This window comes from Nomascus leucogenys, chromosome 2 (genome assembly GCF_006542625.1).
Source record: "Nomascus leucogenys isolate Asia chromosome 2, Asia_NLE_v1, whole genome shotgun sequence".
In the NCBI taxonomy this organism is placed as follows: domain Eukaryota; kingdom Metazoa; phylum Chordata; class Mammalia; order Primates; family Hylobatidae; genus Nomascus; species Nomascus leucogenys.
The window spans coordinates 47228853-47289800 of NC_044382.1; the positions used below are offsets into that span (position 1 = coordinate 47228853).

The 60948-nt window shown below is 47.9% G+C and overlaps 1 protein-coding gene across 1 annotated transcript; it reads left to right on the plus strand.

Annotated features, from left to right (window-relative positions):
• The first annotated feature begins 25323 nt into the window (after positions 1-25323).
• On the plus strand, positions 25324-58493 carry CALB2 (calbindin 2). The gene is made up of 11 exons (XM_030829596.1): positions 25324-25491; positions 38492-38568; positions 41086-41175; positions 43926-44006; positions 49393-49449; positions 50054-50131; positions 50658-50713; positions 51033-51072; positions 52884-52937; positions 53683-53754; positions 57807-58493. Exons 1-11 carry the CDS (start codon positions 25398-25400, stop codon positions 57921-57923), a joined length of 816 nt encoding a protein of 271 aa, XP_030685456.1. The 5' UTR covers positions 25324-25397; the 3' UTR covers positions 57924-58493.
• Positions 58494-60948: the final 2455 nt, after the last annotated feature.

Genomic DNA, 60948 nt, shown 5'->3' on the forward strand with positions numbered 1-60948 from the left:
AATTGCTAAGAACTACAGTCACAATTTCATAAAAATATATAGACTATAAATATACACATATAATATAGAGATTTCATGTATATAGTACACATAAGTTTTTTAAAAGATTGCAGTGAGTTAAAAATGGTTAACACTGATTGAAGATTTCTGGGTGTTCTTCATTCATTAGTTCTTTTTATCCCCATGACAACCCTTTAAGACAAGTATTGTTGTTATCCTTATTTTGCAGACAAGAACTGCAGTAACTTGCCCACGTTCTCACATTTAGTAAGAGGCAGTGCCAGGATTTGAACATTGCCTGGGTCTGTTAAACTCCAAAGTCCATCTCCTTAACCACCAAGCCCAACTCCTTACAAAACGATTCATACCAACATGTCAACAGTGGTTACTTTTAGGTGGAGCGATCATAGGGAACTATTTTCTATTTTGTACTTTGTACTATTTTGTATTCTTTTCTAATTTTCTACAAGCAAGGTGTATTACTTTATATTTATATTGTGAAATATACCACATTTAGAAAGCATGCATAAAGCATAAATTTATAGCTTAATATACCATAGAATAAACCCCATGGAACCATCATCTATATAAGCACCCCAGGAGCCCTGTCTGATCACAGCTCCCTCCCACATAAAGATAAATGTTCTCCTCACTGCCAAGTCGTCATGCCCTTGTCTTCCTTTAAAATCACCATCTAATCATGTATCTCAAAAAAATGTAGGTTAATTCTGCTCATTTTGAATATTACATAAATGGAATAACATCATCTGTGTTCTGTTGGGTCTGACGCCTTTCTCTCAACATTATGTTTTTTAAGAATGTTATTTTCCTAATATAAAAAAATTCATTAGTGTTGTAAAATATTTTAAATCTGGAATCACACAAGGACCTCCTCAACCTGACTCAGTTGACACCTTCCCAGCTGTTACCTTCTAAGCAGGACCAATCCACCTTAAAACTAGAATTTGTTTCCTTCAAAAGTCATGGCCAGAGAAAAGAGGGGTCAGGGCCCATAGCTGGCCCCCCTTTCCTGCTTGGGCCAGCTTGCCTTCCACCAGGCCAGCTCAGCCAGCTGCCTGAAAGTGGATTATTCAATTCACTGCCGCATTTTCTGAATCACTACTTAACTCACCAATCACGGTTTTCTCTGCCCAGGCGGCACTATGACCTTTGGTGCAGAGGGAAGTGGCTGTGCTCCTTGGAGCTCCCTGCCTTCTTTCTTGGTGGACAACCCAAAATGCTTTCAACCTGAGGGTCTACAAAATGCACTCCCCACTTTCTTCTCTTCCTCCCTCTCCTCCTCCTCCTCCTTTTCTTCTCTTTCTACACGAAATTTTTTTTTTGATGGAAATTTTCAAACATACACTAAATTACAGAGAATGGTATAATGAACCCCCATAAAACCTCAACAATGATCAACACATTCCATCCTTTTTTCTCCTACACACCCACCCAACTTTCCCCCATTCCTACTGGATTATTATTTTCCAACTTTTATTTTAGATTCAGGGGGTGCACATGCACGCATGGGTTTAATGCACCATGCTGAGGTTTGGAGTATAAATGATCTCATCACCCAGGTACTGAGCATAGTATCCAACAGTTAGTTTTTCAACCCTGTATTTTTCTCTCCCCCATTTTTGAGTTGCCAGTGTCTACTGTTGCCATCTTTACGTCCATAAGCACCCAATGCTTAGCTCCCACTTATAAGTGAGAACATGCAGTATTTGGTTTTCAGCCCCCACATTAATTTGCTTAGGATAGTGGCCTCCAGCTCCATCCATGTTGCTGTAAAGGACATGATTTCATTCTTTTTTATGGCTGTGTAGTATTCCATGGTGTATATGTGCCACATTTTCTTCATTCAGTCTGCCATTGATGGGCACCTAGGTTGATTCCATGTCTTTGCTATTGTGAGCAGTACCACAATGAACATTGCAGTAACTGCATGTGTCTTTTTAGTAGAATGATTTGTTTCTTTTGGATACATACCCAATAATGGGACTGCTGGGCTGAATGGTAGTTCTATTTTAAGTCCTTTGAGAAATCTTTGAACTGCTTTCCACTATGACGTTCCCACCAACAGCCTCACCAACACCTGTGGGGTTTTGTTTTTTTTTCTTTCTTTCACTTTGTTATAATAGCTATTCTGATTGGTGTGATAGGGTATCTTATTGTGGTTTTGATTTTCATTTCTCTGATGATTAGTGATGTGAAGCATTTTTTCATATGTTTGTTGGTTGCTTGCATGTCTTCTTTTGAGAAGTGTCTGTTCATGTCTTTTGCCCATTTTTTAACAGGCTGTACTAAATTATTTTGAAACAAATCCAAGATGTGTCATTTGTTAATATGTCAGTATATATTTTAAATATACAATGTATCACTTTAAGAACATAGCCAAAATACAATTCTCATAATTCCTTCATTTCATCAAATATCAAATTGGCCTTCAATTTTTCTCCATCATTTTATAAATGTTTCTGTATAGTTGTTGTATTCAAATCAAGTCCAAAATGAAGTCTACACATTGCATTTTGTTCAAACATCCTACTTTTGTGGGAAATGGTATTTGGAGACTATAAACTGGATTCTGGATTTCTCATCGCTATAGAGTTGGTCACTGCTTCTAGGACTTCTCGGGTTTACAGAAGTGGGAAATACAAACTGTGTGTATATGTGTGTTTGTGTGTGTATGTTTAAAACAGAAGCTACAGTATAAGTCTAAGCAGATATTTCTAATTCAAAATTTAAATTACAGAACTTTTACTTGAACTCTTTAATTTTATATTTGCATCTCTTTTATGCTGAAAATCTTGGTTTCTAGTTACATCATTATCTACTTGCTTTATTTTACTATATGTCTGTGTGTGTGAAATAGTCTTGGAATAATAATATTAATATTATTTCTAATGATATTTTTACAGACAATAGTCGATTTTTAGTTCTTTTGTCCTCAGGATGTATTTCACTTCACATGCACAGTTAAATTACTGTGTTTTAAGTCATTTGAAATTATCTCTGTTTGTGTGCCTCCAACTGGACACACAATTAGGTTCGCTTGTTTCACATTTCTTTTGGGGTTCAGGGATTGTTATTTTCATTTTTGAGTTAATTATGTTTTGTAATCATGGGAGTCAAATTTGCAGAAAAGGTACATTCCAGGCCAGGCACAGTGGCTCATGCCTGTAATCCCATCACTTTGGGAGTCTGAGGCAGGTGGATCACCTGAGGTCAGGAGTTCGAGACCAACCTCACCAACATGGTGAAACCCCCCATCTCTACTAAAATACAAAAATTAGCTGGGTGTTGTGGTGCACACCTGTAATCCCAGCTACTCAGGAGGCTGAGGCAGGAGAATCGCTGAACCCAGGAGGCGGAGGTTGCAGTAAGCCAAGATCATGCCATTGCTCTCCAACCTGGGCAACAGAGTGAGACTCTGTCTCAAAAAAAAAAAAAAAGGGTACTTTCCAAGAAGTCTAGCCTCTGTCCCTGTTCCCTCTACCTGTTCCTTCCCTCTCCCGATAGATAACTAGTTTTTCAAAAATTATTATTATTATTATCATCATGTCATCTGCTAACAGATATAAACATAAATAACATATAATAAATATAAATAAAATATAAAAATATAAATGAAAAGAATGCTTTTCCAAATGGCAAAGAAAGGTTTCTGCTTTTAAACAGTAATCATGAAATGCTTTTAAGTGAACAGCATTGCTATGTTTCTTTTAAGATCTTTCCTCTGAATAATTTCTGAGTGTCACAAGGACAAAAAACCAAACACTGCATGTTCTCACTCATAGGCGGGAATTGAACAATGAGAACACATGAACACAGGAATGGGAACATCACACTCTGGGGACTGTTGTGGGGTGGGGGGAGGGGGGAGGGATAGCATTAGGAGACATACCTAATGCTAAATGACGAGTTAATGGGTGCAGCACACCAACATGGCACATGGATACATATGTAACAAACCTGCACATTGTGCACAGGTACCCTAAAACTTAAAGTATAATAATAAAAATAATAATAATTTCTGAGTGTTCAGAGTCATTTACAAAAAGAGGTAGGATTTACCCATTTAATGGATAAGGAAATAGGAAAAGAGGAAGAAATTTTCACACAAGCACAGAGCAAATTCAGCCAAGATTCCGACTAGTTACTTTGCAGGCACTGATCCATCCAACAGCTAGCACAGGCCAGCCCCAACCTGCAGATACTCTGATTCTCTATGTCTGAAGTGGGGCCCAAGCACCTGTTTTGGCAAAGCTTCCCAGGTGATTCTGAGCAGCAGTCTGATGGACAAATCACTAGTATAAGCCAATGACACCCAAGCAGGCATCTTTTGGAGAATCTCAAGGCAGCATGTTGTTGTGGGAGCAAATCTTGCATCCAAGACTCAGGACTGCGAGAAACATGACCATATTTTTCTTTACTACGATTTAATCTGTTCTGATCTCTCATTGCACCAGAAAACAGATGCCAAATCTTGGCCAAAGTGATGACCCCCAAACCCACTTCCCCACATATGCTTCTAAGTTCCCAGGAGCATTGAGGGGTGGGGGTAGAGGGAGATCCGATTCAGCCATCACCTCAGCCACCCTCATTGCTGGGTCTCACAGAAGGCTGCTAAGTCATGGCTCATTCTGGCCATGCGGTCGTTCAGTTTCCACAGCTCCCTGGCCAGCTCTGCTGCCATATCCATAGCCCTGAACTCATCCCACCAGGCTACACCCTCAGAGGCCCTGACTGTTTAGACTGGATTTACCATACAACTCTTTCTTTTTCTGGTGCTCCACCCAGGAAATGGGAAATGAGTCACCATGACTCTTAGATTCCACAAACTGACCTGAGGATTTTTGCCATATCCACCTGTTCTAACCTGGATTTGACCCAGGGAGCAAAATGCAGGATCCTCTTCTCAATGAACCACTAACTTCTATACACTTGTTGCTTCTCCTTTCTACAGCCCAAGGAACCTTTATGTAGACTGGGCTTAAGTATCCTTGTTTTTAATTAGCCAATATCTCTCATTCTTTTTATTATATGTTATTTATATTTATATCTGTTAGCAGATGACATAATAATAACAATAATAATAATGCTACCAATAATCTATGCTACCAGTTCCTTTTGTTCCCCTTAAGGCCAGGATTTTGTATGCAAAATCTTGGAAGCATCACCCTTTTCCTTTGTTACTACATCCCTTACCAGGGCTACCATGTTGTGCAATTCCAGGAAGTATTGTGCACAAAGCCTGGGTAGACTTATTCAGTGCACAACCTGAACAGCTGTATGGGTATGCACAGCTGTATGTGCTACAGAAATGTGACCACATAGTCACACACTCTGAATGGGGAAAATAAATTCCGCTGGGGAAATAACATTAGTTAGTGATTCAAAAGCATTGTCCTGCCACTTAATAAAGCTCCAGATGGGGAGTCTGGAGGGTCATTTGGATGTTTGGAGCAAAATATTAAAGGTGAAAGTGACCTTCCTCTCCTTGTTTTTCTGTACTTCCTTGCCAATCTTATCACCTTGGTATACCAAAGAAAATCTCAGCCTGCCTCATCTGAGCCCCAAACAACCTGGGATCCAAGAGGATAAGCCGGAAATACCACAAATATGACCCATGAAAGCACTTAAGACCCCTGCCCAGAGAGACGAAAGCACTGAGCGCTGGCATCATGGGGCACTTGGGCAAAGTCAGTTCTCATTGATGAGCTTCCAAACACCAGAATAATTCAAAAAGAGCCTCTTCAAAGATACCTGGTCTCTTGTCTGTCCCCAGTCCCCACGTTCTAAAAATCAGCCAGTTACCATGGCAGCTGCTGTCCAATCAAATCGTTCCCATTTATAGAAACTGGCTGAAAACATTTGAATCTGATGGGGTCTGGTCGCCAAGCAGAGGATGTCACTCCCCAGACGCAAAGGATGCTTTATCCAGAAACCATGGATCGCGCCTGATCTGAGAGAGAGAGACTCCAGGTTCTGGCACCAATGCACTATGAACAGGCATCCCACCCAGAAGATGTTCCCGCTGACATTTGTAGGGCCTATGTCATCATCATCCATTCATTCACTAGATAACATCAAGCACCTTCTCTGTGTCAAGCAAGGTACTGAGGTTAAATGGTGACTAATGCTCTGTTCCCGTGGTCACCAAGGCAATTTTGATGAGGAAGCTGATAAAAAAGCAGACAATGGCAACCCAGTGTGATTTAAATAATAATAAAATAAAAACCATGAGAGCAGATGTGTGGGAACTGCAGAGGCACCTGCCCAGGCATGGGGTCAAGGGTGTTTTCCAGGTGATATCTGAGTCTTGAGGGTTGAGCAGGTGTTAGGTGGGATGGGGTGAGGAGTGCATAGGAAGGAGGAAAGGGCCCCGGGCAAAGGCACATATGAAAAAGCCCAGACAGGGGGAAGAGCATTCCATCCAGGTTACCTCAAGAGTAGCTCAGTTGGCCGGGCACAGTGGCTCACTCCTGTAATCCCAGCACTTTGGAGGCCAAGGCGGGCGGATGACGAGGTCAGAAGTTCGAGACCAGCCTGACCAACATGGTAAAATCTCGTCTCTACTTAAATACAAAAATTAGCCAGGCGTGGTGGCTCACGCCTGCAATCTCAGCTACTCAGGAGGCTGAGGCAAGAGAATCACTTGAATCCAGGAGACAGAGGTTGCAGTGAGCCAAGATTGTGCCATTGTATTCCAGCCTGGGCGACAGAGCGAGACTCCATCTCAAAAAAAAAAAAAAAAAAAAAAAAGTAGCTCAGTCACTGGCTCAGAATGAATGATGAAGGCAAAGACAAGAAGAATTGCAGCTCAAGAGGAACGTTGGGACAGAAAAAGGAAGGTCTCTTGCTTCTCTGTGGGCGTCTGGTTGCCCGGCTTCCATTTAAAGTAGAACGGCCCAGGAAGAGATTAATTGAGAACTAGCTAAGAGGAGGTTCTGTGTTTTGAGGGAGAAGGGGTAGTATCCTCAAGAAGAAAGGAACTAAGAGGGTAAGGGGTGGGGCACCGTGGCCACAGCCCCCCATTGCCTGTTCAACCATAAGCTGGAGAAGCAATCAAACAGGACATCCCCCCCTCCCACCTCCTGTCTGCTCAGAGCATCTCTGCTGCCTAGATCTACAGGATCATGCCATGGCAACTTCCAGATCATTCCATCCAGCCCTTCTAGGGGGTGAATAACAGTTTACTGCACATGAACCCAGGAGTGGCACTGTGCTCAGTACTTCCCATGCAAAATCCATTCGTTTCTAAAATCATGTCTGAGAGTGGGCATAGTGGCTAATGCCTTTAATCCCAGCAGTTTGGGAGGCTGAAGTGGGAAGGACTGCTTGAGCCCAGAAGCTTGAAGACAGCCTGGGCAACATGGTGAAACCCTGTGTCTACAAAAAATTAAAAATTAGCCAGGCATGGTGGTGTGTGCCTGTGGTCCCAGCTACTCAGGAGGCTGAGGTGGGAGGATCACTTGAGCCTAGGAGGCTGAGGCTGCAGTGATCCATGACTGCACCACTGCACTCCAGCCTGGGTGACAGAACGAGACCCTGTCTTGAAAAAAAAAAAAACACAAAAACTTAGGCCCAGGCACAGTGGCTTACGCTTGTAATCCCAGCACTCTGGCAGGCCAAGGTGGGTGGATCACTTGAGGCCAGGAGTTCAAGACTCAAAACTGGCGAAACCCCATCTCTATTAGCTGGGCATGGTGGTGCTCACCTATAATCCCAGCTACTCAGTAGGCCGAGGCATGAGAATCGTTTGAACCCAGGACACGGAAGCTGCAGTAGGCTGAGATCATGCCACTACTCTCCAGCCTGGGCAACAGAGCAAGACCCTTTCTCAAAAAAAAAAAAAAAAAAGAAGAAGAAGAGAAAAAAAATCAGAGAATGATGGCTTTGTAGCCAGCTTAGAGAGTAACTAAACTTCTCCTTCAACAGGGGTCTCTGGATGGGGATGGAGGGGGAGAATCTAACTACCAAATTTAACATTGTAGGAAATTATATTGATAGAGTCTTTGTGAGTGTGGAAAGTATTAGCAATAGGCACAGAGAAAACAAAGCAGATATTTAGTATTTAGTAGCTCCAGGGGAAAAAATTAAAGTCATGTTTGAGCACCTTCTATGCAACAGGCAATATAATTCAGATACTGGTGACATGGCCCTAGAAAAAAATAAACTCCTTGTCCTCGAGGAACTTACATTCTTGGGAAGGGGGGGATAGACAAAACCAAATAGGTATGTAAGATGACAAGAGATTACAAGTAGTCTAAGAAAAATAAAACCCAGTAAAGTAACAGAGAATGACAACAAGGGAAGAGGGTCAGAAAGGGGGTCATCTGAGCTGAGACCTGAGTGAGGGAAGGGAGAGAGCTACGCGGAATCGGGAGGAAGAAGGTGTCACACTGTGGGAGCAGCAAGTGCAAAGATCCTGTGGCAGACAAGCCGCTGCCATGTTCCATTGGTGAAGCTGGGGAGTAGGGACAAGGTGAGAGCTGGAGGACCAGGTCAGAGAGGGGCCAGGCGGTCACATCAACCTCATAGCAACACAACAGAGTGGGGTACTGTTGTTCCCATATTACAGATGAAGAAACTGAGGTTAAGGAATATGCCCAGGGTCCCAAACCTTTGCTAGGCAGAGCTGGGATTCAAACCCAGCCACTCGATCTTTAATCATGTGCCTCTAATTATTTCCTTAGAGTGTCTGTGCCAAGGAGCTACGGATAACTTACAACAGATCAGTAAGATTCCAACCTCCCCCAAAGTTCCCCTAAATCCCAGCAACTCCACACCTAAAAATGTAAGAAGATCTTCAAGAACTTGAACAAAGATTTAGCTACTTTGTTTATAATAGCAAAATGACTGGAAACAACAGCTTCTCCTTAATAATAGGCAATTGGAAAATAAAGTTATAATACACAATGCAAAGGATGAATCATGCATGGTCATTTTAAAAGACATTGTGGAAGAGTGTGCAACAACATGGAAAGATGGTCAAAATATGTGATTGAAACTAAGCAATATGTATGGTAGAATCTCATTTTTTTGTAAAAAAATAATATGTAAATGTATGCAGAGGCAAAAGACTGGAAAAAAATAAACCAAAATGTTAATAACGGCTAACCCAAGGAGTGGGATTGTGGGTGGTACGTCTTGGTTTTGCTTAGCAATATTTTCTACAATGAATATAAATTATTTTTGCCCAGCGTGGGCAACATGGCAAAACTCCCTCTCTACAAAAAAATATGAAAAACTTAGCCAGGCATGGTGGCAAGCGCCTGTAGTCCCAGCTACTTGGGAGGCTGAGGTAGGAGGATTGCTTGAGCCTGGGAGGTCAAGGCTACAGTGAGCCATGATCACATCACTGCATTTCAGCCTGGGTGACAGAGCAAGACCCTGTCTCAAAAAAATAGATAAATAAATGATTTTTGCAAAGAAAAAATTTGCATGTGCACATGAACACACACACATGTGCACACACACAGTTCACCAGAAAGCTTACCAGGTTGGCCGGCCACTGGGCACAGGGGAGCTGAGCTCCTCTACGCCCCCATCCTACGGCTACACTCCAATTAAAGTCCCATTCAGGTTGGAGACCCTTATAATGAGGCAGCTCCCTAGCCAGAGCTGGAAAATTTAGGACGTACTGGTAGCCTCACCTTCCTTCTCAACAAAGACTTCACGATGCAAAGCTGGGGCTTGGGAGGGTGCAGGATCGCAGCAGAAGCTTCAGTGGCACATCAGCAGGGGTGCCAGAGCTTCAGGGTAATTAGCGCTAGACTTGTCAAAGGGCCTGGTGCTATTTTTAAAATCTTTCCAACACATTTGGTTTCATAAAGGATTCCAGGAGTTCTTCTCAGTCCACCCAGTGCCCTAGGAAGGCAAATGAACCAATTAATAATTTAGTGGAAATCACCCAGAGCTTTAGGGGAAGATGCGTTCACCCCCTCATATATTTGCTACCCTTCCTTCTAATTAAGCCAATCAGAACCTTCTCACCTGCAGCATTGTTTCTTTCATCATTGGAGACACCTGGAGCCACTCACTGACCAGCGTGTACTAAACCCCTGCTGCAGGTGGCATTTCAGCAGAGGAGCTTCAGAGCCAATCTGTTGGCCCTGCTGCTCACCAGTGTGTGACCTTGGGTGGGCTATTTCACCTTCAGAGCACAAAGCTTCCAGGGGTGTTGTCTTCAGTCAAAGGTCAGCAAACTATGGCCCTCAGACTCAATCTGGCCCACCTCTTGTTTCTATAAATAAAGTTTTATTGGAACACAGCCATGCAGATTCATTTACATATTGCCTATGGCTGCTTTTGTGCTACAGAGTAGTTGTGACAGAGAGTACAGGGCTCACAAAGCCTGGAATATACATATATTATATATGTATATATATTATATATGTATATATTATATATATTATATATGTATATATTATATATATTATGTATATATATTATATATGTATATATTATATATATTATGTATATATATTATATATGTATATATTATATATATTATATATGTATATATTATATATATTATATGTATATATTATATATATTATATATGTATATATTATATATATTATATATGTATATATTATATATGTATATATTATATATATTATATATGTATATATTATATATATTATATATGTATATATTATATATATTTTATATATATATATGGAGAGAGTGAGAGAGGAGAGAGAGAGAGAGAGAGACTGAGGGTCTCACGCTGTTGCCCAGGCTGGAGTGCAGGGCATATTCATGACTCACTGCAGCCTTGACCTCCTGGGTCAAGCAATCGTCCCACCTCAGCCTCCCAAGTAGCTGGGATTACAGGCACATGCCACCACACCCAGCTAATTTTTGTATTTTTTAGTAGAGATGGTTTTGCCGTGTTGCCCAGGCTGGTCTTGAACTCCTGGGCTCAAGCAATCTGCCCGCCTTGGCCTCCCAAAGTCCTGGGATTACAGGTGTGAGCCACCATGCCAGGTGTAGAATATTATCCGGCCCTTTACCAAAAAAGTTTGCCAAACCTGCCTTAGATCAGACCCCCAGAAGCAGAGCTTGAGACGAGGATTTGGGTATAAACGACTTATCAAGCAAGTGCAACCAGGAGACACCAAGGAGAAAGCAAGGGAGGCAGGACAGTGAAGGAAAAGAGGCCATCAAAGGTGTGATGTCAGGCAAAGTCCTGCCCCAGCCTGCTCCTCTGGGAGACCTTCTGGGTCCCGTGCAGGTGAAGTGACTTAGGCAGGCCCTGAAGAGGCAGCAGGTGTGAGCTGGGAGGAGCAAAAGCCACGGAAGCTCAGTGGGGAGGCCCAGAACGTGCAACGGGGATTGCAGGGGATCTGGGCAGAGCTCTGATGGGCTGGCCTCAGCTGTTAATCACTGCTCCAATTTAGGACACTTTTACAGGGGCGAGGCCTTGGGCCAACATACATTTCCTTATTTACTCCTTGCCACAGCCTTAGGGGTTAGGGAAGTATCTGAGGCCCACTTTGCAGCTGGGAATGAAATGAGACCACCCAGACAAAGTACTCAGCCCAGCACCAACCCCATAGAAAGCACTCACTAAGAGGAAGCTGGATGTGTCCGGAAGCTGGTCGTGTACTGAGTTTGGAGGACACAGGGGTCATTGGGGAATCTAGCATGTAACTAGCAGGAACTTCTAACAGAGCCCTAGTCAATCATCCTATCAGGGAGGTCAGAGAAGGAGGCTCTGGGGAATCTCGAAGGAGGGACAGGAGTTGCCAAGCTGGGGAAAGAGGTTTTTCCAACACAGGTGACAGCAACACAAAAGCTAGGTGGTGGGGAACAATGGGCACATTCCGGCAGCCTGGAGGAGTTCCCTGTAGGTGGAGTGAAGACTGAGAGGGGTGGTAGGGGGAGATGAGGCCGGGGAGGGCGGCGAGGAGAGTACACCCTCAGGGATGGAGAGCCAACAAAGATTCTAAACGAGGAGTTCTGCAGTGAGACTGGCATTTTGGAATAATCGTCCTGGTTTTGGTTGAGAGCACAACTTAGAGAACAGAGGCTGGAGGTGGCAGGCTGGAGTGACAGCCTACTGCAGCTGTCCAGCCAATTAAGCCCTGTAGGAAGAATGGCTGATGCCGCAGTCTATGTGATGCTGAACAGCGGTAGCCAGGCTGACCTGGCCCCGCCCTCCGGCTGTGACTGACCTTCAGATGCAGGCAGCAGAGGGAAGAGGACAAAAGTGCACCACTGGGGAAAGGCAAGCAGCTGGCACCCAGGGCACCAAACACCCGCACAGTGAGCATCAAGGCCAGCAAGGGCACAAAGCCAGCTGTCACCTGTCCTCTGGGCCAAGCCAAGGGGGGTTGGCCTCCTGGCCACCTCCTTGGTGGAGCAGTACCTCCATTGTCATGACTTGTTCACAGATTCCCAGACCTCCCAGTGCTATCAAAGAAGCCTTGTACTAGAGGTTGATTTATTTGTTATTTTTTTAATTGTGCATTTTTATGGATTTAGGGATACAAGTGAAATTGTGTTACATGGAAATATTGCATAGTGGTAAAGTTTGCTTTTTTGTGTACTCATCACCCTATTTTTTTTTTATTTTTTAGTTTTTGATATTTTTTTTTTTACAGACAGGGTCTCATTCTGTTGGCCAGGTTGGAGTGCAGTGGTGCAATCATAGCTCACTGCAGCCTCGAACCCCTGGGCTCAAGCGATCCTCTGCCTTAGCCTCCTGAGTGGCTGTGACTATGGGTGTGCACCCATAAACAAACCATGCCTAGTTCGTTTAAAAAAATTTTTGTATAAAGTTGGAGTCTTGCTATGTTGCCTAGGCAGGTCTTTAACTCCTGCCCTCAAGGGATGCTCTTGCCTTGGCCTTCCAAAATGCAGAGATTACGGACACGAGCTCCCATGCCCAGCCCATAGAAGCTTACAGTTCACATCAAGAAGGGAGGCACCTTTTCTAACCTGCCCTTAGAGGTTCTGGGAGTCAATAATGTGGCGTGCATACTACCCATTCCTAGATGGTTCGTCCCCCAAAGAATCTATTTCTCTATTTCCTTTGGTCCTGGGCCCTGAAGCATCCAAGCTTCCACCCTTTATAATTACAAATCTGTGTGTGTGTGTGTTGTACGTGTGCACGCACACACGTACAATCAGATACATTCCACAGTTCCTCAAATGCCACCACTGAAAGATTTATTCCTATAGTCCAACCTCCTGGGAGAAGGAGGGTGCAATACATGAAGTCACCAACATCTTAGTGCAAATTTATTAATCAGATCCTTCCCTCTGCATCAGCCAGATGTTAAGAAAATACCAATGATTTGAAGAGAAAGCTTACTGAAAAGGGATGGAATTTTTGGCAGGGGTGGGGAGAGAGGGGACCGTAGGCAGGAGGGATGTGACTTTCTTTTCCACCCAATCTTGGTCAGCCCGATGCTGTTAGTCAGGAGTCAGCAAACCTCATCTGAAAATGGCCAGATAGTAAATGCTTTCAGCTTTGCAGGCTATAGAGTCTGTCGCAACCACTCAGCCTGCCATTGTAGCACAAAAGTGGCCAGAAACAATAAGCAAAGGGATGAGGGCGGCTGTGTTCCAAAACAACTTTATTTATGGACACTGCAATTTGGATTTCATATAATGTTCACAAAGTATTCCTCTTTAGATTTTTTCCAGCCATTTACAAATGCAAAAGCCATTCTTAGCTTGCAGACCACACACACACACACACACACACACACGCACACACACGAGGTGGCTGGATCTGCCTGTGAGCCCTGACCCCTTTCCCATCTTGTTGAGATGCCCTCTCCCTAAGGAAAAGCCGTCGGTCTTTCTTTGCTGGGTGCCATCCTTGCCGTCCCTTCTCCAGGCCTAGAGGGAAAAAAAGTGGCTCCTTGTTCTGTGTGCTTTGTCCACGATCCCTGGGGATCTGCTTTCAAGTGTGGAGGCGATGACAGGGTGACAAATGGCTGGCATGCAGGTAAGCCACCGGCGGCAGGCTGCCGCTGAACAGTGGCCGTAGGGTTCACGCCAGTTGACTGAGAAGTGAGCCCAGGTGGGCTCCATCTGCCCACCACTCCCCAGCCCACATCCCATGCATCAGGCCTCATCAGGTCCATCTGCCACACTTCCGGGACACTCTTCAGGCACCTCTCACGAGTCCAAAGAGTATTTATTGTCATTATTACCACCTGACTTTATACATATCATTCCCATTAATAAAAATAACAATACTCACTTCTTACTGAGTACTTAGTCTGTGCCAGGCGAGAGCTAAGCTCTCTGGCTCATATTCACTAAGTGGGCCAGGCTCCATGTGAAGTGCTTTGCATGCAACCAGTGTGCTCAGGCACCTATGGCTCCAGTGCTATTGTTAACTTCATCTCATGGATGAGAAAACGGAGGCCAGAGAAGCTCACAACACCCAAGGTCATAGAGCTGGGCGGGTCTGTGTGACTCTAAAGCCAGGTTCTTTGTCACCGGGCACCCCCGCCTCTCCCTGTCTCACAGCCATTCTGCAAGATTGTATTAGGATTCCACGTCTTTGGATGCAGAAATAGAAACTCCGAGAAGTCAAAGTGTTAGTCCAAGTTCATACAGTGGATAAAGGGTGGTGTGAGAACGCTTTGTTGGCATGCCACTGATATGGAGATGTGTAGGGGCACCAGCTTGTAGGTGAAAATGCACATTTCTGGAAGCTTCAGAAACTTGTGTCCTAAATGAAGGGTTAGGGCTTCAACAAGTGGTGAGAGACAAATTTTAGCCTGAGAGAATGTCTTGGGTCTGTTGGAAAAGTCTTGTGCAGTTGTGTTATCATAGAAGGGCTCTAAAGTATGTAAAGAGACATAGGAAAAGGCTGGGCAAGGAAGAAGTGGAGGTGCAGGTTCTGTTGAAGTCTGGCCCCAGCCGGATCCCATGGGGAGCTCTGGGCATGAATGGTACTGCAGGGTTTCCCCACCTCAAGGCAAGGCAATCAGCCTCTATACCTCTTATATATCGGTAATTGGCTATGGACGGTCCCATGATTGGGGTGGGAGGAGCACCTCTGTGCAAGGTGACAATTCTCCGGAGAATGGTCCAGGTCTGAGCCTTGGCACCCAACACCCATAGCAGCCAGGGAATGGTGCACGATTGTCAGAGGGGATCTTGGCAGGTACCATTGGCATCTACTATGAGCGGGAGACCCAGGAGACCCAGGTATCACTAACTGGCTCGGCAATCCCTCGAAAATCACATGTCTTTCTCCTTCCTACCCTCCACCTCCATCTTCCTCTCTTCCCTCTTGATCTTCTACCTGGAGGGCTGGGCTGGGCCCAGGCTTCTGGCTCTCTTATCAGACCGTCGGCAATGACAGCTAATCTGCAGACTCCAGGAAGCACCCCAGTTTGGCTTCTTCCGGCCTCGGCCTGCTCGCCACTTCCACCCTCCTGTGGCCTGCCTGTCAGGGGATTCCCACTGATGTGCTCAGGAAGACAGCTCAGGGAGCAGCTATGAGGCAGGCAGCTCCTCCTGACCAGACGGTGCCGAGGCCCCCAGCAGGGCGAGCAGCTGCCCTCCGGACGGCAGCCCAAGTGGGCTTGCTGCCAGGCACTTGCTTAACGGGAGCTGAGCTGTCCCGGTGCGTGCAAAGGGTCATTTCTAGAGCTTCCAGAGGGGTCTTGACTCTATACACAGAAACATCCTTTTCCACTCCTCTGATCTTCATTCAGTCTTTCATTCATTCAACAATTATCTCGGCTGGGCGTGGGGGCTCATGCCTGTAGTCCCAGCACTTTGAGAGGGCGAGGCGGGTGGATCACGAGGTCAAGAGATCAAGACCATCCTGGCTAATATGATGAAACCCCGTCCCTGCTAAAAGTACAAAAAATTAGCTGGGAGTGGTGGCACAAACCTGTAGTCCCACCTACTTGGGAGGCTGAGGCAGGAGGATCACTTGAACCCAGGAGGCAGACGTTGCAGTGAGCCAAGATCGCACCACTGCACTCCAGCCTGGCAACAACGCAAGACTCCATCTCAAAAAACAAAACAAAACAAAAAACAAACAAACAAAAACAAAACAAAACAATTATCCCTTGAGTGCATATGGGCCATGAATGGTGCTGTAAGCTGAGAAGAAAAGTGATGAGCAAAACAGACAAGGTAGACAAGGTCCTATCTCCATTCTAGCTGGGGAGACAAATAAGACTGGGCACAGCAGGGTCACAGATTCACTCCGATAGATGTGCAAAGAAAATATCGTTCCTTTGTTTTCCTGTAATTGATCTGATCTTCCTCAAGGGAAGGGCAGATGGGGTGAAGAAATATCTTAAACTTACCCATTTATGGTTCTAGCCAACATGTCCATCTTAGAAGGAACTACTTTCTCTTTTAGTGAGACTCACGGATCTGAAACTTGAAGAGCAAAGCTACAGACACCTTCAACCTTGGAGCCATTGCCTCTGCCCTGAGTGGCTACTAGGCATGGGAGCAGTGGGAAATGGGCTTGGAGATAGCATCCGAGGACCCCCGAGGTAAACACCAGCCAAGTGTGTAAGGCCAGGCTCGGTGCAGTTTCAACACCCAGGGGTTCCCAAATTTACCTCTCTAGCCCAGACCTCTCCTCCAAACTCTGGGTCCATAAATCTCCCTGCCTGATCTATGCATTCCCTTAGATGATGTTGTAGTCAGCTCAGCCTTCTATAACAAATACACCAGAGACTGCGTAGCTCAAACAACACAAACTTATTTCCCCCAATTTTGGAGGCTGGGAAGTCCAAGTTCAAGGTGCCAGCAGATCCAGTGTCTGGTGAATACCCACTTCCTAGTTTGCACATGACCATCTTTTTGTATCTTCATATGGCAGAGGGCACAGAAAGAGATCCTGGGTCTCTTCCTTTTTTTTTTTTTTTTTTTTTTTTTGAGATGGTGTCTAGCTCTGTCACCAGGTTTGAGGGCAGTGGCATGATCTCGGCTCACTGCAACCTCCGCCTCCCGGCTTCAAGTGATTCTCCTGCCTCAGCCTCCTGAGTAGCTGGGACTACAGGCATGCACCAACAAGCCCAGCTAATTTTTGTATTTTTAGTAGAGATGGGATTGCACCATGTTGGCCACGCTGGTCTTGAACTCCTGACATTGTGATCCACTCACCTCGGCCTCCCAAAGTGCTGGGATTACAAGCGTGAGCCTCTTCCTCTTTTTATAAGGGCATTAAGCCTATTCATGAGGGCTCCACCTTCATGATCTAATCATGCCCCAAAGAACCCACTCTGAATACCATCGTACCAGGGGTTAGGCTTTCAACATCTGAATTTTGAAGGGATACAAACATTTGTCCACAGTAGATTGATTCAAAGACAACTCAAACTCAACACATCCAACAAATGCAGGGTGTATCCTTCTCAAATCTAGTCCTCTGCCAGCATCCCCCATCTCAGTCAGTGTCTGCTTTTCTCCCAGGTGCCAATACCAAGAGGGAATCTCCCCCTCCCTCACCGTCCATATCCAACTCATGGCCAAATCCTATTTTCTGCCTACAAAGTTCCTAATCACTTTGCTCGATGACCACTGCCCCTTTGGAGGTCCAGGTACGGCCGTGTTTCCTGGACAGTCGCAGGAGTCACCTGATAGGTTTCCCTGTGTCCACTTAGACTCCTCGCTAGTCACCCCCTACACAGGAGCCAGAGGGAGACAATAATCCTGGTTATGTTTGTTGCTGGCAGAAAGCCCTTTGATAGCTCCCAGTGCTCTAGGGTCTGGCCTTGCCAACCTCTCCAGGGTCACCTCCACCATGCACCCCCTCGTCCCACTGATCTCCCATCCCTCTGGCTTTCTTGCAGCTCTGCCAGCATGGAGCTTTGGTGCATGGGGTTTAAATCCAGGAATGCTCACCTCCTCCCTCCTCCTGGTTAGTTCACTCTCAGGATGGCTTCCTACTTATGCTAGATACGGTCGCCCCCTGATACTCACTCTGTTTCCACTTATATGTGTGATTGTGTGGTTTGATCAATGTCTATCTCCCACACTGGACTTTAAACTCCTGAAAGGAGGAATCATTTCTGTTTTGCTAACCACTGAATCCCTAGGCCCTAGTACAGTGCCTGGCACAAAGTAGCTAGCTAATCAATATTTTTTCCACAGCATGAATGAATAAAATTTGTAATGAATTCATGAGTGAATGAAATGCAGCCCTTATCTTTGAGCATCTCATTCTCACATCCCTGCTGCATTCTGGGGAATCCTGGAAGTGGGACACTGCCCCTCTAGGGACACTATTCCCATCCTTGGTAAAAGAGTCCAAATTCCTGGCCACCTGGAAGTCCTGTTCTGGCAGGAAATAGAGCAAATTTGTTTGCAAATCAAGCCCAGGGCTCCCTGCCAGGCCCCCAGGCAGAGCCAAGCCCGCCTCACATGGACGCCCTGTGGATCCGGACGCATGCACACTACATTTTCTTTTGTCCTCCTTGCCTGCACCTTTCTCTTCCTCCTCCATCTCCTTTCCTTAGAAATCCCAGCTCACCATACGGAGGGACGTGATCAGCTTCCAGCTCAGCTCGGAGAAGATGAAGGGACTCTTCTAGACTAGCCAAGCACGTTGGTGGATCTGGAACCCAGTCATTCCGAGAGCCCACTTGACAAAAAAGAGAACAAAAACAGCCAACACCATCGACCCTGTGCCAATCACTGTGCTAGGTAATTTGCATAGATTAGTTTATGGAATCATTACAACAATCCTTCTACATAGGTTTCATTAGGGTTAGAGAGAACCTAGAATTCATTTACTAGATGAGGGTCAGTAAACTATGTCCCACAGGCCAAATTAGGCCCACCATGTTTTTATTACTATTATTACTACTGAAAGAAGTATTATTGGAACAGAGTCATATTCCTCTGTTTACATATTATCTATAGCTGCTTTTGCACTAAAACGCCAGGGTTGAGTAGCTGAGACAGAGAACCTACGGCCCACGAAGCACCCCCCCAAAAAAAATTCCTATCTGGCCCATTACAAAAAAAAAGTTTGCCAACTCCTGTTTTAGATGACACCCTTCCCCCAGACTCTCCCTTTTATATTTGAATTCATTTGTCCGAATGTTTTTTTACCCAATGTTAAAGCAAACATGTTCTGCAGCTTGTTTGAATTTTCTGTGTTGAGCACCCAATACTAGAGATGTCAGTTATTTCCACCATGCCCATAGACTTCCCTAAGGGAAATAGGCCCCTCTCTGTGCTGCCCACCGCCCTCCTGAGACTTGTCCCCAGCCACAGCTGATTGGACTGAGAGACGCGTGCCCAAACTTAGGTGGCCTTACAAGGCAGGACAGCAGCCGATGATTTGAATGGCTTCACATGAAAAGATAAGCTAGACCAACCAGATCCTTCTCTCAGGAGTCTGGAATATGGAAACAGGGGCAAGGCTGGCAGGGGAAATGGAAGGTAGAGGAGTCTTGGGGACTAATCGTGGCTGGTGACTGTAAAGGGCAAGGTTGTAAGGATGCCTGCTGGGAGGGAGAGAAGAAAATAGAGGCACAGGGCACACACAGACAATCTGTGAAGGAGTGGCCCTGTGCTCTAAGAGAAAGAGGGACAGAGAAGTTTGGTTCCAAAAAGTTGCCTGTTTCCAGCTCCCGTGAGGACAACTGTCCTCTTCATGGATTATCAGTCAGGTCTTTTTGGTTGCAAATGAAAGAAAACCTACCATAAATGGGCTTGAACACTAAAGGGTATATATTGACTCATGCAACTGAGAAGTCCAAAGGTACTTCAGGCTCAGCTTGATCTAGCAGTTCAAATGATGTCACTTGTGACCTGATTTCTTGCAGTCTCTCTGCTCTGCCTTTTGCAACATTGGCTTCAACCTCAGTGTCCACTCTGTGCTCTCTCCCATTTCCCTCACTCCAGGCTGTGCACTCATGGTGTCAAGATAGCTGCAGTGATTCCAGAGCTCACAGCTTCACACCAGACTGTCTGCAAATAGACAGGGGGTCCCAGTAGCTCCTTTGCATTCTGGGATATGATGTCTCATTGCCTATCCCTGAACCAGTTGCTTTGGCCAGCGTGGAGATGGGTTGCACTCATTTGGATTAAACTCGCCATCACTTGCCTTCGGTTTTCTCCCCTGCAATAACATTTGAATGCTTATTTTGTTCCAGGCCTTGCATCACCTTTAACATGCATTACCTCTCTTAATGCTCACAAAGCCTGTGAGGCAGTTACTAGGATTATCCCTATTTTACCAATGAGGAAATACAAGCTCAGAGAGGGTAGACACCTTACCCAGGGTTACAAAGCCAACACATAGTAGAACTGCCGATAAACAGCAGATCCAGGAGCTGAAAGGGGCCTGTGGAATTCTGGAGCCTGAGCCCTCAGCCCCTGTGTCCCTGCTTGCGGAGGGAGGATCACCCAACAGTCCCCAGCTACTGCTATTTCACCTCCTGTTGCTATCCTGGTGACCCAAATCCTTTGCACAGAGGGAGCTGTCCATAGATCTCAAGCTTCAGACCGGGTTATTCAAAAGTCCTGCTTCCACCTCTGGGTTCCTCTGGTTTCTCTATTTTCTCCACCACCTCAGTCCATTTCCATGGAAACTGCTGGGCTCCTGCATCCCTTTCATCCGCCTTTCTGGGAAGCAAGGCCAGCTCGCCGGCACTCCGGTAGCCAGGCCTGACCATTATAAAAACCAAAGAAGCAATATCTGGAAGAAACACTTCTAGGCATAGTGAGGTACCAGGTCAGGCTTCTTATTTTTTCCTTTGAAGTGCTCCAGAATAACACCAGGTGCTCTAAGGAGCTCAGCCAATTACCGAAGCCCAGTGGATCCTGGCTGGAAAGTTGTTTGTCATCTGTCCTCTAACATCTCACCACTTCAGTCACCAGGCCTCCCTCCCTTCTTGAGGGAGTGATTCTAGGGTCCTGGGGCAGAGGGACAGTTGGGCAAGTCTCCCTGTCAATCCTTAGTGTCAGATCACAGCACTCAAATGAGCTGGTGCGCTGGGGATGCAAAAGTGAAGGTGGTCCCCAATTTGCCCTTCTGGCAGAGGGAGGAACCAGCCATCAGAGAACTGGGGGGCATCCTGGAAACAGCAGGCCTGGCATTACTCCTTAACACTGGGAGGGGCCCTGTGGCTCCAGTGGCCAGGGTCCGGGAAGAACTTTATACATAGTGCCCAGGAGCTTGGCACCTGGTCCACAGGACTCCATATACCATGGAAACTGGAGGGACAAAGTGTTCTTGATACCCCACCCCTCCCAGGTCTTGGTTGGGTGTTAATCTCTCTGAGCCTTGATTTCCCTATCTTTAATATGGGTCAAATTCTTGCATTGCACACCTGATAGGGTAGTTGTGAGGACCAAACAAAGCAAGACACATCAAAACCCTCTGTAAAGGCATTTAAAGGTATCCTCATGGTTATCGCCATCATTGTCATCATCATCATCATTATCATTATTGGACTAAAACTCGAGGGGAAGTCCTGGAAGGGAAGCAGAACCCCAGACATCTGAAATTACTTACAAGAGCCTCAATTCATGCAGATGTGCTCATAAATGTTCCATCTTTACTGTCGCTGCTTTAAAATATGCTCATTGAACCTCTCTTTCCTATCCCGAAATGATTTCTTATCTGAGTCCATGTTTCTCCTCACACATTTGGTTATTGAAACTTGGACCAGTCCAGCTAAGACTCCAGTCTCTTCTCCAATGCAAAGCTCTTCTCCTTTCCCATTGCAAACTGGACAAGGGGCTTGGGTCTGGAGCTGAGCCTGGAGAAAAGAGTGGCTGGCTCCAAGACATCCCCTCCTGGTGGGGCAGAGGGAGCTGCAAGGAGAGATGAGGGGCGGGAGATCTTCCTACCTCTCTGGTCCCTTGCGGGTTGTAGGAGCATCCCAGGCTCTGGCTCCCACTGCTGGTCTCTGAGGAATTTGAGGGCCTGTGCATAGTGGAGTGAAGGTTTTTTGGAGCAGTCTTCAGCTCCGCTCTAGCTTCCTAAACACCGAGGATATCATAAACACCAGCAGGTATCTGGCTTCGGCCCCCTCTTTAAACTATATGCACCTTTCCCAGGAGCCATGGCAACCCCCAAGGGCTGCAGAGAACCGTGGTGGCTCCCACCTTCCTTCTAGACACAGGACAGGGCAGTCTAGGCTGCTTTCATAGGCCATCAGACAGCTCTGAGTCAGAAGCAAGCGCCAGTCCGTCTTCATATGTGGCCCAAACTCCAGAATACTGCTCACCGCAGCCCACTCTGGAGCCAGGTGGCATCTCCAGTTTCTCCTTGCTGCTGAAATCCCCCACAACCTGGAGGGGATTTCTAGGGGTTCCTCCAACAAAACTTGACTTCAGGACAGCCACAAATGCTGCACTCCCCGAAGGCCAATGCTCCTCTCTCCCGCACCCAGACATCTCCCCTGATAATCCCTAGTCTTGGTGGGTTGTGGCGGGCAGGCTGAGCAAGCCAGGAAGACACAAGGTGTCTGATTCCTATGATTCCAGATGTGGCCTAAGTGCCACTATTTCAGAACAACAAGAAAAATCCCTCCTCACATCCTTGCATTGGTAAGAATACCTGCCTATTAATTAAGCGCTTACGGCTGCTGGGGTTCTTGCTAGCTAATCCCTTGATTATATTCTTTTTGGTCCTTCCACTGACTTTGTGAAACTAATTACCTTGATTTTTAGTAAAGTTCAAAGAGGTTAAATAGCTTTGCCCAAGGCCTCACAACCAGCAAGAGGGTTTTGATTCCACACCTATCTGACTCCAGGGCAGGAACTTGTAACTGCTCAGTGTGGCTGTTTCTGCAGGACTCAACTTGGAGATAAACCACAAACGCACCAGCTTGGTCTCCTCAGTCCTCCAGGAATGGGCCTCCCAGAAACAGATCAACTGTGCATCTGAAATGAATAAGGCAAGATTGCCCCAGTAGAGAGTTTAAAGGTCGCTGTGGCCACCCTACTGTCATACCCAGAACTATGTCCCTCTGATCTCAACAGCTCTGGAAAGCAGGAAGTAGGAGCTTCACTCTTGACTCCTCACCAGGAAAACCAAAGTAGCACAGGGACACTGGCTTTGCTTCTTGGAGAAGCAGGGATGAGCTCTCTCATCCAACACAGATTTGGGACAGGGGCCTGAATGACAGGTGTCAGAGCCCACAAAGCTGAGCCTGGCCCCCTGGGGGGCTGTGCAGCGCAGTGGTTAAGAACTTGTGTTCTGGAGACAGTATCCGTCTTAGCCTTTCTCGTTGGCCTCCCGTTGGGGTCAGCCCCTCCAGGAGCCATTAGCTACCCTAGGGGAGGTAATGCTGACCGAGAAATTTCTTGCCAAGCCAACCACTGATCCCTGGCTCCATGAAGGGCAGCAGGAGCCCTAACTCATTTAATCCTCAGAACAATTATATTATTATTATTATTATTATTATTATTAGAGACAGAGTCTCGCTCTGTCGCCCAGGCTGGAGTGCAGTGGTGCAATCTTGGCTCAATGCAACCTTTCCGCCTCCCAGATTCAAGCGATTCTCCTGCCTCAGCCTCCCAAGTAGCTGGGATTACAGGCATGCACTGCCACGCCTGGCTAATTTTGTACTTTTTTTTTTTTTTTTTTTAGTAGAGATGGAGTTTCACCATGTTGGCCAGGATGGTCTCAATCTCTTAACCTTGTGATCTGCCCGCCTCGGCCTCCCAAAGTGCTAGGATTACAGGCATGAGCCACCACACCTGGCCAACAATTCTAAAAGGCGTATGCCCACATGCCCATTTTGCAGAAGAGAAAAACTGAGGCAGAGATAGGTTATATAATTTGCTCAAGGTCACACAGCTTATTCTGGGATTCACACCCAAGCAGCCTGATTCTTGAGTGCCTACTCTTAACCACTGAGTCATCCTGCCTCCCTAGGGGCTTTGGTGAATCTCTCAGCAAGGTGGATGTGTACCTCTAAAGCTAGCTTTCGATGACTTCTCCCCGCTAGTCTGTTCCTGCAAGTAACTCCAAACACATTCACCTCAGGCAAAGGACAAGTGGTTTTGGAACCTGCATTCTCTATTGCCCTTTTGAGACTAGCTCTGCGCTTGGCCCTCTCTCCAAGGGACAACCCTCTGTCTGTCTTCTCCTGGGTTCCCCTCTCACCCAGCGACCTCCTTTTCATTCTCACTTACCTCCTTGCCTTTCACTCTCCTCTTGGAAGGTGGTTCAGCTAACACTCATTAGCATATGTTAATGAGCGCCAATTCATGTCTCAGTCACTCCGTGGCAGGAGAGGGGAGAAAGGAGGGATAATGCTGTCACTCTGTGGGTAAGGTGTCTTACCTTACCACAAGGCCAGGACAGACCCCCAAGGGCTCAGACCGCAGGAGAGAATGGGGAGAGGGCCCAGCTCCCTGCTGGGGAGTCCTGTCTGCTGCCCTCAGGATGTGCGCTCAGTAGCTGAGTCTATTTTCTCTGAGACCAGCTCAGAACATCCCCAAGACAGAGTTGGACGTTGTTCTGTGCCCACTGGAGCAGGCACATTCCCATGATGTCCCTAGGTGGGCGTGGTTAAGACCTGGTACCGGTTGATCTAGTTCTGCCACCCCCTGGCCAAATGTCTAAAAGCCCCCCAGAGCATGGCCAGGGTGAAGCAGGTACCGGGGTGGAGGGAGGCTCCGAGGGGACGGATATACTAGGACCCAAACAGACAGTGGAAGCCCCCCACCCCCACCCCCACCCCCACGCCGCTTCCATCGGAATCCTCCCGGGGCACTGCTGATTCCAGCTGCTCCCCACTAAAGCCTTGAGAACTCTTGGCTGCTCTGCAAGACTGGGCCCCATGAAAGAGCCACGTGCGGCGTGCAAAGAGTGCTGAGTTCAAATTCTAGCCCTGCCACTAATTTGCTGGGCCAATCACTTAATCACCTTAAGTCGCAAGTACCCTTATCAGAAAAGTGGTCCCTGCTCTTCCTGCTGTGGAAGGATCAGGAGAGAGGAGGCACGACAGAGACCTAGTGAACTCCAAAGCCCGAGTGCTAAATATGTGTCAAATTTGTGTTAGTATTACTATTAGTGTTGTTACTACTGTTATAATTATTATTGCTACTGCCAGCAATAATAAGTGGTGGATGTACTCAAGACGGTCGGGAGGGAAGGCAAGGGCAGCCTCTCCCTCATTTTCACCTAAAAGCCTCCGGGTGTCCCTGGCCCGGCGCCGAGGGGTCTCAGCGCAGAAGTAAAGGCCCCATGGGAGTCCGGGCCGAGCCTCTTGCGCCGCCGCCCCCGCCGCGCCGCGCCCTGGCCCGATTCCCTGAGCGCGCGCGCCCCCTGCTGGCGGCCTGGCGCGGGCGCAGGCTCCAGAGCGTATATAAGGGCAGCGTGGCGCACAGCCCCAGCGCGAGTGCCAGAGCCCAGCCGGCGCGGAGCGGGAGCGGTGCAGGCTGAGGTCTCCGAGCGGTTCGCCATGGCTGGCCCGCAGCAGCAGCCCCCTTACCTGCACCTGGCCGAGCTGACGGCGTCCCAGTTCCTGGAAATATGGAAGCACTTTGACGCAGACGGTCAGTAAAGCTCCCAACTTCTGTGCCCACTGGCACCCAGGGGACCTTCGGTGAAGGGGGCAGGGGGCGGCGCTGAATGTGGGCAGGTGTACGTTTGCCCTCAGGAGGTGGTCTGGTCGTAGAGCCTGCTGGGATAGGGGTCCCGGGTTTGGGAGACATCCGGCTGCGCTGGGCACAACTGTCAGTAACTTTCTTCCCTAACATAGATGACCCAGAGCCCACCTGCATTTGCACCTTTATTCTGAGCAAGTGGGAGCTTTCTCAGGGAGGTGGCCTGGGCTGAGAAGGCCTCCAGGTTCCCCCTGCTATCTCCCCCACCTCCCCTGCCTTCAGCTGCTCCAGCCACAGGTCTCAGAAGCCCACTCATTTTTTTCCTCCTCTTCCCTTTTTGTTGAATGCTAGGTTAGCCCCCTTACCCTGCTGGAGGCTGGGATAAATTAGGGGATCCTGAAGGGACACTCGGCGTCCCCAGCTTGATTGACTGGGAGCAGGAGTGGAAAATGGCATTAGGGGCCCTGAACACCCCCCGGCTTCCTTTGTCCATTTTCCAGCCACCATGGGCATGTGGGTTTCCCAACACAGCAGCAGTGGGTGTGGTGGGGGCAGCGTTGGGGTGCCAGTCCTAGACCTGTTCCTTCATAGTGATAATCCTGGGTGCTTTTGGTGACTTCATCTCTGGGTAGGGGGAGGCACCACCCTAAGTACCTCAGTGACCAACCCTCTGCTCTGTGTGGTCTTGACACTGACTCACCCAAAAAGCCAGGGCCAGACTGAATGACCTTTGGAGGTAGCCCCCAGCACTGGGATTCCAGAGTCTGTGGTGGTCTGACTCAGGCATAAAGGGTGGTCCCCCTTTCGAGGCTTTTGATATCACTACAGACTCTGTTTCTGTTCACTTCAAAAAAATAAGTGATCTGATTTCCCTCTCTACGCACAGACCTGGCTAAGATGAGCATCCAAAATGTCCTGGCATCTGAGACATTTTGTGGTGTCTGTAGCTACCCTCCCCTGGGGTAGCTAATGGCTCCTGGAGGGGCTGACCCCAAAGGGAGGCCAGCGGGAAAGGCTAAGACAGATACTGTCTCCAGAACACAAGTTCTTAACCACTGCGCTGCACAGCCCCCCCAGGGAGCCAGGCTCAGCCCTGTGGGCTCTGACACCTGTCATTCAGGCCCCTGTCCCAGATCTGTGTGGGGTGACAGGGAGTTTATCCTGGGGCCTGAGAGCAAGGAGGATGGAAAACAGAGGGGCATCAGGTGTGCCTCACTCCATTCTTCCCTCCTCCCTTCCTCAACTTGGCAGGGTGTGGAGGTGGTTGAACAGAGATCCTCTGCCCAGAATGCTATGGGGAGGCAGGGGTTAATATCTGGGGATGCTAATAGGTGAAATTTTGTTTCCTTGGAGCCAACTGAGAAAGCTGGAGGGGTAGGGGACTAGGCATTTGAATACCTGAGTTAGGACTGTGATCTGCCTATGAATTACTGATGGGGGTGGGTAGATTGTTAAATCTGTAAAATGGGGCTAAGGAGGGGTTGTATTTCCAATCCCCAGCTCCTGCCAAAAAAATTCCCTTGGTACAAAGAGCTCTCCTAAGAGAAGTGCAGCCTTTTAGTATTCCAGATGACACGCACATTCCCTAAGGAGGCTCCTGCCGGTTTATCTGCACCAGAGACTTGTGTGATTCAAGGAAAGTTACCAAGCAGCCAAGGTTACACCACTGGCTTCCTGGTAGATGAGTCAGCTATAAACAGAGGACTCTACAGTTCTACTTTCCCCCATTCTCAGAGGGACAACCAAGAGCACCGTCCATAACCACGCAGATCCTTACGTTTATCTGAGACGTTGTACTTAAGCACAATTGCACCTTCTCAAGGTGTGAGACTGCTGGGCAGACCATGACTCCCCTTAAACAGATGACGAAACAGACACAGGGGTTGACTTTTCCGAGGTCATGGAGCAAGTTACTGGTGGGGCTGGTTCCTGGCCAGTGTTTATTTCCCCACTCTGGTTCCTCAACACCTGCTTGGTTTGGAAAAGGGTTTTTTTCCGTGTTGAGAGGTGTAAGTCTCCCTCCCATTCCCCCAAAGTAAAGAACCCAACCCACCTTTGGGGGTGATGGGCAGTTTCGTGTATCCCAAAATGGGGTCCTTGGCTTGGCTAGAGTATAGTTAAGCTACCACCAAACCCAAGATCTTCAAAGCCTCCCAAAACCATTGTGCCTCTGGCTCCCTCCTGCTCCGGGGTGAAGGGGGAGCTTGATGCTTGCACCTTCTTCCTTGTCCATCAGGCTTCCACTGCCATCTCTACATCACAGCCTCAGGGAAGTCCCAAGGAAAGGCCATGGACCCGACAGAGAAGGAGGGCACTGAGGATTAAAATACCAGAGATGAGAGAGAGGTGACTTAGGAAAATACGTATACAGCCAAACTGGAATTCCACAAAAGGATCCAGAATTAGGCTTTGGGCGACCTTCCTCCCCTCCTGAACACCCAAAGGCTGCAGGAGAGCCCAACACCACAGTGCCTGAGGCACTCCAGCCCTGTTTAGGCCTCTCTCCTACCAATTCCGATTTCAACATGGGGTTTCTTCCCAATTCTAAGAGTGCCCCCCACCACTCACAATCTTAAAAATGCCTGAGAGAACTCTCCCTTGCAGCTCTCCAGGTCCCTGGAGTGGGCTCACTGAAGCCCAATTAACCACAGCCCCCAGAGAGTGGGAGCCACCTCCCCACCCCTTCTGGATGCTGGCTGGTAGTAAACAGAGACAAAGAGACCTTAGGAGGCAGCTGAATCCCAATGAGAGGGAGGATGAGGGCAGGAGGACCCTTAGCCCATTCCAAAACAGAAAAAGCCACCATCACCCTAAAGAGTTGGGTTATTTTCAAAATTCTTATTAGCTTTGTGGTAGAGAAAGGAAAAAGCGTATGTTTGGAGAGTGAGAAACTAGGACTCAAAGAGGCAAAATTCTTTTCACAAGATCACACAGCAAAGCAGGAAGAGGTGAAGGGGGAACCAGGAGTCTGGTCTCCTAGTCTGCAATGCCACTCCACCAACTCTGCCTCAGCAGTCAGCCAAGGGCATGCATTTGGGAGGGTTCCAACGTTGTCTCTCAAAGGCTGAGGTAGGGAAGATGACAGCCAAGCCCACCCAATGACCCTGGTGGGGTCTAGGGCTCTTCCACACATCACCTCCATGCTCCGAGTGGCCCTGACATGGCCTTACGTATCTGAGCCCATTGCTCTGTTGCTTCCTGGACACTTCTGTATCAGGAACTTTCCCCCTCTAAAGGATCCAGGTGGCTGAGGGATGCCCAGTTCAGAGTTCACACTGTCCTTTATTTGTGGTTCTGATTAGACAGGCTACCCGGCTCCTATTTTACTGACCATCTGCGAGCAGCAAAGTTGTGGCTCCAAAGAGAAATGCCTTAGCTTTTGCTACCCCTTTGAAAGCAACCAAGAATGTAAAGATAAGATGAGTTATCTTCCAGGGGCAAGCGGACATTCATGGGGCCAAGTTGAACATCCTACTCCCTTCCAAGAATCCAGCCTACATAGATATACTCGTATGTGCGCAGAAAGTTATATGAAGAAACATGTCTATTACAGTGTTCTTTGGAAATACTAACAATTTCGGTGGGTGGAGGGGGGAATGTGCTTCACTGGGGGAAAGAAAAATAAATATAGTTATCTCTATGATGGAGTATGATAGAGCGAAGTGAAGCTTTTGTAGTGACATGGAAAAATGTCCAAAATGTATTATTAAGATATTGCTTAAAACTGTAGCAGAACACTATTATGATATGAGCCCATTTTTATTATGAATGATGTATGTATGTTGCAGGATATTTAGAAAAAGGCAACTGAATAATAGCGGCTCTCTCTGAAGAGTAGATGGGCCAAATGAAAGGGGATTTTCTTTCACTTTCTAAGTTAATTTCCATAGCACTTGAAAATTTTACAAGAGCATCTATTTCCTGTGTAGTCAGCAAAACAATAAAGATATAAGAAGGGAGGCCAGGCACAGTGGCTCAGGCCTATAATCCCAGGACCTTGGGAGGCCGAGGCAGGAGGATCACTTGAAGCCGGGAGTTTGAGACCAGCTTGCGCAATACAGTGAGACCGCCCCCCACACTACAAATTTAAAAATTAGCCAGGTGTGGTGGTGCACACCCGTAGTCCTAGCTACTTGACAGGCTGAGGCAGGAAGATGGCTTGAGCCCAGGAAGTCCAAGGCTGCAGTGAGCTATGATTGCACCACTGCACTCTAGCCTGGGCAACAGAGCCAGACCCTATCTTTAAAAACATAACTAACTAACTAAATAAAGATATAAGAAGAAAACAATGTGATAGATACCTTTTCTTCCCTCGTAAGAAATATGTATATGTCTCCAGGTGGGGGATCTGCCTAGACTCCTCTGGGCTTCTGTCCACCTCCAAGTGGCCCAGGTGACGTAGGGGGTGCTCAAAGCCTCTCACAGGGACTGAGTCCTGTTCCTTATCTATGTGCACCCTGAGGATTTTGAAAATAACAACAGAGGCCACAAAAGGCTGAGGATGGCTCTGCGCAGGCTCCCGTCTTCGCCCTCTGAAACCCAGTGACCTGGCAGAAGTCGTCTCCAAGCCCACACAACACTGAGGACCACTCAGGGCCAGACTGCAGTGCCCAGGCAGGCTCTTCCAGAGCATGGGTCACTGCTCATTTGTTTGTCCCTGGTTTAGGGAATGGGGAGGAAATTCAGAACAGCAGCACCTCTCAGAGATGAACGGGAACCTGGGCAACTGGCCTCGGGCGGCTGCATGAGAGGTCCTGCAGTACCAAAGTGAAAGACACGCTGAAATAGGGTCACAAAATACGTGATGTATATTAAGTGTTTATATAAATGACACAACAGTTACAATGCTATAAGGTAATCATAGGAGTTATCAAAACGATTGGGTCTTGGCCCATTAAAATCAACAGGGTCTGACACTGGGAACCAAGATTAAAGTTGTCACAGGACAGCTTTCTCTGAACCCTGTTATTAAACCTCTGGGGGTCTGTATACCTCTCAGCTGGGCATGGCGTGATGTCAGGATATGAGACTGTCAGGGAACAGCCGCCTGACCCATCTGGGGTAGGCCCTGGAAAATGTCCCCACCCCGCCTCTGCTCCCACCCCCAGCTCCCCGGTTGTTTCACTAACAGCGTCCTTGGGTTGTGGAGTGTCCACGTGCAGCAGCTGTACGCTGGGTACCTCCAGGTGGGCTCTTGCCTGCTATGGCTCTGCTTCTCAGACTCGGAGTGCACCAGCCAGCAGCGGGGAGCAGCTGGTCTGTGAAGAGTTGGGGCTCCCGGGGGAGCCCGCCTAAGGGACCCATTTCACAAACAAGATGCCAGCCCTGCATTGCCAGGGCAGCTACCAGCCCAGCAGGGCCAGCTGTCCCTGCCCTGCTCAGCTTGTATATTCCCCTCCAGACTTCAGCAGCTTTACCAGCCAAGCCCCTGAAGGAGGTTTCCAGGGCTAAGGAGACCCCTCAGGGAAATCAATTCCAAAACCAAAGGAGCCAGAATTAATAGAGCAGGCCTCAGGCTCTTCAAGAACAGTGCCTCTCCAGCCCCAGCCCGCCGACGGATTGCATCCCAGGCCCTCCTTTGCCAAGCCGGCCCATCTGGGGCCTCTGGCTTCAGCCCTCCCCCTGTCCTTGTTGGCTCTCCACTATCTCCCCTCTCACCCAATCTGCCCTATCCTTCTGGCCTCCCTCATGCCTGGGACTTAGCCCAGCATTAGGCTGCCAGATGTCCACAGGTTCAGGGGACCCAGCCCAGCTCCAGAGCCACGGGTCCAAAGCAGCACAGCCCAGAAACACAGATTGAAATTCAAGTGCCCAAGCATTCAGCTGGTGGCTGGTAGCTCTTCACTCTGGGGCTTATTCTTTTTTCCAGAAGCCACTGGAAGAAGCGTGTGTGTGTGTGTGTGTGTGTGTGTGTGTGTGTGTGTGTGACAGAGAGAGAGAGAGAGAGAAAGAAAGAGAAGCCAGGACAAATGCAGATATGGACAGACATTGTCCCTGGGACAAATAGAAGGAGGCCAGGACCTCTGTCAGCTATGGCTGAATCTCCTTCCCCCTCCAATTCCTCCTTTCTAAGATAGGGTTGATAACTGCTTACCTGGCAGGATCGTAAAGAACAGATGAAGTGGGAAGCAGAAAGCTCTTTGTGAATGGTGTGCACCATGCAAAGCAGGATTAATACTGGGGCAGAACCTGGGGAAGCCAATTTCTTACCCCAAAGGGTAGGATTCGACTGTCCCAGAGGGTGCTCCAGATGGAGGTTAGAGGACTGTTTGCCTTCAATAAATCTGAATTCCAGCTAGACCGACAAGTGGCCTGGCCGCCTGGATGCCTTCTGGTGCAGCTTAACGAGGAAATTCAGAAGGTGCGAACCTTCCCTCCTTTGACCTCTCTAATCTATGGACCGCGAGTGCTACACAGACTGGTGCACTAGAAGTGACTGGACACAGCATCATGAGTGTGCTAGAGGGCTGGTTAGAACACAGGCTTCTGCGCCCCATCCCCAGAGACTCCGATTCTGTAGGTCCTCGGTCAGTCCTTAGAATTTGCATTTCTAAGAAGCCCCCAAGTGACACTCATGTGTCTGGCCTAAACCAAAATTTGAAAACCACTGAGCCAGTGCGTCTCAGATTTTAGCATATTGATGAATCACCAAGACAGTGTGATCAATAGATTGTTCGGCACCACCCCCCCCGAGAAAGAGATTCAGTAGGTCCAAGGTGGGCCTGGGATTCTGCATTCCTAACAAGCACCCAGGTAGTTCCAATGCTACTAGTCCACAGACTGCACTTTGAACAGCATGCCCTTATGCTCCAATCCTACTGAATTAGAATCTCCACTTTAATAAGATCCCTGGGTACTTTTTATGTACCCTAAGGTTTGAGACATGCTGCTCTGAAGCAATTCCGAGCCTTGACTGTTCTGAGCTTTAGAATCACCTGCAGAGCTTTGAAAACATCCCCTTTCCCCCATCCATTAAATCAGAAATTCTGGGGATAGGGCCAAGGCAACAATGTTGTTCTCAAATATTCCCAGGTGATCCTAATACACAGCCTCAACTGAGAACCAGTATTCTTTTTTCTTTCTTTTTTCTTTTTTTCCCTCTCTCTCTTTTTTTTTTTTTTTTTTTTTTTTTTTTTGAGAGAGAGAGTCTCGCTTTGTCACCCAGGCTGGAGTACAGTGGCACAATCTCACCTCACTGCAACCTCCACCTCCTGGGTTCAAGCAATTCTCATGCCTCAGCCTCCCAAGTAGCTGGGACTATAGGCACATACCACCACACCCAGCTGATTTTTGTATTTTTAGTAGAGATGGGGTTTTGCCATGTTGGCCAGGCTGGTCTTGAACTCCTGGCCTCAAGCAATCCACCCACCTCAGCCTCCCAAAGTGCTGGGATTACAGGTGTGAGCCACCACACCTGGCTTGAGAACCAGTATTCTAAGGAAAGCAGTGGTGCTGGAACTCTTCAGGCTAATGGGTTTTCATCTATAAACTGATTTAGAGGAACTTAAGAGGAGGGAGTATAAATGGAAGGCAATATTTGTTCCTTCCATTTATGTGAGATTTTACATCTTCCAGAGTGCTTCCACAACATTACCTTGTACGGCTCTCACCATAGCTCTGTAGAGAGGGCATAAATAGTTATGCCCATTTTAGAGATAAAGAAACTGAGGCTCAGAGAGATTGACTTGCCCAACGTCACATGGACAGTCATAGAGCAGGCGGTAGAATTATTAATATTATTCCTCTTACTCAGGTACCTCTTACCTGTTCAACTCCTAGAAAATCTGAGTGTACATGGCTCAGGGAGAACAAAAGTATCCCTGAGGTCTCTTTTCACTGAGGGGTGAAGCCTCCTCTAGGCATGGATTCCCAAGTGTCTGTGGTCAGATGAAAGGTAAAGAAGTATTGTCTCACATTAAATTGGGGGAAACTGAGGCACGATAGTGGTGAAGAATGGTAGCAAGAGTAGAATAAGGAAGGATGCAGGGTCCCTGGCTCTCACTTCGGCTCTGCTCCCTCATGTTCACAGGATGTGGTTTGATGAGAGGTTAGAAGTGACGGTTGCCATGGTAACCACGTCTTTATCGCTGCCCATCCGCATGAGCCTTTCTTGGTGACCAGTCACCCCACCCGCTGCAACAGGGTCATAGAAACAGTAGACCATTCACTCAGTGCCGATGTCCTCCTAGAAGGGTGTCCACCTGCCCCTCCTCTACCCCAGCCTCCAGCGATAAGGGCCTCCTGGAGATGGATGGGGAATTGCTTTGAGGGAAGCCAGAGCAGCGAAGGCCATTTTCCATCCACAGTTGCGGGCTGGGTGTGGAGCGTCTCTTCCGGGCCCTGCAGCGCCACCTGCCAATCTCTCCTCTGTTCCTCACTGTCTGCCATCAGCTGCCTGTCTGCCTGCCTCTCCCAGGCTGACCATTGATGCTCTTGGGAAATGGGCCCACGTCTAAAACTTGGTGATAGCTCCCTTAGCACCAGGCACAAAGTGGAACTGTGGCTCAGTTCAAAAACAGCAAGGCTCATTGCACTGAACCACATTTCTGCCTTTTGTTGAGGTGCCCAGAGGGAGGTGGTGGAATTCCTAGTGTGGGGAGGGGGCTTCCTCCTGCCCCGGGAACCTCCTGCTGCCTGTGCTGCACAAGCTGAATTCAGGGAGGCGGCTTCTCTCCACAGGGCTGCCCTTCTAGCTCCTGGACCCCTTTCCCTGCCTCCAGTTTTCCTCCTTCCTTTCTCTGCCCCCTTCCCAGAGGCTGAGGCTTCTTGGGAAGTCTTCCCTGCTCGTCCTTTCCAAGAAGCCCTGGAAGTCGATTTCTACTCTATGACACCATCATTCCTTCATTGCTCTCGACACTGGAAACACCATGTTTAAATTCATTTCCTTGCTTATTGTCTGTCCCCTGCCCCACCCACACCCCATTACAGCATAAGCCCCACCATGGCAGGACCTAGCTGGCCTTTGCACCTCCAGTGCCTGCACAATGCAGATGCTCAATAAAGGTTCCTCCAATGGCCTAGGCACGGTGGCTCATGCCTATAATCCCAGCACTTTGGGAGGCCAAGACAGGTGGAGGAGTTAAAGACCAGCCTGGGCAACATGGCAAAACCCTGTCTCTACCAAAAACAAACAAACAAAAAATTATTCAGGCATATGCCTGTCGTCCAAGCTACTTGGGAGGCTGAGGTGGGAGGATGGCTTGAACCCAGGACATTAGGCTGCAGTGAGCCGTGATCCAGCCACTGCACTCCAACCTGAGTGACAGAGCAGACCCTGTCTAAAATAAAATTAAAATAAATTAAATTAAATTAAATTAAATTTAAAAATTCCTTGAATGAATGAATGAATGAGTGAATTAAGCCTGGATCAGGAATTAGGACACCCTGGCTGTGTGGTCCTGAGCAAGTTGCTTGCCTTCTCTGTCCTATACCTCAGTGTCTTCTGTCACCAGAAGAGGATTCTACTCTGCCATGCCCGTGTGTCTGGAAAGATTATGTGTGGGTTCATTTCCCTCCACAGCAACCCACACAGGCCTTACCCATAGTGAGGGCTCAAATTATCTGCTGGAGCAAAGAAAGAAGGCAAAAGCACTTTGAAAAGTTAAAGACATTCCACTGACCTTCAGAACTTTCCTGCTGGGTGAGGCACTGGCTGCTTGTCTGAGTTTCTTGAGGTTGTTAAACCTCCTTCAAACCTTTCTAGAAAAAAAGATGGAGTAAAAATAAATACTTATTCTTTCTAAGTCCCAGAAAAACTCCAAGGAAAAGGTGGCCCCTAGAGATCTGTACTTTTCTTCTTTGGGTTCAGATCGTTCAGTGGGGTGGGGCTCCGTGCTAGCCTTGCCTGCTCTAGCCTCCCTCTGCGCCCCTAAATCTTTCCAACCTAAAGAAAGCAGCCCAGGGCCAAGGTGTTTGCAGCACGGGCGGGAGGCACAAACAGTGGCCATAATGGCAGTGTCCACTGGCATGTTTGAGGCTCACTGCAGGCCAGCACTGCGAGTGTATTATTATCCTCTTTAAGCTTCATGGCAGCTGCATGAGGAGGGTGCTATCATTTCCCCATTTCATAGGAGAAGAAACTGAGGTTCACAGAGGTGGTGTCCTCTAATCTGGGTACAGCAGAGGGAGGAGAAGAACCAGGTGTCGGTGCCTCAGCAAGAAAGGCCAATCACTTTGCCGACCCCCTAAATGGTAGGTGAAGGGGCCAGAGACGAAATGGCAGAACATTGAGGACCTGGTGCAAAACAGGGTTCCACAGAGGGATGAGGGACCCTGTTCAGAGAGCTAAGTGGAGGCGGCTCTTGGAAACATACCATGCTGCTCTGCGGGCTTCCCCCACCCAGTTCCTTTCAGCCACCTCCCGATACACTCATGAAACAGACACACACTCACTCCTGTGTCTGCCCAGCCCTGGCTCCTGTGGCCTCTGCTTCACTGAACCATGCCACGCACTCGTGCTGCCAGCTATGAGCTCCCATCTCCTGCCCTAGCCTCGGGCTTCTGGAATGCAGATGCACCCAGGGCTGAGCTCAGCTTTCCACCTCCCTGTCTGACTCTACAAAGCCTCCGAGGAGAAGAATGTGACTTTACCTTCTCAGTCACGAAGAAATTGCACCTCGGCGATAGGAGAATAGCCAGATTGCTGCAGGGAGTAACCAGGAAGAGAAAAATTATTCATTCTTCCAACTCAGAGCATCATCAACTAGGCGAATGTCTTTTTGCCTAGAAAGCCCATCTCCCTCTCCCTCACTCCCCTACTTTAGCCGGCCTCACAGGAACCACACTCTTCTGAAATTCCAGTTCTCCTAAGAAGCTTTACAAACATCCTAGAAGGAAGATAACCACCCCATCCTAGGATAAAAGGGAACTCAAGTCTCACTCTGCCAGCCCATTACAATCATGTCTTTCCTGCAGACAAAAATACGTAATTTATCTCATGTGATTCTTGCCATACAATATTTATTGTGGCATATTCTTCACTCGAGAGTGCCTCTAAGTTTATTCAGAATTTAAATTCTCAGGGGCCCCTAGGAGGAAAGGCTGAGAAAAGCCTCCCCCCGCAACCCCTCACAAAGGCCAGGGTAAATGCTCCTTTCTTTTCTCTGTTGCGTTTGTAATTCCATTTGCCCTTGGTGAAAGCTACCACCTCCCTTCCCATTCGAGTTGAATCTCCTCTACGGGAATCTTGCTCAATGGCTTTAGATCAAATTTGGAACTTGACGTTAGGTCAGTGGGTTTCAAACTTTGCTGCACAGGAAATCACCTGGGAGTGTAAAAAAAAAAAAAGAAAAAAAAATCATGGTGCTTAGTTCACACCCCAGACAAATTGCATCAGAAAGTCTAGAGGTGGGGGCCAGATATCCATATTTTTTTTAAGATCCCTGGGTGCCAGTTACCTGTAGTCCCAGCTACTTGGGAGGCTGAGGCAGGAGGATCACTTGAGCCCAGGAGTTTGGGGCTGTAGTATGTTATGATCACGCTTATGAATAGTGCTGAACTCTAGCCTGGGCAACACAGCAAGACCCTGTCTCAAAAAAAGGAAAAATCCCCAGGAGATTCTTTGCCACAGCAAAGTCTGGGAGGCACGGCCTGAGCCCTGCCTGATTTCCCACCCACAGATGCCTCCTTCCCATCACAGCACTGACCAGTGACCTTGACCATGCATTCAGCTCAGTCCTGGTCTCTAGACCATCCGGGCTCAAGGTATGAGAGCCTAAAGGACCTCTCACTACTTACGTCATCTCGCAAGTCAGGCTGTGACCTCGGGACCTGGTTCTGATCACTGGACTTTTCCCACAGATTCATTCCCACCTTAGGCACGGGTTCTGGTAATGGAACTCAGTAACAACATTTATGCTGCACTCATAATGACTAGAGGATGGGCTTTCCATACAAAATCCTGTTTAATTATAATAACCCATTTTGCAGATGAGATGGGTTCAATAACTGTCTCAAAGTCACACTGTTGGTAAGTACAGCAGAACCAGGCTTTAAATCTGCATCCGCAGGCCTCAGAGCCTCCTCTCTTCATTACCAGGTGGGATGCCTCTCCTACCCTTGATCCCCGTGACCAAGTCTCAGGTGGGGTGGGGGGTGGGAGGTGACATCCCATAGGACAGATGCCCTGTGGTTCTCTCTTTTCTGGGCCCTTCTGTTTTTGTTTCCTAGGACTGTCATAGCAAGGCATCACAAACTGGGTGACTTAACACAACAGAAATGTATTCTCTCACATTTCCAGAGGCTAGAAGTGTGAAATCAATGCGTCGGCAGGCTCTGCTAGAGCTCTGAGGGCGAATCTGCTCCCTGCCTCCCTCCTGGCTTCTAGTGGTTGCTGGCAGCCCACAGTGTTCCTTGGCTTGTACACACATCACACCTGGCCTCTGCCTCCATCTTCACGTGGTCTTCTTCCTGGGTCTCTGTGTCTCCACGAGGCCTTCTTATAAGGACACCAACCACTGGATTTAGGGCCCACCACAGTCCAGTATGACTCATCTTCACTAATGACATCTGCAATGACCCTGTTTCCAAATAAGGTCCCATTCTGGGGGAGCACTCCAACCCACTACACCTTCTGAACCCCAGGGACCCCAGTTCTGCCTCTGACCAGGGCCTGCCACTTGCTGATGACCTGTCACACCTCCGCCACCTCGTGCTTGCCCAGACATTAAGGACAGATTCGGAAGCTGCCAGCTTCTGCTCTCCTCTGTCCTCTCGGACCCTGTGCTAGTTCCTCCCAGTATTATCTAGCTGCTGAATGTACGTTGTTCATCTTGGATCTCTAGGTGCAAATGCCCTGAGGGCTGGACCCACACCCCTAGCTCCACTGGCCTAGACACCTGCCTGTGGGCCAGCTTGGAGAAGATATTCTCCACAAAGCCCCAGACATGCCCACCCCATGCCCCCCTTACTGTTTAGTGCTGAGATTGATTTTTTCTTTCTCTCTTTACAGGAAATGGGTATATTGAAGGTAAGGAGCTAGAAAACTTTTTCCAAGAGCTGGAGAAGGCAAGAAAAGGCTCTGGCATGGTAAGCCCAGCCCGTCTCCCATTGTTTGGGATTTTCCTGACCTATGCCTTTGAGCATGCTGTGTCCCAGTTATGTATGCCATGGGCAGGCTTCATATCGCTGGTCTTGACACAGCATTTTATTTGTAAGGATGAAAAATAGACTATCCCCTAAGAGTACCCCATCTGAATATCCTTGGGTGTCTCGGATTGAGGGGTATTCATGAGTGGACACCAGGGGTTGATGAACCCTCCTGCAAAGCTGCAAAGCTTTATGTCTGTGTATGTATCTATTAATATATATGTAGTATTTTTTTCCCTAGGGACAGAGTCCATAGCTTCCCTAAGGTGCTTAGGGGTCATGATTCCAGATTGGATGCCCAGGAGGTTTCAAGTGCCCTGATTCTAGACCAGAGTTTCTCAGCCTCAGCACTGTTGGCATTTGAGGCTGAATAATTTGTTGTGGGGGCTGCCCTGTGCATTGTAGGAGTTTAGCAGCATCCCTAGACCTACCCATGAGATGCCACTATCATCCTCCTTCAAGCTGTGACAATCAAAAATGTCTCCAAACATTGCCAAATGTCCCTTTGGTGGGACACTGGGGGCAGAATCGTCCTCAGAAGAGAACCACTGTTCTAGACCAACACGGGCTAGAATCCCCAGCAAGGAACTAGAGGAAAATTGAGGATTGCTCTCAGCCAGTATCTGAACCAGACGGCACTGGCTGGCCTCATTCGTGGTGGTGTCACGACCTTCTGAGCCTGCCCAAAGTGACTCCATATCACATCCCAGCCCCTTAGTGACAGGAATGTTGCTTTCTCTGGTGCCAACATGGCACTATTGAGTTTGCTAAAGCCTTTTGGGGGAGGTATTTGAAATACTGCAAAGCTCAGGTGATTGGAACTAGTCTGCTGTGATTCCCGTGTCTGGTTCTGGAGTACATGGAGTCAGCTCCACACCCTCCCATCAGCTCCCTCGGGTCCTCTGGAGGCGTCTCTCCTCTCCCCTGCTGCGTGTCTGTTGGCCAATCCAGTTTATTTGCAGCTCTTCAGGGAGCAGTTTGGGAGATGAGTCACAAATCTGCCGGTGAGCTCCTGGTTCAAAGCTCGGCAGAGCGCCCCAATGAGAAGGAGATCAAAGTGATGGGCTTAAAGGGTTGGAGGCGATTCATGGGTTTGTTTATCAACAGTTCTCCCATCAACTCCTCGGATAATGAGGCCTGGATCACAGAAAGCATGGGCTTCAGAACTGACCCTGGGATCATGGGCTAGTCAGAGAAATGTGTTTTTATGAAGTGCTTTGCATCTAAAATCCTTCTCTTAGTCATTCTCTTCCTCAGATGTCATCTGGGTAATTTTCAAGTCTGTCAACAATCCCAACTGATGTCATCCAGGACTGGTTCTCAGAGCAGCTGTTATATGGTAGAAAGAATATTGGCCTTGGAAGCAAAAGCCATGAGTTCAAATTCTGGCTATACTCACTGGGTGCCCTCTAGAGAAGTCATCTCGGCCTCCATTAGTGTGTCAAATGGAAGGGCTACTAACTTCACAGGAGCTACTGTAAAACTTAAATAAGACGGCCACATTTGTGACAAGTGCCTGGGATCAGACTATGTACCTTTGTAAATATAAAGAAATACTGATAAACAAATAAATATTGACAAATTGATACTAATTCCAAAAGTAAAAAGCAATCAGAGGGATTCAGGAGACTCTCAGAAGTGGTAGGATTTCCCTTGGCCCAATCCCGGGGAGCACACAATTCACATGGAAGTCAACAGCTGAGTGACGCAGAAACATCAGCCCTGCAAGGTGGGCTCATCATTGATTAGGGAGAAGGAAGAGCTCCTTAATGCAAATAATTAATCAGCACTATCTCAAATCAGGGGAAGGTTCGAGAGCTTCAAGTCTATATTTAAGATAGGCAGCTGGGGGCTTGAAGGAATGTTTTAAGTTCTTTGCTTTCTAGTAGTCAGAATAATTGGGTGGACTATTTAAATTACCCTTCGGCTACATGATGACCTCCTCCTCATGTTCCTCCTGGCATGAAAATCAAGAGTGAAAATATTGTGGAATTGCCAGTTAGTCTTTAAAGAAGAAAATGAGCAATCCACCTTGCTGTAATGAAGTGCTTAGAACCTACTGGGGGCACTGGATTAAGTTCAGTTTGATTACAACCTGCTTCAGTAAAATGTTGAGGCCTTAGTTCTCACATCTGAGTGATGGGAACAAGTCCAAACCCTTTCTACAGAGTTGTAGCTTAATCCATCTCAAAGGCAGCAGGGCATGTTTGATTACATGCCACAGCATGGCCATGTGTCCTTTGAAATTTATATGACTGAGCCTTGAAGAAGAGATGACTTGATTTGGAGGGGACCTGGAAAGGAAAACAACACAGCTCTGATCAATCAGAGCATCAGCACAACTTGGTTCTGCTTCCACTTAACCCAGGATGCAAATGATTTCCAAGCTTCCTGCTCTGAGATCATGGTTCACATGAGATACAGCAGCAAAAATCAGCCCCCTTTGTCTTTCCACAGATGTCAAAGAGTGACAACTTTGGAGAAAAGATGAAGGAGTTCATGCAGAAGTATGATAAAAACTCAGATGGGAAAATCGAGATGGCAGAGGTGAGCCCTGCCTCGCTGGTTAAGAGCTGTGTGGGAGGGGCCCTGGGTCCCTGTGCCTCTCCCAGGCATGAGCATCCTGCTGAGGATTGGAGTGAGGTGGGGGCCTCAAAGCTCCTGCACCTCCAGCACTTGGGCTGACCAAAGAGAACAGCAGGGACTTTTCTTGTGTGTCACCCAAGGAAGGAGGAAGCGACAAACAATGACCAAAGATAGGGGTGGAGACCTTAAATGCCCACAGGGGCCAACAGGTATTGTAACCGAGTGTCAAGCCCAGCTGAAGACACTAGGGAGGCTGAAGACAGGTGAACAGGAGACTCCATGCCCCACCTAAAGGCATCCAAAGGCATAATTTTTAAAAGTTATATACATAATTTACACACATATATACCTTTATAATTCACATCAGTAATTTACATATATAAACATATAATTTGCACATAACATAATTTACACATATCCATATATACATATATACATTCATATATGCACACGTATATACGCATACACACACTCACACATACTCATATACAGGTGCATGTCAAACACCTCTGGTAATCAGTGACCACAGTCAAGGGCTCAAGAGTGCTGGCTGGACTCCATGGCCCATGTCTGTAATGTCAGCACTTTGGGAGGCTGAGGCAGAGGACCCTTGAGGTCAGGAGTTTGAGACCAGCCTGGGAAATATAACAAGACACCATCTTTACAAAACATATAAATAAATAAATAAGAATGCTGATGGTGGCACAGGCATTAGGGCACAGCTCCACCCAGGGTATATTGTTGGGATACTGCCTTAGATGGGGTGCCTGAGACAGAGATTTGAGTGGAAGTGGCTTACTGAGGCAGAACTCTCCAGAGAAGGACAGCAGGAAAAGGCAGGGGATAGTGCTGTGCGAGGATGCGGTCTCAACTGGAGCCTCGCCTTGGCTAGGCTTATAGGGACTCTGGAGTGTGGACTGTGCCACAGAGTGGGTCCCACCTTGAGGCAAGGGGGCTGGTCTGTTGTACCCCTGTGTCAATCAGTCATTGGATGCAGGCTGCCCCTCTTTGGGCTAGGAGGGGACCTGTGGAACTTCCCCAGCGGGGCAGCTCTGGTCTGGCTGAGGGCAGTTCTCGTGCAGGGGCAGGGCTGAGCTGTTAGCAGTCTGACTTCATAGCAGCTGAGGGGTGGCCACCAGCCTAGATATAGAGGAGCAGGGAGAGGCACTAAGAGTGGCCACTTTAGATGCCCATGCTGATTCAAGGGGGCTTAAACCAAGCAGACTTTTTCTCTAAAAATACAGATTAAGGTAAGTGTGTTAGGGTTTGTGGGCCATCCAGTCCCTGCCACAGCTCTTCAGCTCTGCCACTGTAGCACAAAAGCAGCCACGGGTGGTATGTCAATGAGTGGGTGTGGCCACGTCATATAAAAGTTTACAAACAACTCCTGGGCCATATTTGGCCTGAGGGCCATAGCTTACCATGAGAGTCTTCTAACAGAAAGGCCAGGGGTAGGGTTGGTTCCAGGTGGAAGCCAGGGCTCCTGCTCTGCCTCCCTGCAGTTCTCTTGGTTCTGTTCTCTGCCCTCAAAATACCTTCATCCTCAGGCTGCTAGCAAGATGGCTGCCACAGCGTCAGGCATCACATCCACATACACCCACATGTATCCACATACACCCACATACAACCACATGCATCCACATTCAACCACATACATCCACATGCACCCACATACATCCACACGCAATCACATACACCCACATACATCCACATCCAATCACATGTACCCACATACAGCCACACACACCCACATACATTCACATACAACCACATGCAGCCACATACACCCACATCCATCCACATACAACCACATGCACCCACATACACCCACAAACATCCACATGCATCCACATACAACCACATGCCCCCACATAAACCACATCCAACTACATACATCCACATACATCCATATACAACCACTGTCCAGGTGCAGAAAGGGCCCCTCTTAAGTGCAAGGAAATGTTCCCAGAAGTACCCACGGCAGCCCTTCCTGGACATTTCATTGGTCAAAACTGGGTCACACACCTATCTGTAAGCCAATCACTGGCAAGGAGAATGGGAGGCTCACACTTCACCAATGTAGACTCATCAGGATTGGCCTGTGACACAAGCGTTCCAGGAGCAAAAAAGGGGGCAAGGGCGGTTGGGTAGGCAGCCAGCAGTGCTTACTGTAAGACGGTACCTGCATTTTTCAAAAATCGAATTGTTGCAGTATCAATTTACATACAATAACTGCATCTATTTGAAGTGTAAAATTCCTTGAGTTTAGATTTTAGGCCATGAAATCGCCACCCCAACAAAGATATAGCCTTTCTATTACGCCCCTAAAAGGTTCCTCTAGCCTGGTGCAGCCCCTCTTACCCCAGGCAACCACCCATCTACTTAGATTAGTTTGCATTTTTCAGAATTTTACATACATGGAATCATCTGTTAAGTATTCTTTTGAGTCTGGGTGCTTGCATTTTAAAGTAGCACCACTTTTTCCCCCTCCAATTGCTCATCCCCTAAGGGTGGGACGACTCAAAAGCACTTCTCTGAACATCTTTCTTTCCCTTTGAAAGACTGCCGGCACCCGTTCTCAAGGAAGGAAGCAAAATGCAATTCCCACACTGCCCTGCCACTGGCTCTTTCCATCCTTCTTAGGGGAAAGTCTACTCTGCTCCCTGGCAAGTCCCTCCTTAACGTTAGTGTCGCTCTCTGTATCTTCACAGCTGGCACAGATCCTGCCAACCGAAGAGAACTTCCTTCTGTGCTTCAGGCAGCATGTGGGCTCCAGCGCCGAGTTTATGGAGGTGAGGCCAAGGCACCACCTTCTTATTAAGCATTGGGACCTGCCTTCCTCCTGTGTTCAGAGCCAGGCCCACCTTCCTGCCTGGTAATGGTCCCTGGGAGATGCTAAACCCCTTAGAGCTCTGCTACTCAAAGTGTGGTCGTGGACCGGCAGCATCAGTATCACCTGGGTGCCTGTTAGAAAAGGAGAAAGGGGCCAGGAGTGGTGGCTCGCACCTGTAATCCCAGCACTTTGGGAGGCCGAGGCAGGCGGATCACGTGAGGTCAGGAGTTTGAGACCAGCCTGGCCAACATGGCAAAACCCCATCTCTACCACAATACAAAAAAGTTAGCCTGGCGTGGTGGCAGGCACCTGTAATCCCAGCTATTCGGGAAGCTGAGGCAGGAGAATCACTTGAAGCTGGGAGGCGGAGGTTGCAGTCAGCCGAGATAGCACCACTGCACTCTCAGCTTGGGTGACAGAGAGAGACTCCGTTTCAAAAAAAGAAAGAAAGAAAGGGAGAAAGGCCTGTAATCCCTACTCAAGGAGGCTAAGGCGGGAGGATCTTTTGAGGCCAGGGTTTCAAGACCAGCCTGGGCAACATAGTGAGATCTTGTCTCTACAAAAATAAAAAGCTACCATAGTGAACAGGAATTAAAAAAAAAAAAAAAAGATAAAAAACTTAGTGGGATATGGTGGTGCACACCTGTAGTCCCAGCTTCTCAGGAAGGCTAAGGCAGGAAGATCAGGAGTTCAAGGCTGAAGATCACACCACTGCCCTCCAGGCTGGGCCACAGAGCAAGACCCTATCTCAAAGAGAAAACAAAAACAAAAAAAAATGTAGACAGACTCCCTGATCCAGTGAATCTGAAGCTCCATTTTAACAAGATCCCCAGGTGATGCGTATGCACATTAAAATGTAGGGAATAAGATGAGAAGTAAGCTTGGGTCAAGTACGCTTGGGAAATACTGTGTACATGCATCTCTCATTTGGGGATCTGTTGTGGTCATTTGCATATTACAGGCTCTGAGAAATGAAGCAATAAAGAAAACTGTGCCGCCCAGTTTGGCTCCAGGATCTCATGCCACTCAATAATAATGTTGTGTCTCTCGAAGTCAGAGTTCCAAGAAGCAGGCTAGGGAAGGATGGACTTATGTACAATTCTATAGCTAGAAAAGTCCAGTGAGGATTCCAGTTTTTGGTATCTTCCACGTTTCATCTTTGTCTATGATAAGGTTTTGGTTTTCCTTTTTAAAATTAGCATTCCTGGCTGGGCACTGTGCCCCACTCCTGTAATCCCAGCACTTTGGGAGGCCAAGGCAGGTGGATCAGTTGAGGTCAGGAGTTTGAGGCCAGCCTGGGCAACATGAAAAACCCCATCTTTACTACAAATGCAAAAATTAGCTGGGCATGGTGGTGCATGCCTGTAATCTCAGCTCCTCAGGAGGCTGAGGCAGGAGAATCGCTTGAACCAGGCAGGCAGAGGTTACAGTGAGCCAAGATTGCGCCACTGCACTCCAGCCTAGGTGACAAAGACTCTGTCTCATAAATAAATATATAAATATATAAAATTAGCATTCCCCTCTTGGCAATATAATTTCCTTGAGATCTTCATGTAAAATATGATGTTCAAATTCATGTCTCTTGAGTAATATTCACCTGATAAATTGAACCATATGAAATTGCTGATATTTAACGATTTTTTACTTACAAAAAGTGGAAATTCTATGTGGTTCAACCAAATATATTACTAATCCTGATGTCCAGCAACATACCAATTATTTCTTGCTCTCTTTCTGGGACTCTGCACTCTAACCATTCAGCATATGCATCCCTCAGAGTGAAATTCAACCCATACCCACCTCACGATCTGCCTGCTCTGATAAATAATGACTGGCCTTCAACGTGACTCTCTTTGCCGTTCATCGGGGTTAAATCCATTTCCAGCCACCGGTAATCCCCTCTCCGTGATCCACTGCCTGTAACAACTGGAGAGCTGGCCCGGAAGCCTGCATGGCAGCAAGCTCCCCTCCTAGGCAGACAGTCAGTGAGAAAGAACCAGTTCTCAGGGTGGAAGAGTCATTTTTTAAGTGACAGCTTGCCTGAGCATCAGAGATGGATTTAATTTTATGGTGCTTTAAAAGATTTTTCTCCAGTTTTTTCAAGATGGCAAGATTCCACAAGCTGATAATTGACATTCTGGCTTCTGTTCTTAGTCCTTCTCTAGCCTGCCTGGGAGAAAAAAAGTTCTGCGTATCCTTATAACTTGTCAGGGTGTTGCTTTTGTATCAAGTTTTCCAACTATAGAAAAGGGAGCATTATGCCTGACTCCTTTGCTGATAGAGAGACAGCCAAAAATTGGCCTCTATTCCACCTCTGGTCTGGAAACAGGGATGGTAGCAGCTTGTAGGGGGACAGGGATGCTTACAGAGGAGCTAAAAGCATCTCCCCGGACCCTTTTCTCTTTCTCTTTCTCAAAATCATTAGTGGCTTCTCTCTGTGCAGCTGACAGGATTTCTTTTTTTTTTTTTTTTTTTTTTTTTTGAGACAGAGTCTCGCTCTGTCGCCCAGGCTGGAGTGCAGTGGCGCGATCTCGGCTCACTGCAAGCTCCGCCTCCCAGGTTCATGCCATTCTCCTGCCTCAGCCTCTCCGAGTAGCTGGGACTACAGGCACTCGCCACCACACCCGGCTAATTTTTTTGTATTTTTAGTAGAGACGGGCTTTCACCGTGATCTCGATCTCCTGACCTCGTGATCCGCCTGCCTCGGCCTCCCAAAGTGCTGGGATTACAAGTGTTAGCCACCGCGCCCGGCCAGGATTTCTTTCTTTTCTTTTCTTTCTTTCTCTTTCTTCCTTTCTTTCTTTCTTTCTTTCTTTCTTTCTTTCTTTCTTTCTTTCTTTCTTTCTTTCTTTCCTGTCTTTCTTTTTTTCTTTTTTTGAGATAGAGTTTCACTCTTGTTGCCCAGGCTGGAGTGCAATGGCGCGATCTCGGCTCATCGTGACCTCCACCTCCCAGGTTCAAGCAATTCTCCTGCCTCAGCCTTCCAAGGAGCTGGGATTATAGGCATGCACCACCACGCCCGGCTAATTTTGTATTTTTAGTAGAGACAGGGTTTCTCCATGCTGGTCAGGCTGGTCTCAAACTCCTGACCTCAGGTGGTCTGCCCACCTCAGCCTCCCAAAGTGCTGGGATTACAGGCATGAGCCACCATGCCCAGCCTCAGGATTTCATATTCTTACATGCATTTGTCCTTCTAAGCCCCAGCATAACTGCAGAGGAGACATGCCCGCCAGGGTTTCGGGGCCCCCACCCTCCCACAGTACCGTCCCACTGTCCCCTCCTGGGGTCTGTTCCATTTGTTCCATTTTTACCAGCCAGAAGCCTGAAATGGTCTCTCAGTAGCCCTGAAAGGCTTGAGCTCTCAGGTAGTTCCCATCCCAGCACTCAGCACAACTTCTAATTTTAGTGATGCCTCAGGATTTCTTTGAGATTTCACAAAGCCCAGGTCTCTTGAACTCTTTTCCTTGAATGAGAAGAGAAAGGATGCACTGATGATGATGAGCATAAGTGCTGGATGGGGATAGGAGGCACGTGGGGGAGCCCAGAGCTGGCGTCCTGTGGGGGTGCATGGTCGGGAGTGGACCCGCTGGTAAGATGGCTTGGGAAAGCAGCTGCTGGTGCTTTGCTCTGTGCAGGGACTGGGGTTCCTTCAGGTTATTGCCCTTTTAGGCAACTTGGAGGGGCTGTCTTCCTCTTCTCAGTAAAGACTCAACTTAGACGAACTAAACTGTAATGCACTAAGTGCCTGCGAGTTGTTGATGAAGTCATATTTGGAAATCCTCACATATCTTTTAGTGCTTTTTCAAGGGCAGACTTTCTGGCCACGGGAAGGAGTATTTCAAAGAGTCTAAGGCATTTTTCTGCAGAGAAAAGACACTCTTGTAATCAAATACCATAGACCTGAGTTGCATATAGTACAAATCTACCCTTTTCTTGGGATTTGCTCCTGTCTTGTGACTAAAAAAAAAAAAATCAGGACCAAAATTTCTGAGCCCTGTCACCATGAAAATTACATAACCTTGTTTGCTTGTGTTTAAAAAGAGACATTTTCTGTAAAATATAACTAAACTCTAAATGTCCATAAACTCTAACACTCCTGACAATAAAGGGGCACATGCGGTGGAGAAGTGGGGGAGGCAGGGAATAAGCTGTAGGAAAAGGATTAGTGGTTGCTGGCTCTCAGAAAATCAAGTGTTGCTGGTCTTCAGGTGTGCAGTTTGGAGCTGGGGGAAAAGGGAAGAAACATCGGGGGAACAAAACTTGAAAGAAAATCTGGGAGAGCCAGGCATGGTGGCTCATGCCTGTAATCCCAACACTATGGGGGGCTGAGGTAGGAGGATCACTTGAACTCAGGAGTTTGCAGATCAGTCTGGGCAACATAGTGAGACCCCATCTCTACAAAAAAATAAAAAATTAGCTGGGTGTGGTGGTACATGCCTGTAGTCCCAGGCACTTGGGGGGTTAAGCTGGGAGGATCACTTGAGCGTGGGAGGTAGAGGCTACAGTAAGCTCTGGATGCCATTGCACCACAGCCTGGGTGACAGAGTGAGATCCTGTCTCAAAAAAGAGGAATAAGAAGAAGGAGGAGGAGGAGGAGGAGAGGAGGGAGGAGAGGGAGGGGGAGGAAGAAAGAGAAAGAAAGAAAAAGAAAGGAAAGGAAAGGAAAAGAAAGAAAGAAAAGCCAAGGAAAGAAAGAAAAGAAAAGAAAAGAAAGAAGGAAAGGACGGAAGGAAGAAAGGAAGAAAGAGGGAGGGAGGGAGGGAGGAAGGAAGGAAGGAAGGAAGGAAGGAAGGAAGGAAGGAAGGAAGGAAAAAAGAAAAAAATCTTAGAGATATGTGGCGCCAAATAGACCAAAGATTTAGGGGAACATGGTTCTCCGGGCATCTTTGCCACAGATGTGGGCAGTCCCCGCCCCTGCACCACTGCCCCTCCTGTGGCTTTCCCTCGTTTCCACCAGATGACGTGGTAAAAGGCAGGGATGTCAGAGCAGTTGTATACAGGACCATTGAATGAGTTATTTATTGCTGTATAATAAACTACCCCTAAAACTTAGCAGCCTGAAGCAACAAACGTTGATTACATCCCACTTTCTATGGTCAGGAATTTGGAAACACCTTAGCTGCGTGGTTCTGGCTCAGGAGCTCATGAGATCACCATCGAGATACTTCCTCTCATTTCCTTATCTGTGACCTTGAAGGGTCTGGACTACATCATCTCCATGTCTCCTTCCCATTCCAATATTCTTGAAGATCAAGACCCTGGCTGGCCCATTAAAGGGGAATGGAAGGGAGGCAGGTAGATTTTGATACGTCTTTGCAAAGAGGTTGACATTCCCGTTGTTGCAGGCTTGGCGGAAGTACGACACAGACAGGAGTGGCTACATCGAAGCCAATGAGCTCAAGGTAGGATGGGCCTTGGGGATGGTGTGAGGCCAGAGTGGCGGTGGGCTTAAGGTGCCTGGGGAGGGAGGAGATGTTGGATGAGGGGCATGGGTTTGTGGGCTGTTTAGGAATACTCAGACCTGGCACTGAACTGTTGGACTTGTTTAGAGAAGTCAGGGAAAATCAGTTACATAGAGCTGCCAGGCTGTAGATTTCAACCAAACCCAGCTCTTCTGCACCTCCATGCTCGGGACAGGCGTCCTCCAGGCAATTCCAGAAGATTGGCCTCTGGCTCCTAGGTCCACCTCCAAATTCCTCTGGCTATCACCCAGTGATTCCCCAGGCACTGCTTAGCTCCATGTACTGGGCTCCCAAAGAGGCAGAGCCAATCTCGAGCACCTATTCTGTGGGGCGGGGTTGCACCACCAGTTAGTAAAGCCTTTAAAGTCACTCCCCAAGAGTTAAGAATTATGAGGGCCTTGAGTCATAGAACTGGTAGACCTGAAACACACACACACACACACACACACACATATTGAGAGACTGTCTGAATGAGCAAGAAAGGAAATGAATGAGGGACTGAATGCACAAGTCAGGAGTACTAAACAGGCCTTTTGTGTTGCAGGGATTCCTGTCAGACCTGCTGAAGAAGGCGAACCGGCCGTACAATGAGGCCAAGCTCCAGGAATACACCCAAACCATAGTGAGTGGACAGAAGTGTCCCTCTCCCCCAGGGTGCAGGACTTGGGCCCCAAGCCACTGGGGCTCTGGTGTGCAGGGTCTCTTGTTTGCTCATTCTTCAGGCCCAGGGAAGTGATTCACAGTGGCAGCTGGCAAAAAGGGATGCTAGTTTGTGGCTTCATACACCCTTTGAGGTCCTGGGTGTGAGCTGACTCGTGGGCCAATGTCAGTGTCTGTCTCCATGGCAACCTCTGCAGCTCCAGGAGAGGATGATCTTGGAGAGAGTGGGCCTTTAGTGCCGGCCTGCTGTGCCCCAGCTGCCCCTGTCCCTAAGGAGGGGAGAGATGAGCAGCGAATGAGTCCCTGTGGTCCTCCCAGGGGACCCCCGTGACTGATTTAGGCCATGTTGGTCCTTGGCCCCTACGGACCTCAGAGGAAGCATGAGCACATGTCACCTGTCCTCCTTCCCATCCTCTCCAGTAGAAGGGGATGTCAGGTCAGAGAAATTCACAGCAAATAACCCAGACACCTCTTTCTGTCCCCAACAGCTACGGATGTTTGACTTGAACGGGGATGGCAAATTGGGCCTCTCAGAGATGTCCCGGTAAGCACCTCACCCCTGGGGTCACTGATACCGACTCCCGCAGGTCGCTCCTGTGCTATCATCTGTCTCTGAGATCCATTGGTGGGAAAGTGACAGGTGCGGGTATCAAGAAGCTCAAGACAAAGCGAGATAGAATTGTGACCGTCAACACCTCACCTTGTCTGTCTCCCTCGTTTTTGAACTTCCCACTGATTCCTTATTATGTGTGAAGTGCTCAGAAATCATTTCTGTAACTGCAGGCGCCGCCTCTGCCTTTCCCTCTCCCGCTTGCCCTTGCCTGTGCAGTCTCCTCATCTCTGCTCTAACATTTTCTCCCCAGACTCTTGCCTGTCCAGGAAAACTTCCTGCTTAAATTTCAGGTAAAACTTTGCTTTCCTTCCTTCCCCCTTCCCTCATCCCTCTGAGCCTGGCCCTGCACCCTCCTTCCCCCAACGCACCACACACTACACACTACATACACCCCACACACACCACACACACACACAACACACCGCACACACAACACACACAGATCACACACACAAAACACACACAGACCACACACCACACGCACAACACACGCAGACCACACACACAACATACACATCACACACACCACACACACATACACAGTGACATCACACACACCACACACACAACACACGCAGACCACACACACAACATACACATCACACACACACACCCCACACACATACACAGAGACATAACACACACCACACAGAGACCACTCACCACACACACAACACACACATCACACATGCACACAAATACACAGACACATCACACACCACACAGAGACCATACACACACACATCACACACACACCACACACACAGACCATATACCACACACAAACACACAGACCACACACCACATACAGACAACACACCACACACATACACAGACACCTCACACACACACCACACAGAGACCACACACCACACACACCACATACCACACACACAACACACACAGACCACACACACACCACATAGACAGACCATGTACCACACATACACAACACACAGACCACACAACACACACACAACACACAGACCACACACCACACACACACACATACACATCACACACACCACACACATATACAAACACCTCATGCACACACCACACAGAGACCACACACCACATACACACCACACACATTACAAACACACCACACAACACACACAACACACACAAACACCCTACACACACACACACACAATGCACACCACATACACACATCACATACAGCACACACACACCACACCACACACCCCACACCCACAAACCACACACCACACACAGACCACACAACACACACACAACACACACAACACACAAACACCACACACGACACACAAATACCACACACCACACACATCATACACACATCACACACACATCATACACCCCCCACACACACCACACATCATACATACCACCCACCACACACACAACCACACACACAACACACACCACACACACCACACCACACACACTGCACACACACCACACCACACACCACACATCACATACCACGTACCACACACATTTGACACACACAACATACATACCACAAACACATACCACACCACATGCCCACACACCAAACACCACACACAGACCACACCACACACATCACACACACACACCACACATCACACATATCACACACACACACACACACCACACATACACACAATGCATAACCACACACACCACACTACACACACATCACACCACACCACATACCACCCACACACACCACACATACACACAACACATATAACCCTACACACCACACCATACACACCACACACACACAACACAAACACCACATACACACCACAGCACACACCACACATACCATACACACCACACACACACAGCAGCACACACACAGACCACACACACACCATACACCATGCACACACCACACATCACACACATCACACACACACCACACACCACAGACACACACCAATCAGACACCACACACACACCACACATCACACATATACACATACCACACACACACCACAAACACCACACACACCATACCACACACACGACACACACACCACACACATAAACACACACACAAACGGACACCCACACACACACCACTGCGCTTCTGCTTCTGTCTTTAATACCCTGGTTCTTGCAGGGCATGAAGCTGACCTCAGAGGAGTTTAACGCGATCTTCACATTTTACGACAAGGTAAGAGGGGGCATCGGCATGGCAGGGAAAATCAGAAGCCCATCAGCCTGGCCAGAAGGGCTCAGCTTCATCCCTGGGAAGAGACAGCTTTCCAGGGGCAGCCTGGGCTGTGTGGTTTCTTCCTGCCGCATCTTCTGCTGCATGAGAAGGCAAATGTCATTCTCCACCGGTGGCCTATGGAGCCCAAGGGGTTGGTTTCTGCAGAGTGCAGCCAAGAATCACTGGGGGAAGAGGACTATGCTTAGAACTAGGGTGTGACCATGCTGTCGGGAGGCAAAGGGAAGAGACACTCAGAACTGCCCCGGTGCCAGATCACAATTCTGCCCAGGGCCAGGTCTTTCTCTAGGAAGTTGGAAGTTGGATGAACTCCGTACCCACCCCTCCCTTGGCTGTCCCCTGCCCACATGACTCCAGTGGTCTTCTTCATAACCAAAGTGTTGGAGGTAAACTTTAAATAGCCCCTGGACTCAGGGAGTTAACCAAATGCTTCTTGAACCTCACTTATATTTTCAATGCAGATGAAAAGCACCACAATGAAAGGCTACCCAAAGCTTGCGCCCACTGCCACCTTCCTGCCATGACTGGTCAAGGCAGAAGGGACGCATTATTTGGTCATTACACGATCTGAACACCCCCTTTTGCACAGAGTAATGGAGAGGCTAGACTCTTAGACATCCCTGGAATGGGTCAGGACAGCGGGGGCCCAGCCTTTAGAGCTCTGGGTTGACTCTGCTCCCATCCCCAGGATGGAAGCGGCTACATTGATGAGCATGAGCTGGATGCCCTTTTGAAGGATCTATACGAGAAAAACAAAAAGGTGAGCAGCCGAGCCTGAGGCCCGGCCACCATCCCCAGGGCACGCGAAAAGCTTCTGTGGGAGAGGAGGGGAGAGGTCGCTGGGTCCTGCTCTCTGCTCCCCTCTGATCTGCCACAGCAAGGCAATAGCCATTTTGTGAGTTTGCTTTTGGTTTCTTAATTTCTAGTTGGTTGATTGATTCATTGATGTTTCTTTTTAAAATTTAATTATGGCAAAAAACACAGGACAGAAAGCTTACCATCTTCACACTTTTAGTGTACAGTCCAGTGGCATTGAACACATTCATAATATTGCACATGCATGGCCACCTTCTCATCCTGCAACGCCAAAACCTGTACCCATTAAAAAATAACTCTCCATTCCCGTCCCCCATCTCCTGCCAACCACTCTACTTTCTGCCTCTGTAAATTTGACTGCTCTAGGTACCTCATGTGAAGAAAATCGTATAATCTTTCTGTGCCTGGCTTATTTCACTTTGCATAATGTCATTGCAAGCTTATCCACGTTGTGGCATGTGTCAGAATTCCCTTCCTTTTTAAAGCTGAATAATGCTGCATCATATAAATATACCACATTTTGTTTACCCATTCTCTTCTGTGGAGGCTTGGGTTGCACCCATCTGCTGACTGCTGTGGGGGATGCTGCTGTGAGGCCATGACAGTGTTGACATGTGAAAGTGTTAGCCAAATTGCCAACCAAAAAACGCTTTCCACACAAAGAGATTTCGGAGGACAGAGGCCAGTGAGAGGTGAAGGGCTAATCTGGATTGATGAACTGCAGAATTGGGAGCTGGGGGAGGGGTTAAAAGGAGCCACTGAAGAGTTTGTTCCTCTCAAAGAAAAGGCAAAGAAGTGAACTCCATTATTTTGCCTGATGTTGCCTCCTGGGAATGCCCCAGGAGACCCTCCAATGGGCTCAGTTTGGTGCACTGGGTGGAGGAGTCAGGTGGAACGGCAGCCAGGAGCCAAAACTTTGCAGCTGTCTTCCTTCACCGCCTGGAAAATGTCTTTCTCTGAGCAACTGGTTTTGCTGCTTTCTTTAATTAGACAATGAAAGCGCTACAGTTCCTTGAGTTGTCTCACCGACTTGGCTGACAAGCAAGAGCTAAATTTAATGCTCAATTTCAGGAAAAAATTATCCGCAGCCTCTATTCATCTCTCTTTCCAAGTGCCTTCTGATCTCTTTATCTTAAATATCATCATTCATTTATTTCATCTTTTTTATTTAAATGTTACCTACAATTACTCTTGAAAGAGGCGGAAAATAAATGAAAAGGAAGCAAATACTTCCTGGGAAGAAGGAAGTACTCACCAGGTGTTTGAACTCAGCAAACTTTTTTCTTGGCACTGAATTCTAGGAGAAAATTATGTATGTGCCTGTATGTATCCAAGGAATGTTGGGCACCATAGTGGAAAATATCTTTACGTGTAATTGTATGAATGAGGCATAGTTTGTCTTCATGAGACTCTGCTTTATACCTGAGGTGGATAAACCCTGAAAACATGCATTAAATCTCAGAGTGACCTGAATTTCCTGGTCATCAACTCACTAAGCTCTTCCTTGGTTCACACAAAGGACAGCTTGTGGTGCTGCACAGATTGACTCCAAGTATGGAAACAAAAGTAAAGATTCTGCTATTGGGATTCAGAAGCCACTCTGAAGGTCAGAGAGCAAGAATATTAACAAAGCTGTTTACCTGAGAGCCTTCCACCTGTACCAAGTTTCAGATTTGGCGCCTGAGGATTGGGAGAGTGAATGAGTAGAAAGAGAGAGCTGCATGACTCTAAATCGCAGCACCTGTGCTGGAAGGGAAGGGCCATTTTTTGTAAACCCACATAGATGCACGCATTCCATTTGGATGGTGCCTGCATGGAGTGTGATAAGGTTTCTGAGCAGATTAATGTTTGAGGCTCCTCGAGGGGACAGGCTGATGGGATTGAACTTCAGTATTTCTTAGCACTCCTGAGGCCATGGCAACTCGCTAGAGCCTTCCCCAGTTTTAAGTGAAACTTATAGGAAGTAAGCAGCTCCTCCCCCATGCTGCTAAGTCTCTTGCTGCCACAGTTCACTGCAAAAGTTGTCCCAAGCTTGGGATTGGTAGATAAGGTCCCTTCCTTGGCTTCTGATTAAGTGGCAGATATCTCAGGTGCACACCAGTGTTATATGACATTTCCAAAAACATCACAACTTAGGGAAGGTGTCTCTCAAAGCTAGACATGCTTGCAAAGTGCCCTTGGGTTTTCATGGCACCAAACCAGAAATTAATAACATAAAAAGAGAAGTCCTGGCACAATGGTGAAAAAAGACTGGCGTTGGAGCCCTGAGAAAGAGGTGACAGAATAGTGCACCAGTGAAATCATTAGACTTCAGGGCTCATGCTTGGATTACAGATATTCATGAGCATGACTGTACCTCAGTTTTCTTATTAGCAGAATGGAGATAATGACCCATCAGCCTAGAAGGGAAAAAAATTTTAAGTATCTGCTAACATTTTCAATACAAAAGAATAAAAGTAAGAAGAACTGGATGTAGTGGCACCCACCTATAGTCCTAGCTACTTGGGAGGCTGAGGCAAAAGGATCGCTTGAGCCCAGGAGGTCAAGGGTGCAGTGAGCTGTGATCACGCCATTGCATTCCAGCCTGGGTGACAAGAGCAAGACCTTGTCTCAAAAAAAAAAAAAAAAAAAAGGGGATGGAGTGGGGGAGAAGGAAAGAAAGAAAAGGTTGTTTAGGTGATTTTCCAGTGTTGATGACAACCTTGCTATATTTCAGACCCATTGGTTATTTGTATCCGAAGCAAACATTGTAAAGCATGTATTTAACATCAGGCATATTAGGTGTTGGTATTTAATATGGGTCTCCATTTATATGAGACAATGGGCATATGTTCATGGCTCACCTGTCTCAGTGGCCCCTGAACACAAGAAGCCAGTGAACAAGAAATAGGCTGGCAAGCTTTATTGCTGGAGAAGCTGGGATTTAGAATTCCTTGCTTAAATAGGGGCCAGGTGAGGTGGTTCACACCTGTAATCACAGCACTTTGGGAGGTGGAGGCGGGCGGATCACCTGAGGTCAGAAGTTCAAAACGAGCCTGGCCAACTTGGTGAAACCCTGTCTCTACTAAAAAAAAAAAAAAGTGCAAACATTAGCTGGGCATGGTGGCAGGTGCCTGTAATCCCAGCTATTCAGGAGGCTGAGGCATGAGAATAGCTTGAACCCAGGAGGCAGAGGTTGCAGTGAGCCAAGATCATGTCACTTCACTGCAGCCTGGGCCACAGAGCAAGAATCCATCTCAAAAAAAAAAAAAAAAAAAAAAAGCAGAATTCCTTGCTTAAATAGGGGCCAGATGCGGTGGCTCACGCCTGTAATCCCAGCTACTCAGGAGGCTGAGGCAGGAGAATCGCTTGAACCCGGGAGGCAGAGGTTGCAGTGAGCCGAGATCACATCACTTCACTCCCATCTGGGCCACAGAGCAAGACTCTGTCTCAAAAAAAAAAAAAAAAAAAAAATAGAATTCCTTGCTTAAATAGATGAGACTTAGGAAAGAGTGGTCCAGGAGGCTGGAAGGCAAGACCAGGGAGCTTTCCTGGCATTCTGTTCATCACCTGCAGGGAGCCAGATTGGCCTTGAGTTAACGGAGGCCCAGTGAGGTTGAGGAATATATACAAGTTATACATAGACCATGACTGTCACAATAGCTACCTTTTATTTTTCAAGTGCTTGCTGATGTGGCTTATATTCATTCCCTCACATAATCATCGCAACACCTCCATGAGGCATGAACTTTTAGTGTACCCATTTTACAGGTGAGGCAGCTGAGTCTCAGGAAGGTTGACTACCTTCCCCAAAGCAATGCAGTCAGTAAGTGAAAGAGAGGCTTTAACCTCTGCCTGTCTGACACCAAAATCCGTGCTTTGCATTCATCTAAGCCACTTATCCTGGGATGAGATGAGAGAAAGGTGCGGGTGTTTGTGTTTGTGAATGTGGACGTGGGCTCCTTGGGTCGGGGCCATCCCCTGAACCTGCTCTTACCCTCTCCCTGTATCTCCTAGGAAATGAATATTCAACAGCTCACCAAGTACAGAAAAAGCGTCATGTCCTTGGCGGAGGCAGGGAAGCTCTACCGCAAGGACCTGGAGATTGTGCTCTGCAGCGAGCCCCCCATGTAAAGTGGGGACGGGGGCTGCTTCTCCACCTCCCCCAAACCCTGCTCCTGCTGCCCTGATGCGTCTACCCAGACCCAGAGACCGTGAGCGCCCCGCCCCCACCCCTGCAGCCTGCACACACCTGCAAAGCAGGAAACGAGAGATGGAGGACGGGCCGCTGGGGGGGCCGTCCTGAGCCCCCTGCACCCACCCCTGCCCAGGCAGCCTATGCCTCAGTGGATCACACGCACGGAAGGTGATGGGGGCATGGGTGGAGGGTCCCTAATTCTCTTCGCTGTGATGCATGAGCTCCCTTGCTGTATGATTTAGGCTTCTATGTCCAACACAGTGGACTCTTCCCTCTCGCTCCCCTCTGCCGGTCCCCCATGCCACCACCCACCCCAAACTTCCAGGTTCCATCCGCCACCTTGCTAATGGTGTAGCTGTCCTCTCAGAACTCCTGTGTGTGGAGGGCACCCGCCCTTTCCTTGCCTTCTTTACTCGGCGTGCTCCTTTTCTCTTTGGGTTTCTCGTTTACCAAAGAAGAGTTTACAGACAATAAAATGGAAAGGTTCTGCTGTGGAAGCTTACCCAGTCTTGTCTAGTGGTCAACTTCTCTCTGCAGCTAGCAGCTCTGCCTGACAAAGGGAAGGCCTATTCTCATGTGGGTGGGGGAGGGTAATGGGACCCACCTAAGTGGGGCATAGGACCCCCAAGACTCTATGGCTTTCACTCACAATTCATTGCCTGTCTCTTCACCAACCTGAGTCGCTTCTTTGTTTCATGTTTGTTTCTGTGTCTCTGAGATTATAACATAGCTGACAAGTTCGTTGAAGTCTTACTAAGGGTAGTATTAGTATTGTGCTCAACAGTTGACCTGGAGTATCTTTCCTAATCCTTTGAGAGAGATGCTGTGATTGTCTCCACTGTCCAGGCAAGAAAACTGAAGATTAAAAAGGTTTGGGGCCTGGCGCGGTGGTTCATGCCTGTAATTCCAACACTTTGGGAGGCCAAGGTGGTGGATCACCTGAGGTCAAGAGTTCAAGACCAGTTTGGCCAACATGGTGAATCGCCATCTCTATTAAAAATACAAAAATTAGGCCAGGTGTGGTGGCTCACACCTGTAATCCCAGCACTTTGGGAGGCTGAGGTGGGCAGATCAAAAAGTCAGGAGATTGAGACCATCCTGGCTAACACAGTGAAACCCCATCTCTACTAAAAATATGAAAAATTAGCTGGGCGTGGTGGTGGGCGCCTGTAGTCCCAGCTACTCGGGAGGCTGAGGCAGGAGAATGGCATGAACCCGGGAGGCGGAGCTTGCAGTGAGCTGAGATCGCGCCACTGCACTCCAGCCTGGGCAATAGAGTGAGACTCTGTCTCAAAAAAAAAAAAAAAAAAAAAAATGCAAAAACTAGCCAGGTGTGGTAGCACGCACCTGCAATCCTAGCTACTTGGGAGGCTGAGGCATGAGAATCGCTTGAACCCAGGAGGCAGAGGTTGCAGTGAGCCAAGACTGCACCACTGCACTCCAGCCTGGGCAACAGACTGAGACTCTGTCTTAAAAAGTAATTTAAGCAAAATAGATAAGTAAATAAATACATAAATAAAAAGGTTTAGTAACTAGCCCTGGCCAGTTGGGGCAGAGCCAGGGTATGAATCAAGCAGACTGGATCCACTTTATACCAATGGGGTCCCTACCACTGGGACTAGGTGATCTCCACCAAGCAAGAAGGACCTCCAGCCGGAAGCTCTAGACTACCAGAACTTAACTTCTCCTCCTCAAAGTGCAAGTTACCCAACACCCGATCGCATGCCTCTTGGTGTAGGGCCAGCTTGGCCTTTGGGTCCACAGAGCTCTTAGATCCTAGAACAGAGAGATGACTGATTTTTTTTGTGCTGTCACATATTGATTGTCTACAAGATGTATTTTAACAACACTACCTCATTTAATCCCACAACAATCCTACAAGATGGACACTATTTTCAGATAAAGAAACTAAGGCTCAAGGACATTAGGGGATGGGGTCGGGGGAAATTAGGGACTCAAATTTACTTGCCTCCCTCATGTCTCAGGGCCCTACGCTTTCCCCCACTGGCGCCCTTACCTTGGGGTAGGAGCTTTGCCTCTGCAAACTTGCAGCCCTTGTCAGTTCAGCCATATCTGCCCTTGGACTACAGGAGACGAGGAACTCCTTCCAGGCCATTCTAGAGGTCTTCTTAATCTTCATGTATACTCTTAATTGTATATTTGTAGTTTTAAAAATTCTCAGTTGGTCAAGGTGGCTCACATCTGTAATCCCAGCACTTTGGGAGGCCGAGGTGGGTAGATGGCTTGAGCTCAGGAGTTCGAGACCAGCCTGGGCAACATAGTGAAACCCCATCTCTACAAAATATACAAAAAAGTAGATGGGTATGATGGCATGCGCATGTGCTCCCAGCTACTCGAGAGGTTGAGGGTGGGAGGATTGCTTGACCTGGGAGGTCGAGGCACTGCAGTGAGCCAAGGTCACGCCATTGCACTCAGCCTGGGTGACACAGTGAGACCCTGTTTCAAAAAATAATCTTTTTCCTTATGTGTACTCTCTAGAGCCACAAGAATGATCCAGATGACCCCAAAATCTTTAAATTCCTTTTGGTTGCCATAGGAACTAAGTAACACAACCATCTGAAGCACCATTTGAAACCTCGGTGCTTTACCCTCTACTCACCTATTGTCCCCATCCCTACCAGTGATCATCTGAGGATTTGTGATGCCACCACCTGTGATGAAGAATCCATGTTCTGTTTCCCTCTGACAAAGAGGCCATCCCTGTCTTTCTTGAATGATTTATCAACCCAACCCCAGAATTTCCAGATCCCGTTTCCTAGGGCCATCTCCAGTACCAGTTACTAATTCAGTGTAGATCTCAATAGAAAACAGACAGTACCTTCCATTCATATCATTCAAGGAGGATTTGTTCACAAACATCTTTTATACACATGTGAGTGAAATACAAGCGACTCATAAGGGATAGTGGTGAACCAGGGACTAGCGACAGGGAAGTTGCTA

Excerpts from the sequence above, each read along its gene's own strand:
- CALB2 (XM_030829596.1), top strand. The coding sequence starts at position 25,398 with ATGGCTGGCCCGCAGCAGCAGCCCCCTTACCTGCACCTGGCCGAGCTG. Across the intron at positions 51,073-52,883 it reads ACTTCCTGCTTAAATTTCAG|GGCATGAAGCTGACCTCAGA; the intron begins GTAAAACTTTGC and ends TGGTTCTTGCAG. Across the intron at positions 53,755-57,806 it reads TATACGAGAAAAACAAAAAG|GAAATGAATATTCAACAGCT; the intron begins GTGAGCAGCCGA and ends TGTATCTCCTAG.